Raw genomic sequence first — 72,089 nt, 5'->3', positions numbered from 1 at the left:
TGTACATCTTCTCCTTCTTTAACTCTTTCCAATCCTTCTTTCCTAGTCCACTAGCAAACCTCTGAAACTGTCCACCCTTGTGAGTTTGTGCAGCCATAGCACTACTATTCGTGACAGATCCTTTAGGAGTGATATTGTTCACTTCCTTTTGCTTTTCTATCTGTTAAGTCATAGAAAACACTCTATTTATGCTTGGCAAGGGATCCATGGACAACACATTAGTGACTGTTCCTTCAAACCTCGATTCAATCCAAGCAAAAACTTCATCATCTTGTCCTCTTCTTCAAATTCAGCCATCTTTTTCAAGAACAAACAACTACACTTGCTTAAAGCACCACAAGTACAGGTAGGAAAAGCTCTTAGGTTCTGCATTTCATCCCACAGTTTCTTCAATTTTCCATAATATGTAACTATGGTCATGTTTTCCTGATTGGGATTGTCTATTTCTTTCTTCAATTGATAGATCAACGGACCATTAGATTGGCCAAATCTTTCATTTAACTCTTTCCACAATTCCACAACATTATCAATGTATCCAAAATCCTCAGCAAGATCATTGTTCATAGAACTTAAAATCCAGCTAATTAACAACCATAAAATCAACACGTTTTCATTTAGGATAATATTTATGATTCACTGCTGGTTTCAATATTTCACCATTGATGAATCCTTATTTGTTCTTAGCTATTAATGCACGCCTAATATTTCTACTCCAACGAACAAAATTCATACCATTGAAAACCACAACAACTAAAGAAGAAGTCAGATTATTCGAATTAACAACAAAATACGGATCAAAATTACCTTCAATGTCTCCATTGTTTAGCTGAGAATCAGAGTTTTCAGAATTTTCAGTCACCATTGCGATCAACAAATCAACTGATTGCAGCTCTCTCGATCAAGTTTTAGAGTTTGCGCAAGAAATTTAGCAACAAATCTTTAAGGAATTACGCAATTTCAGTGTGCAAATTGAGAGGAAAGATGAAACATAAATCTCAAGCGAGAGATTCAATTCTGATACCATAAAGAAGATCAAGTGATCGAAAGAGATTTTGGAGAGAAAATGAGGAAACTAGATTTGTAATCTTATTTATTCATAAATGAAAAGTTGAGCTGATGCTTGCTTATATACAGGGCAAAGTCTGTGCTTCTAACAAACTCTAAGAACCTCTAACAAATTGCTTATATATTAAAATAATAATATAAATAATCTAATTCCTACAAAAACCGCATGCCTTATTTTATGTGTCCTGGGATCGTTCCGCGACCTCCATATTCGGAGTAGGTTTTCTCCTTCCTCGATAAACCCGGGCCCGACCATTATTTTGTTGTCTGTGCGACATTTTTGTCAACATGAAACCCAAAACGAAGCTTACCAATAACTTTGAAAATGATACAATTTATACACGTTTTGATCGAGACTATGTTAAAAATATACAATTAATATGTTAAAAATATTAAGCATTTTGGTAATAGTAATAGAGAAGGCATTTTGGTAACAGTTTTGCAGGCAGCAGCGTCATGACTCACGATTCACGAACAACATCAAGGAAGGCGAATTCATCGCAAGGGATCCATAATTTCAATGGAGTTGAAGAGTCATCAAGCTTATCTCGTGCTAATTCAAGTAAAGCTACAAAGCCAGGCTTCTTAAGCAACCCTATTTTTACTATAAATCTTGTCATGTTTTCTCCTACGTACATCACCATGTGACCTTTAGGGACATCAGTCCGGACATGCATATGTTTTCGTCTTCTTTCCATGTTTCTTTCATGTTTATTGAATGGGAACAACCATGGGAGACAACATGATTTTGAACAAGAGGATTTTACAACATTTTCTCTCATCTTTCTCCACTTGTACTTTAGGAAATACTTCCCTGATCTTGCTATATATATTAATGTCGTTGATCATATATGGTGGTAACTGGTATAGTAAAGAGTCAAGTAGATCGATTATGTAATTAAGAAAACAAAAATGGTGATAGAAACAACTAACGACGAGGAATTTATATGTAGGCATGCACTTTGAAATAATATTGGCATTCCTAAAATTACAAGGGCAATATAAATTACAAATGGGGGCGGGGGATTCGAACCTGAGACCTATTGTACACAGGCCCTCAGTCTTAACCACTAGGCCAAGACATCATTAAATAAGAGTTTGCAGTTACTTATGCACGTTTGTTTTGTAAAGTGGTATAGCCCACTGAGTATAATATTTTGTTTGCATGCAATCTAAGCTTTCCTTTTTGATCATACAAATTAAGTGACACTGAACCACTCACAAATAACTTTTAGACCAAATAATAATACGTCGTGCTAACTTTTATATAAAGTTCCTCATCCTAGAATATACTCTCTCCGTCTTTCTTTGTTCTTTATGTTTTTATTTTTGGATATTTCAAAATATTATTTACATTTTCTTTTATATTATCATATACATGACTTGGTATTCTATTAAAATTTGTGTTCAATTATTATTTTAATCATTTAAATTTATTGGGTCATTTAATCTCTCACACTTTTCTATTGTGACATTAAATTTTTCTCACTTCCCAATATCATAATTTTGATAAAAGTGAAAACATTACAAATAAACGTAATTTATCTTGTTTAAATAAAAAAATTGAGAAATTTCGATTCAAATTAAATAATTGTTAAAACGCGTGAAAAAAATATCAAACGTAAAGAACAAAAAGAAACGGAGGGAGTAATACTTAATGCATCACTATGAGTCTATGACGGGAAATGATAAATCCAAGGAATAATTCACTTCTTCCAAGGAAATCATCTTTGAAAAAATGTGGATTTCCTTGGAAGAAGTAAAAATTTCCTTGGATTTATCACTTCCCGTCTATGACTATTAGTCTTCCCAGGATATCATTTCACAATTAATTAAGTTGATTAGTGATACTAATAGCAACTAGCTATTGCCGGCGATCAAAATGGGCGTACTTGCTAGAAAGGGAATTCTTATTTGGAATATTCTAGCTTTTTGGGCATCATCTCTCTGAAATAGAAGCTAAAAGCTAGCATGCATTACATCAGTCTTCATAAACCCGCTTTTAAAAAACACCGTTATAAATGGATAGTTCGTACACCTGAAGATGTATTGAAATCTCTTGTAAAAAGAGAAGTATTTTGACATGTAGTCCGTACACCTGAAAATGTAAAGCCAGTGGGACATAAATGGGTCTTTGTGCGAAAGAAAAATGAAAATGGTGATATGAATTGAAAGATATAAAGCAAGATTAGTTGCACAAGGATTCTCACAAATACCAGGTATTAATTATGATGAGACATATTCTCCTGTGGTGGATGCAACAATTTTAAGATATATAATCAGTTTGGCAATGAGAGAGAGACTTGACTTACGTTTAATGGATGTAGTCACAGCTTATTTGTATGGCCCACTGGATAATGATATCTATATGAAACTCTCAGAAGGATTTAAGTTGCCAGAAGCAAAAAAAACAAGTTCTCGAAAACATTTCTCTATCAAATTGAATAGATCTCTTTATGGATTGAAACATTCTGGGCGTATGTGGTAAAACCGTCTTAGTGAGTACTTGTTGAAAGAAGGCTATAAGAATGATCATATTAGCCCATGCATTTTTATAAAGAGATTTGGATCAGAATTTGTTATAATTGCAGTGTATGTTGATGATCTAAACATTGTTAGAACTCCAAAAGAGATTTCTTGCCATGACAGTGGAATGTTTAAAGAAAGAATTTGAAATGAAAGATCTTGGAAAGATTTTTTTTTAAAATTGGGGTTACAAATTGAGCATCTAAAGAATGGAATCCTTGTGCATCAAACAACACATACAGAAAAGGTGCTAAAAAGGTTCTCCATAAATCAAGCTCATCCATTGAGTAACCCTATGGTTGTAAGATCACTCGATGTGGATGAGGACCCTTTCCATCATCGGGAAGATGATGAAGAAATTCTTTGTTCGGAAGTATCATATTTAAGTGCAATTGGGGCATTGATGTATCTTGCTAGTCATACAAGACCTGCCATATCATTTTCTGTGAATAGCAAGATTTAGCTCATGCCCAACCCGGAGACATTGGAATGAGATTAAACATGTACTTCGTTACCTATAAGGTACAAAAGATATGAGTTTGTTCTTTCCTAATATATCCAAGGAAGGTTTAGTTGATTTTGCAGATGCAGGATATTTATCTGATCCTCATATTGGTCGATCACAAACTGGATATCTATTCACATGTGGAGGTACTGCCATATCTTGGGGTACTATGAAGCAAATTATTGCAGCTACTTCTTCTAATCATTATGAGATTTTAGCAATCCATGAGGCTAGTCGTGAATGTGTATGGCATTCAACATATAAGAGAAGATTGTGGTTTAACCTCCGGGAAAGAGGCACCAATAACTTTATATGAAGATAATGCAACATGTATTGCACAACTCAAGGAAGGATACATCAAAGGTGATAGAACAAAGCACATGCATCTCACTATATAAGGCGCAGATTCGTTCATGAACTTTAGAAGAATGGATAAATGTCTTGCAGATTCGTTCAAGTGAAAATTTGGCAGATTTGTTTACTATATAAGGCGCTTCCTACTTCTACTTTTAAAAAGTTGATTCACCTCATTGGATTGCGCCGTCTCAAAGGTCTTCAGTGATGTTGTCATTAAGGGGAGTAAATGCGCGTTGCACTCTTTTCCCTTAACCATGGTTTTTCCCACTGGGTTTTCATGATAAGGTTTTTAATGAGGCAGCATTTCATGCGCATTATAAGGCATTGTATTGTTTTGATAATGGACATGCAAAGGGGAGTGTTATAAAATATAAATTAGGGTGGATGCCCATTATACCCTTACCCCTATATGATATATGTATGTGTACGTATATATTATATTTCGTATATGCCTATATATGAATAGAACAACCGACAATTAGTTTCTCTCTTTTTCTCTCCCCTTTTTCTCCATATTTTCATAATACATAAGTTGTTATATATTACACTAATTACATAATCCACCTACTTTTATGTAACTAAGAGGAGTTTCAAGTTATGAAGGGCCGGAGTACTTGATTGTGGGACGAGATCAGAATGCATAAGATTAAGGATTGAGAAATTATTGTCGGAAAATACAAACTAAAATAAATAAAGAATTTGAACACGATTACTCCGTATAACTAAGTACAATCAATGAGTAAACTTTGTAATAAAGTTAAACTAAAAATACAAAAGGTCTTGCGCGCATAAGGTGTACAATAAATTTATTGTACACCAAGATAACTTTAACCCTTTTTTTAACTTTAACCAAGTTTTGATTAACTTTTATATTAGTAAAAAAAAAAAGTTGATAGATAAACATTTTAAAGAATTAAATGATTAATTTTATACATGTGAGGGGGTCGAAAAAGCACGAGGCTAATGCGTGACCTCGTCCCTCGTGGGTGCGACGATTCTTTTTATTCAATCAAGTGTAATTGGATTTCCTGTGAGTTTACACCCAATTGACTAGTAATATAGGAGCCGCCATTCAGTTTTTAACGACAATGAGAAAAACTGACAAAACCCGGTTATCGTGACATAAAGGGAGTGCAATTATGTTTGACCACGACGGCCGTAGGTTCCCTTGTGATCCCTGGTGTGGGGATCTCTCAACATACACCCGCAAGGTAGAGATTGAGGGTTCGGGGGACTGTAACTACCGAGAGGAGTACTCGCTCGTCGATAACTCCAGAGGCAGGATATCCTTACTAGCTCAGCATAAATAACTGAAGGGACATGCGTTAACTATTAAACTAATCTGAGTTGATTTTAGCAATATGCAACATATAATACTAGATCGATCGCGATTATCTGATTTAAATAGCATTAAGGGACCTAGCATGATAATCCAATTTCCCAAAAATATTATATTTGTTAGGCGTGGTAGAACAATCAGATTTAGTTAGTTTAACAGTTCATAAAAAGGGCGAGGAAAGCGATTAAATCATCGAAAAGGGGCACATTACGACGCACCCTTGAGAGGTGCGTCACGGTTCTCAGAAAACTAACCACTTTGACTTTGCTATTTCTCCTTTTTATTTAACGAATCTCAAATTATGGGACAGGATACTTTCTGTTCGATTTATGGATCGATTGCGACAGAACGCGTGAACAATTTCGCAGCGTGAGGCTTAGGCTAAGGGTTGGAGTCAATACTCAGAATATGAATTGTGTGTTGTTTTCACGTCGAACTTGGGCTATATTTATAGAAAAGAGTTTGTGGAAAGATAGAATTGCAGAGCCCTAATCCACAAAGAATTAGGGAAAAACACGTACCCAGGTATTTTCAGCGCCCAGGCCTGGGCGCCGAAGATTTCGGCGCCCAGAGCCAGGCGTTGAAAATAGGGTCTGGGCTGTTTTCTTAGTCAGATTCGGATTCCTGAAATCCGTAGTGTTTGAGACTTAATCGAGTCTTTTGGTGCGTATCAATTTCATGACGGAATGCGTCTGGGCCCGTTACGAACTCTAGGCTCGTTAGGATTTTAATTAATACGTAACTCTTATTTCCGAATCATATTAGGAATAGGATTCTCGTAGTTTTTTATCTCATTTAGGATTTATGTTGGAGTGCAACACCTAATTCTGACAGGTTTCTATCTTTTATGACTTGCCACTTTTAGAAGCTACCCTTTACGACAGTTACTATTTTTAGCAGGTTTCTATAAATAGCAGGTTTCTATAAATAGCAGGTTTCGGGTGAAACGAGAAGGGTGATTGAGATTCGTTATTTTTATAGGAGATGTGTTGTCAAGTAGAGATTTATGTTTTCATCATCGAACCTTTCCCTTTCGGGAATGGGGACAAAAGTAGGTGTCTACAGTTAGCCCCCACTTTGACTGAGTCTTGGAGTAAGACGATGGTCAAAGTATTAGACGGAGTGCGTCACACAAGCCACGGTGACCTGTTTTTGCGAGGGTCTCACGAGCCCCCGAGTGATAAAATTTGACTTAAGGGTCATCACTTTGAAGTGTCGACATATCCCTCACGAGTCATTGGGATTTGTCAACTGATAGTATAGAAACTTCCTCACTTTGTCATTGGAAGGATCTAAAGGTGCGTAGAAACTCCCTCACTTTGTCATTGGGAGTAGCTACAGATGTTTTCGAAATCAAAGTTGTAAAGTGTAATTGGGCCTGGTCAAGCCCAATCACGAGGTAAAAATGTTTTTAAAGATTCTCATTTTTAGGGTTAGCTAAACGAGAAAACCCCCTTGTTTTTATGGGACGTAAAACGAAGGAAAATCCAGCACATCGTTCTTTTTTGGAAAAAACGGAAAACCAATACTTTAATTTTTGGAAAAAAGAAAAAAATACTCACATCGCTCTTTTTTTTGGAAAAAACGGAAAACCAAAAGCTACTCACATCGTTTTTGGGAAAAACGGAAAACCAAAGGCTACTCACATCGTTTTTGGGAAAACGGAAAACCAAAGGCTACTCACATCGTTTTTGGGAAAAACGGAAAACCAAAGAAAGTTATCGCTGCAGCGACTAAGGACCTGCGCGGTTAGTGACGCAGGCCCCGTCGGCTAAAGATGGCGAGCCTGTCCGCTAAGGGTGGACACCCCGTCCGATAGAAGTGGACGAATCTGTTTTGAAATTTGTTTGTGTTTATTTTTTGAAAATAAGGACCTACGTGGTTTGCGCCGTAGCCCCGCCGGCTGAAGATGGCGAGCCCCTATTTCATTTTGTTTTTGAAGATTCTATTTTTCGAAAACTGAGGACCTGCGCGGCTAGTGACGCAGACCCCGCCCGCTGAGGGTGGGCGAGCCCTGTCCGCTGAGGGTGGACGCCCCTGAATTCGTTTTTCAATTTGGGACTCGCGTGGTTCGTGACGCGATCCTGCCCACTAAGATGGGCAAGTTTCCTATTTTTTCATCGTGATCTCTTTTTTTGAGAATTTCTTTTATTCATTCTTGCAAGAGCGAATTCTTTCGAGGGATGCTCGGATTTAGTTGTAACCTGAACGTGGGTTGACAACGGGTTTAGACGGACCTTTGTCTTGCGACCGTCTGCTTTCGTGGTTTTGAGCTAGTCTTTACGGCTCAATTTTTGCCACTACTTGGTCTTTGATCAGAGGACCATGCACAAGTGTCAATGACGACCTTTCTCTGAGGTCGAACCTGCTTTTTTTCTTCGAGATATCCAAACATGAGATGGTGTATGGCGTAGTCCGGGAATGTGATTTTGATTGTGCGCTCCTTGTTGGAGTATATTTTTTCGCGAGCCCCCAAGCACTGGGGCTCGTCGGTCGTTTTTCGCATTTTGTAATCATGTTTGGGGTCATGCTCGTATGTGCGAGCGACCTTTTATAGTAGTGTGCTACTTTAGCGAAGCCGTGGAGTGCGACTTCAGTTTTCAGGCGACATCCGGTTTTAGCTTGGCCCGGATTAATCCTTTGACAGACAAACATTTTTTATTTGGGAAACCAACGACTTAACGACACACATTTTTGGTGTTTCGAAGAATGACCATGATATTTATTCGGATTTGAAAAGTGTACATAAGCATTTTCTGAGACAAGTCTAAGCTTGACCAAGTTTTAATGTTTATTTTTGCTTATTTGGGAGCTAAAGGTGCTTTTGGGCTTGATCCTACTTGCAATAGGGCCTCGTGTTTAGCAACACGGTTTAAAGTCCTTTCCTGTTCCGCGTTTTGTGAAATCTGGGCCTTGGGCTGCATTTCTGGCGCCCAAGGCTAGGCGTTAAACATTTCGGCGCCCAGCCATGGGCGCTGGAAGTCTTTTCCTGGTGATATTTGACTTTCGGATTTCTTAACGCGTTTCCGAATGGGATCAGGATGTCACCGGGTGCGTTCAGCTATATATAGGGGCTAGATACGTCCTTATTTTCCACCACTCTCAATTTCTTTCTCTCTTTTTTGCTGTGTTTTAATTACTCATTGCTTTTGCCATGTCGATCCCTACTTTCTCACTCCAACGGACTGTTAGGCGTTGGCTACGGGCCCTTACTACCACAGAAAAGGCTTTGTTAAAAGAATACCACTTAGAGGCACTTTTAGGCTTACAACAAATTAATATTGATTATAACTTTCTGCATGCTGCCCTAAGCTTTTGGGACTCCGATCATCATGTTTTTTCCTTTCGGGGCAACGAAATATGTCCTTTGCCAGATGAATTTGCTGCGATCCTTGGTTATCCTACTAATGCTACTCCTGTTACCCCTGGCACTATTGAAGAGGGTAAAACAACCATAAGGGCTTTCCTAGGACTAGATGATAACATGTTTGCTGAAATTGTTGTAGGTGACGAGGTTAACTTGGCAAAACTTGTAAAACATCACTTTAGGCCTAGTAAGAATATGACCGAACAGAAATTGAATATTCGAGCCCTTGTATTTTGTTTGTTGAATCACTATTTGCTGTCGAATAACAATGGCGCATTCGGTGACATAAGGTTGATCCCCTTGATTAGCCAGATGGAAAGTTGCTATTCTATTATGCCGTTGGTTGTTGCCGAGACTTTGCTGAGTGCGGATGAGCTGAAGAAGGATGCCAAATCTGAACATTTTAAGGGAAGCCCCCTATTACTGCAGGTAATCGATTTTTCCTTGCGGTCGTATACACGTTTTTTTTTGCGTACACAATGAGTTTCAGCGCCCAGGGCTGGGCGCTGGAATTTTTGGCGCCTGGTCCTGGGCGTTGAAACTGCGCCCCATGAACCGTTTTCTTTTATTATTTTTTTTGATCGTGCCCGTTTTTTGCAGATTTGGCTCGTGGAACGGCTTAGACTTTTGGAAGCTCTTGCCGATCCTAAACATTATCGCCCTATAGCCTTGGGTAACCGAAAATACTTGCACCAAGGCCAGGACGAGGCCGAATGGACCTCCTTTTTTACTTATGGCATTTGTTCTATTAAGTGGGTGGTACCATGGTGGGGTTTGACTACTATGACAGGGGGTTCTGATGTATCGGTTTATGTTTCTTTGTTGGGGTTATCTCGTCCCATTTATATTTTCCCTTACCGAGTCATGCGTCAATATGGTTTAAGGCAGACTATCCCCTTTTCTGATACGGTACCACCTAAGGTAGCGGCCTTTTCACAAACACGAGTTCTAGCGTGGGCTAAGTATTATGATGGTCTCCCGCGTTGGGCCGTAGCTACAAATGGCTTTGTGGGTCTTTCTGAAAACTACAAGTTGTGGATGAGCTCCGATGATAAAGATGTGAGGATCGAGGCTCGAAATGGGGAGCCGGCTGAGCTTTTGATACCTCGTATTCGTGTTAAGTATGAGGGTCCTGGTTCTGCCAAACCTCGTATCTATAGTATTAAGACTGTGAAAGCTCGTCCTGATCGAAAGCGAAAGGAAGTTCCTCCCCGTTCCAGTTTCAGGCCTAAAAAGGTGCCTAACATGAAGGGGCCTGCTGTTGTTAAAAGAAATGCAAGCTCCCGCGGAGATCGTCGCCGGAACAATGTATGGGTTAGGAAGGCTCAACCGCCTGTAGAAACAGTGGCTAGTCTAGTTGATGACAATAATCCTTCTCCCACCATTGTCTGTGCCCTTGAGGTTGAGCGGGCTATAACTGAGAATGTTTCTGAAGCCTTGGCATCTTTGGAAGTTAGTGTCCAGGTGCCGGTTCTTATGGAGATTGATATTGGGGCAGCGCAGAAGACTGTGGGGGTGGATCCTGCGAACATTGCCCTCTACAAGACTTTATTTGATGATCCGGAAGAACTAGAGTAGTGTAGTTCTTGCTAGGGTGTAGGTGCCCTTTATTTATTTCAGTTGTGTTTGTTTTTATTCTTAGCACTTTGTTTTCCTTCTTATTATTTTTTTAATAAAGGCGTATTTTTATTTTTCATTTTCATTTATTTTTGTTTCTCCTCTTTTTTATGTTTTTATATGTCTAACACTTTTTGCACAAAGAATATGTGTTTTTTTTATTGGACCGAATCCTTGGTCAGGATTGCCTACGTATCTTGTCAGAATCAGGTCGCTCGTAGTTCTAGCTTTAGAATAAGTTCTAGTATGCCAAATTTCGGTAGATATGCCCTGAGGTGGAAGCATATTACTTAATCGGTCAAATGAGTGAAGTATTATCATTATTTTCATCTGCCGTTTTTTGCCATAAGTCGCGTAAAAATGAAATTCGACTAATTTGTATGTCTATATTTTTGGTAAGTCTATTTGGATACGTACTGTACCCCCCAAGTGTTCGTTATTTTTCCGTTGTGTGCGGATAAAATGACGAGCACTTCTGGAAAAGAGAAAAAAAATTTGGCAGGCAGAGAGTTTCAACGCCCAGGCTGGGGCGTCAGAAATTTCGGCGCCCAGCCCTGGGCGCTGAAAATGATATCTGGCGGTCGTTTTTGACGCTTTGCTTCACATGTTCTTGCATTTATTTGTTTTTTTGTGCCTTGATTTTTTCTCGTATTTAAAGTCAATTTTGAGGCTATTTTGGAGGCTTTTTTGACTGTTAGCGTGAAATGCATTTTTGTCCGGATTAATTTTTTCTATTCGTGACTCGAAACAGTTTTGAAAATGGAGTTAGGGTGCGGAAGTTATGGAGATCTTTGTGTAGGCTTTTGAGGTGGGTTGAGGTGCGTGTTGATGCGGGGGGCGGTTTCTATTTTTTATGAGTTTTTTTTCTTGAGCAACCTTTGTATTGTTTGAATTTCACTAGTGGAAAAAACCCCTGTTGTAGCCCCCTTGTTGAGGGGGGCATACATAAGCGCGCCTCAATAGCTACTTAGTCAACGCGGGTCAAATATTTTACTATTCTGTTGAGGCGGGCTTTTTTAGTGTTCGCTTCTACAGAAGCTGTTGAAGGGGGCTTTCCTTGCCCGCCTCAATAGATAGAAGCTGTTGAAGGGGGCTTTTAATTGCCCGCCTCAATAGGGTCTATCTGTTGAAGGGGGCTTTTAATTGCCCGCCTCAATAGGCTACATTATATTTTAAAAAAATAAAACCACCGCCAAACAGATCGATAAGCTTCTCTTCTCTTCACATCTCTTCTTCTTCACATCTCTTCTCTTCACCGAGCGACTCCACCACCACCATAACCACCACCACCACCTTCCTCACCGCGCGGCTCCACCACCACCATCTGAAGGAGAGTTTCCCCACCGTCGTCTTCCCTATCTCGGTTGATTCTGTTTCACACAGTGCCGCAATATATCAAGGTTAGGTTATAATTGATTCTTGTTTTGCTTGGTCTTAAAATTCAGTTTCTCTTCAATTAGTTGAGCATAATGAGTTGATTATGCAGAGAATTTAGGCTAATGTTTCAATATTGGATGAATTTACAAATTAGGGTTTGATATTTGTGGTTTTTCTAGTTCAGTTACAAAATAGATGAGTAGTTAAATTTTTCTAGTTCAGTTACAAAATAGAAGTTAGTGATATGGGTTTTGTGTCTAAATGATGAAGGTCTCTTTTATGGTGATGGTTTATGTAAGCTATGTGAGTAGCTCGATCCAAAGTATGCAGATGAAATGAAGTGTTTGAACTTTTAAGTGGAGCGAATCGATATGAATCTGTTGAAAATATGTCTGCATAAAATATACTCATGTGTTCATTGTAATATTGATAGTTTATTAATGATGTAAACTAATCGTTGATATTGGATTGTAGCTTTATAGGCTCTAAAATTACCATAGCTTGATGTATTCACTATAGTATATTGTGATGTTTTTTGTACACGCTTATCTACAATATTCTGATGTATGACAGTGGAGACTGTTGTTGCTGCTGCTTTGATTTTCAAGTTCTTTTAGTTCCATTTTTATTATGCTACAATATTGCTCTTGCTATTGTTGAGTTCCTATTCTGGGGTTTTGTGAGATCGGAAACTGTCCATAGACAGCTGCCTGTGGGGCTTTGACAGGTTCAACAAGGACTAAAATAGGTGCAACAATAAACTTTGTCACCTTCTACTTGGTTGCATTGCCTGTACTAGTTGTTATGGCATTTTCGGTCAAGGTTGGATTTATCGGTCTGTGGTTTGGGCTCGCAGCAGCTCAACCAGCTGGTGTACCTGATGCAACCAGCTGGTGTACCTGATATAGCCTGCTACAGTATCTGATAATAACGCAGATTGTAAACACTTCTTTATTGCAAGTATTATGTTAACGGTGTGAAAAAAACTAGTCTGCCCCCCTAGAGATTTTTTTAGTCTTTTTTTGTTTCTTGGTTAAAAATTTAATCAAGCCAGGTCGTCGAGCACCTGTCAAAATTTGAAAATGTATGCACAGTCCGCAGCAAACCTCCGTGCCTCTTCCTTTGCCGAGGACCAGTCTCATATTAACTAGTTCTACTTACAAGGCTTTTGACTATGGCTGAGTATGAGTAGTGCCAGGTGCTTGTAGCTTAACTCTTGCATAGTTGCATGCATAGGGGCTCATTCAGTTATCCATCCTGTTGCATGGAAACAAACTGTGGTTTGATATTTAACTTAAGAAAGGACTTTAATAACCAAATTAGGAGATTCTATAGCTATGTTATTTTATGTGGAGCTTTTTCCTTTCTGTTACTTTTCAACTAAATCTAATAGCATTTGCTTACTTCTAATTTTCAAGGGAGATGAAGCATCATTGCAAAAAGCGCTGCATTTGGTGTACAACCTCAATCAGGACTGTGTAGATGTTCTGTTTTATGCTTCTTGGTGCCAGTTCTCGAGGAACTTCAGACCAAGCTATTCAACCCTGTCTTCCTTATATCCATCTATTCCTCATTTTGCAATAGAAGAATCAGCCATCAGACCAAGGTTTGGACTTAAAACCAAATCTTAGTTTTTTTTAACTCACCAGTTCTACGCACTGATCTGCACAGCTCAGATCAGAACTGTGCAGATCAATGCACAGAACTGATCAGAACTGACCAGTTCTGTGCACTGATCTGCACAGTTCTGATCTGAGCTGTGCAGATCAATGCACAGAACTGATCAGAACTGACCAGTTTTGTGCACTGATCTGCACAGTTCTGATCTGAGCTGTGCAGATCAGTGCACAGAACTGATCAGAACTGACCAGTTCTGTGCACTGATCTGCACAGTTCTGATCTGAGCTGTGCAGATCAGTGCACAGAACTGATCAGAACTGACCAGTTCTGTGCACTGATCTGCACAGTTCTGATCTGAGCTGTGCAGATCAGTGCACATAACTGCACAGTTCTGATCAGTTTTGTCCACTGATCTGCACAGTTCTGATCTGGGCAGTGCAGATCAGTGCACAGAACAGAACTGATCAGTGCACTGAGAAGCTAAAACAGTACTTCATGCATGTAAATTACACCTTCAAACATGTAAATTACACCATACTGTAAGCAAAGTATCAAATTGTAAACAAAGTCATCTTCAAAACGGTTTTTATGTACTTATCCATCATCAACCACCAGAAAGCAAACATCAGAAACTAAGCTAGTATAGTTCGTGTGTCAAAATTAAGATTGCATCATTAGAGAACTAAGATCTTATGCCAAGCTAGTATAGTTCTTGTGTCAAAATTAAGAATTTGTGGCTTGATTTATCTAATTCTGTGTAAAACCTTGTGTTATTAGAAATGAGTCGTCGTTGGATGTACGGTGACCATACTACGGTGGAATACTTGAGTGGGGTTGAGGAGTTCCTTAGATGTGCTTTAGCACACCAACGGAATACGAAAGCCGCAAAGATCTATTGTCCTTGCCGTGATTGTAACAATGTAAGGCGGTTAGCTGATATTGATGAAATTGAGGATCATTTATTTCGTCGTGGGTTTAAGCAAGATTACCATGTCTGGTTTTGGCATGGTGAGAAAATACTTGATCGTCCAAGTTCTAGTGTGAATGAATTTGATGTTCTGGCAGAGAGTGATGAGAGTGATGAGAGTGATTCTGATATTTCTGAGAATAATGAGATGGATGATGATCCTTTTGATTTCTTTGGGTTGCATGGATTGATTTTTATGATGACACTGGCTGGCTTTTTTGGGGATATGAATGGGATAGTGTGGTTTATTTTGTGGGTTTTCGGGAACTGGTTCCCATGGCACTATTTCAAGACCAAATGGGCCTCGTTTGTTGGGCCTAAAGTGGGCCGCCTCTTTATTTTAGTATTTTGCAAGTATATTTGGTGTTTTCTTAGTGTTAGAATAAAATCTTTAGGAGAAATATTACGCCTTTATTAATTTGGTAAGTAAGGAAAACACACTGAAACAAACTTGACCTATATTCTAAGGGGTCTTAGGACCATCTAAAGTCTTTATTATTTTTCTACCAATCTAAAGACTACTAGGCGCTTTTTACTACGGGTGCTCTATGTGGCTCAAGCCTGGGGTTTAGTCTCATAAAACTTCGGTCCTTCACCGGTACTCATCTTGAATTCTATTCCTTTTGCATTGACCCACTAATATGTCTTCACCCATCCGTTCTCGATCTCTTCTAGTGTTGATGCAGGAGAGATTAACCGGGTTGGAGCGAAACCTTCATCTTGTAAAGCTAGGGTAGTCATCACAGTCTCGTCCTCCATAGGCCTCGATTCGTTAAACAATGTCCATAGAGCCTGGTTGTCCAATATTTAAGCTGTTTTAGTCTTGGTGAGGTTGGGTGCCTCATCCAAGGTGTGGCTGATGAGTCATATTTGTATAGGGTATTTTAGGCGCATTTAGGTTGCATTATTAGGCATTTATATCATTTTAGTTGCATTTAGGATCACATTTGCATAAGTTATCGTTGTCGTACTCTATTACGCCCCGTTTGTGTTTTCTTAATGTTTCAGGTGATTTTACGGTCATTTGGATGCTTTCGGAGTGTTATGAGTTGATTTGGATGATGAACGGATGGAATGTTGACTCGAGGATCATTGCATATCTCTAGGGATAATTTTGAGTCAATAACGAAGCTAAACGCTATTTTTCTAAGCATCAAAACGGACAAGCGTTCACTCTTTTGATGATATCTCAAGTTCTACATGTCGGAATGAGGCGATTTTTATTGGCCTAGAAAGTAGACTTCAAGAGCTTTCCAACGACAGGTCACACGTCCTTATAGGCATTGTAGAACAAGAGTTATGGCATAAACAAGATGGCTCGACTATCCGATTCGCCCGAAGCCCAAAACGATGGCCCAATCTTCCCCTTGGGCGCGAAAACCAGCGACCCACCAGCGGGCCCGCTGGTTTCTCCGCCCAGCTACTTCCATGCGGGTTCGTTGCGTCGTTTCTCGTGATTGTTCAATTAAATGATAACTTATGTAATTATTATTATATTCCTATTTTGTTTAGAATTTAAAAAAGACTAAAATACCTCAAGGGAATTAATGTATTCCCTTATGCTTTTATTTCCTTTAGGTTTCAATTCCCTAGATTTCGAATTCACGTTCTTTTTCTCTCTTTTCTTCTTCATGAACCCTAGTTTTTCTACATACTCCATCAATGTAATTCTTTGAGGTATAATTGATTTTTCTCTTTATTTTATTTATTGCTTTTAATTATGTTTTCATTCTTAGAATTGATTTTCATTGTTCGTTTCATGATTGAGTAGTTCGCTTTCTAGGGTTTGGGAATCCATGTTTATATTATGAATCCTTATTATTATTGTTGATGGTTTGATTATTCATTGATATTTCTAGTTGATTAGGTTTATATTGTTAATCTTTGCAATCTGATCAATTGTTTGATTAAATCATGCTAATAGGATTTAGAATCGAAAGATCGAATTTTAGAGGCTTACCTACAACTAGCAATTCTGATTATGTTAGCGATCGTACTGCATATGTTGAATTGAGAGTGTTAAGACCCGACCGTAGGATTAACTTGTGCTCTAGATAATTTGAATATTTGAGTTGTTGATGATGTTTTGATTGATTCTGAACTATGAATATGGTGAACCGTTGCCCTAGATATTTTAGTTTATTTTTCTATTTATTTTAGTTTAAACATTGAATCCTAAATTTCGTGACATTGTTAGTTTCGCCATACCTTGAAAGCTAGATTTAAATAGCCATCTCTCTGTGGATTCGACCCTGCTTACCCTACTACATTGTTAGGAGGTTTCGTTAGGATTTTATTTTTGACGGGTGTACGACAACCTATCAAATTTTGGCGCCGTTGCCGGGGAGACGGTTTTACTTTTCTTTTTAGGTTTCATTTTTGGTGAGGCTACATTGTATATATTTTTTCGATTTGTGTATAAAATTCCTTTTTTATAAAAAATATACATGGCTTCTATTTGTTTTCCTCAATTCGAGAATGAAGTGTTTTGGAGGTATTATTATAGGCTCGGAGATTTTCTTGGTCCAAATCATCTTTTTGAACAATGGGAACTATGTATGGTGATTTATGAGGGATTGAATGAAGGTACAAGATTGGTGTTGGATTCCATGAGTAGTTATATATTTGTGGAGAAGACTCCAGAAGAGTGTTGGGATTTGATTGAACAATTAGCTAGGGATACATATGAGTGGGAGACGACAATGTTTGTTGAACCTACTCTGCAAAATTTCTCTTTTCCTATTTCTCAAACTCACACCCCTCCCCCATATTATTGTTCTTATTGTCATTGTCATGACCTTGATACTTCTCTTTGTCCCTATAACGAGTCATATGTTAGTACTGTTAACCCTTTCCTTCGATTTAATATGCAAAATTTCCAACTCGAACCATCTTATTGTGACATGAAAATCCTTTATAATGATGATGATGATGATGATGGTGGATTTGTTGAGAATGTTAGTTCATTAGAGGAAGGTTATCATTTGACTTTTGGTACTGATGAGGAAAAGTTGGATATAAAGGAGACTTTGGAGGATGAAGAATCACTAATGGTGGTAGAATCGTTGGTTGCGAAACTTTCGGTTGACGATTTTAGTGACGAGTTTGTTCACGAGGGTGGAATTATAGGTAAAAGCATTAATGTTGAGCCTATATCTCCTCCCGCCTATGTCCCGTTCTCGCGAAGGCTTGATCTTTTTCCTACATCCCCCATGTTAAGTCTTTCGCACTTTATCAATAGGTCTCCATTCCATGATACATTTGACCTTGCCGACCTTGATGCTCATTCTAAAACGTTTACATTGCCCGAGGAGCCATTAGAGGGAAGTTGTAAATATTCTCCTTTTTCTTTTTCTTTTGATTTTTCTTCTACTTCTGATTCTTTTTCTTTTGGTTTTATTTTTTCTGCTTATCTATCTAATACCCTATTTGCGAGGATGAATGTGGTTTTACTCAAGCCATACGTAGTGCTCAATGACATGTTTGCAGGGGCATTTGATAAATTACTCAAGGCGTTGGATTCTTCTGATTAACAACTTGAGTAGAGTCAAGCTAAAGACTTAAAACGAGCGCTTATCGGGAGGCAACCTGATTCCTAACTTTCCCTCATTTCAATTTTCTTCATTTATTTCCATTTTAATTTAGTATTTTATTTCTATTTGCTTAATTTATTGAAAAAAAAAAATTTAAAAACAACAAAAGCACAAAAATATTTTCTTTTGAGTTCACTTGAATTCATAATTTTATTTTATTTTTAGATTAGTTTTCGTTAATCATATTTATTTATTTATTTATTTATTTTGCGTTTGATTTTACTAATTAATGATTTTTTTCCCCTTTGAGTTCGCTTGAATTCATATTTTTATTTCATTTTTAGATTAGTTTTTCGTTAATCGTATTTATTTATTTATTTATTTATTTTTATTTATTATTTTGTGTGTTTAATTTTCACTAACGATTCTAACTTTGAGTTTAGTGGTGTTTGAATTTTTTATTTAATTTTTTTTTTCAGAATTAAGGTGCAAGATCAAGTCCATTTCGAAAATTCGATGCATCGACAAGTTTTGCAAGCCACAATAATGCAGCGAGCAAGCGTCTCGCGCCCAGCGAGGGAGTTCATTATGCGCGCATGTCCCAGCGATGGCGCAGCGGGACCGCTGGCCTGTAAGCATCCAAATTCGAAACATTCTGCCTTGCCCGCTGGCGAACCAGCGCTACTGCTGGAAATCCCGCCTTCCCCTTGATTCAAAAACCGAAACCAACCTCCCTCCCTCACCACTGCACAACCTTATCTCGCCAAATCCAACCGCCATAACCGGCAGTTACGCCGGCGCTGCACCGGTGGTCCGAGAAACACCGACCCAGCCCCAGTGCCCCACTCTCCCTCACCCACACACCGCAGCCGCCCAACCTTCGACCTCCCTCTCTTTCGCACCAACCTACAGTCGGCCATCACCTCACCGGCGTTACGCCTGCGCCGAACCGTCACCTGCACCACGCGCAGCCGCCCAGCCGTCCAACCACCCCTTCGAAAGTTGGAACTCTCACCCTACGACGCCCACAACAAACAACTGCCTCCGGCCACCTGCACCATGGTGGTCGACGAACCACCGCACAACCAGCTCACCATGCCCACCACCTTCTTTCGGCGCGCCGCACCACCAGCCCGCGTCTGCCACCTTCCCTCCTCCTCTAATCCTCTCCAATCTCCCATATTCACCATTATTTTGTTTTTGAATTTTAAACCCTAACTTTTGAAATCAATTTGGGGGTTTTTGATTCTTTGTGGGCATTGACAAATTGTGTAGTATTGTGGCTCGTTTGCGGAATTCACGTGAGTTCGCAACTAAATTATGGTCTTTGCGATGCATAAAAGATATTAAAATTTTAATTTTTCGAAAGTTTATTCACTTGAATCATTTTTTGAAAAGAAAATTGAAATTTTGATTACAATATTGGTTGTTGAATTCAAATGGTTGTCGTTGTTGTGAATATTATATGAATTATTTGTTGAGATTGGTTAACGTTTGTTGGTTGTTGAGTTTGAATTATTAGCATTGGGCGAATATTGTCATTGCTTGGATTGCTTGTTGGGATTGATCGTGGAATCTTGAATTATGCACCATCTTGGTTGATTGGAGTATTTTAAATCGTGGTTGTTGTATCATGAAAACAACTAAACCCACTAGCTATCACCCAAATCCACCACATCTATGGATAATGGTTCTTTGCGTCGTCAGTTTGAAGCTTCTGGCCACACTGCTTCTATTGTCGACAGTTCTACCGAGTCATCCTCGGCAGACGAGCCTCGTCACGAGTGAGCACTTTCCATCCCTCTCCCTTGTTTGAGTTATATTGTTGCTATTTTCACAGTGAGGGCACTGTGTTTTGCTTAGCTTGGGGGAGGGATATCTATCTTTGTTGCTTTCTAGTATAGTTTTATTGTTTTGTTTAGGTGTTGTACGCTTTGTACCATCCATTAGGGGTGGGAGTTTACGTGCAACGAAAAAAAATGTACTGCTTTCCTAGTGTTATTGTTCAATTTAGTTGCATTCTTACTTGCATTCATATGTCTTTATACCCTGCATTGTGCAATTGACTTTCAAACTATGTTCGGGCTTTATTTGACTCTCTTGAACTTCTTTTGAACTTAGTTATGATTCTGAAATTCAGTCGGTCATGCTATACATTGATAACTGCTTGGCATTGTGTGAACCAATTGAATGGTATGCGGTAAGATGTTGGTCTCGTGTCAAGAATAGCTAGCCAATTATCTTGCAGGTCACCTTACTATGTGTTTGTGTGATTGATGTGACTTGTTATCGTATGATTTTGGCTTGAGATTCATTAGTAGTTTAGTTGCAACTCACGCATGCCGCGTATGACAGAGGCCATTCTCTTAGGAAGCCTTCAGACGAACTTAGAAACATCAGTTCCTGCCTTTCATACCCATGTTGTAGCCTTGTCCGTTTATTGTTTTAACTCCACAAAATTGAGCCCTATTAGCCCCGTTGGTTACTTGTCCCGAGTCTAGCTTGGGGGAGCTTCGGTGTTCGTAATGGTTTCATTGATGTTGATTGATTGGCACACTAAGCCAATAGTTCGTGGTTCGAGGCTATGTTTGGATTTGTGGTTCGGAAATGGTGTATATTATTGTTGGCACCCAAGCTTGTAACAGTTAGCATTAGATTTATTTATGTACTTTCGATTTCATTATCTAGTTTCATTTTCAATCAATAAAAAAAAAAAAAAAAAAAAAAAGAAAAAAAAAAAAAGAAAAAAGAAAGAAAGAAAAAAAAAATTAGAGAAAAATCAAAAAAAAAAAAAAATATATATGTTTTTCGTTCTTGTATGTAATTTGAAAGCAAGGAAAGGGGAATGAAGAAAGATCATTGACATTATATTATGTTTTCCCTTGGTTGTAACTTGGTTGATTGTTAGGGTTTCATGGTTCGATGGAGTTGGATTTGCGGCATTATCATGCCGACGCATATAGTTCACATTTGCTCCCCAAGTTGGACCTTACTCTCACTTTTTCCCAAGTTATACCCTACCCTTCCTTTTCACCTAGCCCCATTACAAGCTTATTATAAAGACCTCTTGATCGGCATGTTTGTTTTGTGATTGAATGAAAATCGTTTTTGCTATTGTCATCTTACCCTATGTTGCATCATATATTTATATTCTACAAGGTATGCGGCGACGACTAGCTTGATTGAGAATAGTTTGTGGCTAAGCTTGGTTGTTTCGATTGTGGATCACGATGCTTTGTGGTTCTATTTGTATCTGAGCTAGATTTCCGTCTCAATAACTCTGTTTGATTGTTTGCTCGAGAGTTAGGTTGGTCTTACCATGGTTTTATGAAAGTCAAGTGCGTCTTGCTTCTCTATCTTTGGTTTAGTGTTGCTTGGGGACAAGCAATAGTCTAGCTTGGGGGAATTTGATGAGTCATATTTGTATAGGGTATTTTAGGCGCATTTAGGTTGCATTATTAGGCATTTATATCATTTTAGTTGCATTTAGGATCACATTTGCATAAGTTATCGTTGTCGTACTCTATTACGCCCCGTTTGTGTTTTCTTAATGTTTCAGGTGATTTTACGGTCATTTGGATGCTTTCGGAGTGTTATGAGTTGATTTGGATGATGAACGGATGGAATGTTGACTCGAGGATCATTGCATATCTCTAGGGATAATTTTGAGTCAATAACGAAGCTAAACGCTATTTTTCTAAGCATCAAAACGGACAAGCGTTCACTCTTTTGATGATATCTCAAGTTCTACATGTCGGAATGAGGCGATTTTTATTGGCCTAGAAAGTAGACTTCAAGAGCTTTCCAACGACAGGTCACACGTCCTTATAGGCATTGTAGAACAAGAGTTATGGCATAAACAAGATGGCTCGACTATCCGATTCGCCCGAAGCCCAAAACGATGGCCCAATCTTCCCCTTGGGCGCGAAAACCAGCGACCCACCAGCGGGCCCGCTGGTTTCTCCGCCCAGCTACTTCCATGCGGGTTCGTTGCGTCGTTTCTCGTGATTGTTCAATTAAATGATAACTTATGTAATTATTATTATATTCCTATTTTGTTTAGAATTTAAAAAAGACTAAAATACCTCAAGGGAATTAATGTATTCCCTTATGCTTTTATTTCCTTTAGGTTTCAATTCCCTAGATTTCGAATTCACGTTCTTTTTCTCTCTTTTCTTCTTCATGAACCCTAGTTTTTCTACATACTCCATCAATGTAATTCTTTGAGGTATAATTGATTTTTCTCTTTATTTTATTTATTGCTTTTAATTATGTTTTCATTCTTAGAATTGATTTTCATTGTTCGTTTCATGATTGAGTAGTTCGCTTTCTAGGGTTTGGGAATCCATGTTTATATTATGAATCCTTATTATTATTGTTGATGGTTTGATTATTCATTGATATTTCTAGTTGATTAGGTTTATATTGTTAATCTTTGCAATCTGATCAATTGTTTGATTAAATCATGCTAATAGGATTTAGAATCGAAAGATCGAATTTTAGAGGCTTACCTACAACTAGCAATTCTGATTATGTTAGCGATCGTACTGCATATGTTGAATTGAGAGTGTTAAGACCCGACCGTAGGATTAACTTGTGCTCTAGATAATTTGAATATTTGAGTTGTTGATGATGTTTTGATTGATTCTGAACTATGAATATGGTGAACCGTTGCCCTAGATATTTTAGTTTATTTTTCTATTTATTTTAGTTTAAACATTGAATCCTAAATTTCGTGACATTGTTAGTTTCGCCATACCTTGAAAGCTAGATTTAAATAGCCATCTCTCTGTGGATTCGACCCTGCTTACCCTACTACATTGTTAGGAGGTTTCGTTAGGATTTTATTTTTGACGGGTGTACGACAACCTATCAGTGGCAGTCATGGAAAATTTCGAATCTGGGTTTTAGCAAGCCATCCTGAACGAAGGGTTCAGGGAAATCGCAGCATGGGTGTTCTTCTCCTTCCCGAACGAACATCCCGTTAAGGGTTCTTTGATACGGGGGAAGGAGGGTGGTTTGCTTGGCTTTGTTAAGGCGTAGCCCAGACAGGCGGTCAGCGATATCTTCCTCCGTTGGTTCATAGACTAAGCCAAAGGGAGTAGATTTGTCGGGTAAAGGATGGAATGTGCATTCCTTCTTCCTTATGCCCAATGGGGTTCCTGGGAAATAACCTTGAGCTAGCAGTATTCTAGGGATGACCCGGGATGCATGCGGGTCTAGGAATGCTGGATCATAGTCTTCAATGAACTGGATTGCTTCTTCCATTTGAAACTCATAAAGGTCGTCAGCAGTTTCTGCCGTTCCAACCATAGTACAACTGATGTCGAGAGGAGGGGCGCGGATTTCTAGTATTACCCCGTTATGGTTAAGTTTAACCATTTGGTGCAAGGTAGAAGCCACACCTCCTAAGTCATGGAGCCAAGGTCGCCCCAAGAGGAGGTTGAAAGTGGGCTTGATGTCGATTATTTGAAACTCCGTGGTGCGTGCCACAGGCCCGGTTTGTATAGTAAGGTTGATTTTTCCCAATACAGGCCTTCGGGAGTTATCATAAGCTCGTACCCCTAGTGTGGAGGTTTGGAAGTCATCGTTTCCTAGCCCCAAGCAATGGGCGGTTCGCAATGGGCAGACGTTAACCGCCGAACCATTATCTACGAGCGCTAGGGGGATGTTTTGTCCTTTGCATCCAACCACTAGATAAAAGGCTTTATTGTGAGCACCCCCCTCTTTGGGCAAGTCTTTGTCAGTGAAAACTATGGCCTTTTCTCCGGCATCTCTCGTGACATGGCTAACCAATGAGTCAGGTGTGATATCTGTAGGTACTGAGATGAGGTCGAGTGAGCAAATAAGCTTTTCGCGATGTTCCTTTGAAGTACACATGAGATCCCAGATGGTAATCTCGGCCTTGGTTCTTTTTAGTTGTTTCAAGAGAGGATTTTCAATGACTTCTGCGACGGTGGCGTGCCGTCCAATCTCAGGAGTTTGCCTAATTGGGATGTCGTCCATAGGAGGTGGGTGAATATCCGGTTGGTATATTCTTCCGAATCGGGTGAGGTTGTCGACCTCGGGCTCCTGAGGGGTGGTGTCAATGAGAGCATACCCGGGCCAAGTTTCAGTGAAGAGGTCCTGGCCCGACACTTGAGATAGGTAGATATCTTCAGCATCATCATCCCACACACCACACACTTCTCTCTCGATTCGTTCCATAGGGACCACAGCGAGTGGTGCACCTTGAGGTGTAATGTACACCGTAGGGTTGAAGTTCTCATTTTCTGGTTGGTCGAGAGAGATGTGACAAGAGCCGAGTGGGCTCTTGTTGTTGTTGGGTTTGCCAAAGTTAAGGAGTGGTATCACTTCATCCTCTATCATGTCCTGGATGGTATTCTTTAGGTTCCAGCAGTTTTCAGTGTCATGCCCATTTCCTTGATGAAATTTGCAGTAAGTACCTTCGACCCAATATTTGCTTTTGACAGGAGGGTCACGGGTGGGGCCTATAGGTCTCAACTTTCCTTGATTGGTTAATCTTTCAAAGGCTTGTACCAAAGTCGACCCGAGTGGGGCAAACTTTCGGTCTCGGACCCATCTTCCAGGGCTTCTTCGGGCGGGAGTCTCTTCTACAGCATGGACTTCTTGGGCTTGGGGTGTGTTACCCCGATTATAGGTGTTGCTTTTATATGTGGGTTTGCTTTGTATGGTTTTGGCGAGGTCGTCCTCGATCTTTATTCCCACATCATAAACTCTTTTGAAAGTATCAAGTCCCAGGTACCTAAGGTGTTGTCTGTAAGCCGGGTCCAGGTTGTCAATGAATTTTTGGACCAATTCTGTTTCAGGAGGCCTATTGATTAGCTGGGCCGCCTGGTCCCTCCATCTAGCAAAGTAGGTTGTGAAACCCTCATTTTTCTTTTGGAAGAGAACTTCCAGCTCGCGCATGGTGACTTGGAAATCCATGTTCGACGAGTATTGCTTGATGAAGACATTGACAAAGTCTTCCCAAGTGGGGAAGAGCTTAGGGTCCTGGTGATAGTACCATTTGAGCGGCACAGGTTCCAAGGACAAAGGAAAGGCAGATAAATACATGGACTTGTCCACGCCTTTCAAGTTCATGGCATTCACAAAGCTCAGTAGATGATCACGGGGATTGTCCGTGGCCTTGAACTATGGTAAGTCAGATGAACTGAACTTTTCTGGTAGTTTGCCAGGAAAAGGTTCAGGATCGAGGGAGAAGTATTTGCTCCCCATGGTTTGCTGTAGGACCATTTTTTCAATCCTCTTCTCGTTATCGAGGTCATTTTTGGCTTGTGCAGCCGCTAAAGCTTCATTTTCCATTTTCAATTGGCCCATAAGTTGGGTCATTTGGACCATCTGGTCTCGAAAATCTTCGATGGACATGTTTGAAGGTGCGAATCGAGGTTGGGGAAGCGGAGATCCTTGAAATGAGTGACGACGGACGGAGCTTGGAGTCACTAAACCTGATGTTGGCGATGTATCTTCGTGACGCACTAACCGTTGATTCCCTGATCGGCACCAAGTGACAGGACCAGTCCTAGGCATAAGATAAGCTAAAGTTTAGGTTCCCAAAGTTTCAAGCATTACTTAGTCTAGACTTCGACTCTCTCTATTGGTTTTTTTTTGCTCTTTCTTTTATTGGTACACTTTTTGGTTTTTTTTGGTCATTCTTTGAATTTTCGAAACACTTGCCCGTGTGACATTCATAGTTATTAGCGTGTTCGGTTTTGGTGCCGAACATTGTCGTCGTAGGAGGCCTAACAACGACGCAAAGAGTTATTAATTTTTTACGAGTCGCTTTTGAAATCGAGCGCTTTTCTTACGCCCTCGTAGCAATTCTTTTTTTTTACGAACGTTTTTTGTGCTACGTATTTTCCTTTCGCGCGGGCACCGAGGCTGCTGCGCCTGACCAGAAGGCCAAGCAGCAACTTCAGCGCCCAGCGTCGGGCGTGAGAAATTCTGGCGCCTAGCCAGGGGCGTTGAAAATGCGTCCCTGGCTGATTCTCGTTTTCTGTTTGCGTCTACTTTTGTTTACGCGACTTCGATTTGCGTGCTTGCCTAATAACGTCCTTTACGCGTTGTGCAGCGTTTGTGGGATTCGTTACAGGCCATCCCGAGCGCCGCTTATTTTTGTGGCGATCGTTCGGGTTTGCGGAACACGTATTTCGGTATAACTCTTTGGCAAATTAGTCTATGAATGTTTGGGCAATTTTTAAGGTCGTTGGTTTTCTAGGATAGTTTGTCACACACAATCACATATTTCGCTACACATAACTAACATTACATCATGAGGCAATAATAATATGTCATGTAGTTTATGATAGGCTTCTACAGGTAGTTATTTGCGCCTGGCTTGGTACCGCTTCTATCGTAGATCCAACACATGCCCCGGTCGAGGTAGTGTCTTCAACAGACGAATTTCGCTCAAGAGGCCAACCCGCAAGTGCAAGCCAAGGGGGCATGCAGGCGAGAGGGACCTAATGAGCGAGCGATTGGGTTCGGGATAGGTGTACTACCTGCACAAGTACCGAGTGGGCAACATGCGCGGCGTATGCACCCCCTATTGGCGAAAAAAGGTATCCTTAGTCCCAACTCCCGAGGGAGCCGACATTCGTTATGCTGTTCTGCCCGTTCACATTAATATGCTATATGTATGTGTACGTATATATTATATTTCGTATATGCCCATATATGAATAGAACAACCGACAATTAGTTTCTCTCTTTTTCTCTCCCCTTTTTCTCCATATTTTCATAATACAAATACACTAATTACATAATCCACTTATTTTTATGTAACTAAGAGGAGTTTCAAGTTATGAAGGGCCGGAGTACTTGATTGTGGGACGAGATCAGAATGCATAAGATTAAGGATTGAGAAATTATTGTCGGAAAATACAAACTAAAATAAATAAAGAATTTGAACACGATTACTCCGTATAACTAAGTACAATCAATGAGTAAACTTTGTAATAAAGTTAAACTAAAAATACAAAAGGTCTTGCGCGCATAAGGTGTACAATAAATTTATTGTACACCAAGATAACTTTAACCCTTTTTTTAACTTTAACCAAGTTTTGATTAACTTTTATATTAGTAAAAAAAAAAAAGTTGATAGATAAACATTTTAAAGAATTAAATGATTAATTTTATACATGTGAGGGGGTCGAAAAAGCACGAGGCTAATGCGTGACCTCGTCCCTCGTGGGTGCGACGATTCTTTTTATTCAATCAAGTGTAATTGGATTTCCTGTGAGTTTACACCCAATTGACTAGTAATATAGGAGTCGCCATTCAGTTTTTAACGACAATGAGAAAAACTGACAAAACCCGGTTATCGTGACATAAAGGGAGTGCAATTATGTTTGACCACGACGGCCGTAGGTTCCCTTGTGATCCCTGGTGTGGGGATCTCTCAACATACACCCGCAAGGTAGAGATTGAGGGTTCGGGGGACTGTAACTACCGAGAGGAGTACTCGCTCGTCGATAACTCCAGAGGCAGGATATCCTTACTAGCTCAGCATAAATAATTGAAGGGACATGCGTTAACTATTAAACTAATCTGAGTTGATTTTAGCAATATGCAACATATAATACTAGATCGATCGCGATTATCTGATTTAAATAGCATTAAGGGACCTAGCATAATAATCCAATTTCCCAAAAATATTATATTTGTTAGGCGTGGTAGAACAATCAGATTTAGTTAGTTTAACAGTTCATAAAAAGGGCGAGGAAAGCGATTAAATCATCGAAAAGGGGCACATTACGACGCACCCTTGAGAGGTGCGTCACGGTTCTCAGAAAACTAACCACTTTGACTTTGCTATTTCTCCTTTTTATTTAACGAATCTCAAATTATGGGACAGGATACGTTCTGTTCGATTTATGGATCGATTGCGACAGAACGCGTGAACAATTTCGCAGCGTGAGGCTTAGGCTAAGGGTTGGAGTCAATACTCAGAATATGAATTGTGTGTTGTTTTCACGTCGAACTTGGGCTATATTTATAGAAAATAGTTTGTGGAAATATAGAATTGCAGAGCCCTAATCCACAAAGAATTAGGGAAAAACACGTACCCAGGTATTTTCAGCGCCCAGGCCTGGGCGCCGAAGATTTCGGCGCCCAGAGCCAGGCGTTGAAAATAGGGTCTGGGCTGTTTTCTTAGTCAGATTCGGATTCCTGAAATCCGTAGTGTTTGAGACTTAATCGAGTCTTTTGGTGCGTATCAATTTCATGACGGAATGCGTCTGGGCCCGTTACGAACTCTAGGCTCGTTAGGATTTTAATTAATACGTAACTCTTATTTCCGAATCATATTAGGAATAGGATTCTCGCAGTTTTTTATCTCATTTAGGATTTATGTTGGAGTGCAACACCTAATTCTGACAGGTTTCTATCTTTTATGACTTGCCACTTTTAGAAGCTACCCTTTACGACAGTTACTATTTTTAGCAGGTTTCTATAAATAGCAGGTTTCTATAAATAGCAGGTTTCGGGTGAAACGAGAAGGGTGATTGAGATTCGTTATTTTTATAGGAGGTAGAGATTTATGTTTTCATCATCGAACCTTTCCCTTTCGGGAATGGGGACAAAAGTAGGTGTCTACAATACATTATTAGTGATTTTGATGAAATAAGTTTTATTAAAATGAAAAAATTTATCACTAAAAGTAGATAACTTTTACATATATAAGCGTAACTTTTAAGCATTTTAAGTTAACTTTTACTCCGGTGTACAATGATTATTGTACAACCCTTGTAAATAAAAATTCGTGTTAACAATAAAGTCCAATTTCCTATCAAAAAATAATTAATATAAAGATTGATATCTTTTATCTTTAAGAAAAAACACTAATGACGGTTGTACTACAAACTAAAATCGAATAAAAGTATGACATTATTGACAAATATAGAAAATTTCAAAGGCATAAGAGATCGGTAATCATCCTCCAAGACGGACAAGAACGACGACGGACCTTCATCGGCGAGCTAACGCATCGAACAACGTCAAGGAACATAGCCTCCTCACAAGGGATCCAAAGTCTTGATGGTGTTGGGGAATCACCATACTTGTCTCGTGCCAAATCAAGTAAGTCGACAAATAGAGGTTGTTTAAGCAAACCTATTTTTATTACAAATCTTCTCATGTTTTCTCCCACGTACACCACCATGTATCCCTTAGGGACGTCACTCGGAACGCCATCGCCGCCGCCGAGGCTTATCTCCGGCATTCTTTCATGTTTGGTACTCTTTTTGAAAGAGTACCAACAACAACCATTATTGCATAATGTTGAGATCGAAATTTCAATCTTTTTTTCCATCTTTCTACACTTGTTTATCAATGCCCTTAAGAGTTTCGAGTTCGATCTATTATTCATGGTTGATGGTAGAAATACTATATGTATTATGTATTATGTATTATGTAATGTGTGTTTTAGAGAGTGAAGAATCAAGTGATGAGAAAATCAAAGAGACAAACAAGGATTATATATACTTCAGTGTTAATGCTTCACTATTCAAGAAGATAATCCTATATTATTAATTTTATATTTATTTTCCTATTTTGGTGGGCAAAAGATTATCTGACTAACTTTTTGTAACATGTAGTATTAAGATGGCTTCTTCACTACTTTGACCGAACTAAGCTTAATATTTTCAAATCACGTTCAGGTTACTATTTCTTTAATTACTAAATTTAATTACTTTTTGCTTTATTAAGCATATTGTAAACAAATATTATTGTATGATGAGTTGAGAATTTTGGACTTTTCTGTGATGCATAAATTGCATAAAAGGCAGGAAAATTTGGTAATATTAATCCAACCTTTGGCCGATTTTCTTTTATTAATCCCACCTACGACATATTTTTTAATAATCTCACCTTTACTACCCAATAACTTTTATTGGGCTTAAGTGATCGAAAATCGGTGAAAAAGTCAACGAGATGGTGATGAATTGATGATAATGACTGAATATATCGAGAGAGGGTACTTCCACGTAGAGACATATTACCGTCTACAACAAGTTTATTACCTGTTAGGCCCAATAAAAGTCGTTGGGTAGTAAAGGTGGGATTATTAAAAAATATGTCGTAGGTGGACTTAATAAAAGAAAATCGGCCAAAGGTTGGATTAATATTACCAAATTTTCCTAAAAGGCAAGCCCATCTTATCTTAAATATCCTGTTACCATAATATAGAAATTTCGAAGATTGCAAACGTTTTATCAAGGCAAGGGATAAAACTAGTACTTGTTAGATAATGCCTTGAATCGGTCAAATCCCTTACTGCAACGCCTCAACACGGGAATCTCGCTAACACATTCTGGACTAGGCTTATCTATTTTGGGCCTATTTACTGGGCTTTTCCGCATCTTTTTAGAGAGTACTATATAAACTCTCTAGGTCATAACCTAGTTGTATTCTGTAATCTGTAATCCTCAAGATCAATAAAACTTTCCTCCTCTCTGCCTGTGGACGTAGCTAACACATTGTTAGTGAACCACGTTAAATTCTCTACGTTATTTATTACGTTATTTATTCTTTCTTTGCATCCGTTATAACAAACTGGTATCAGAGCCGGATCTGTTCTAGGGTTTGAAATTTCGTTGGAAAAGAGTCTGGTATTAACGTGAAGGTCGAGAAATTAACCGGGAGTAATAGTTTCAGTTATGGGGAATCAAGATGCGAGCCTTGTTGAAACAACAAGGGCTGTGGGCGTCGCTTGCTAGGAAGTCGGCGAATCCAATCACCGATGAGATGGCGGTTCTGGAGGAGAAGGCACACTCGACGATTTTGTTGTGTCTTGCTGACGATATCATCACCGAGGTCGCGGAGGAGGAAACCGCACAAGGTCTGTGGGTTAAGCTTGAGAGTCTGTATATGACAAAGTCCTTAACCAATAAGTTGCTTCTGAAGCAACGTTTGTTCAGTTTGCGAATGCAGGAAGGTATGTCTCTCCGAGATCACTTAGATCAATTAAACACAATTTTATTAGAATTGCGTAATATTGATGTTAAAATTGAAGATGAGGATGCTGCTTTAATTCTGTTAGTTTCTTTACCATTATCGTATGAAAATTTCGTGCAATCGTTTATTGTTGGTAGAGATACTATTTCTCTAGAGGAGGTTAGATCGTCCCTCCATACTAGAGAGCTGCGCCATAAGGCGACTGGTACAGGTACAGATAATCAGGCTGCTAGGTTAGTAGCCAGTGGGAGTTATGGGCATGGAAATTCGGGGAAGAAGAAATTCAAGAAACCAGTTTCTAAGGGTCCTAAACCTAATGATGTCTATAATTAACGTGAAGGAAAAGGGACACTAAAAATCTGATTGTCCCAAGAAGAAGAGGCAACAGGATAAATCGCCAAGTACTGCTGCGGTAGCTGATACCAATTCATAAGAGGATATTTCTCTAGTTGCTGATGAGCAAACGCATCACAGTGATGTGTGGATCCTTGATTCTGGAGCGTCTTACCATATTTTTCCGCGTAGGGAGTGGTTTACAACCTACGAGCAAGTAGACGGTGGAAATATTTCTATCGCTAATAGTTCTGGTTGTAAGGCGGTTGGAGTAGGCTCAATTAAAATTCGAACACATCATGGTGAATTCTGCACATTGAATGATGTTAGGCATGTTCCACTTATGACAAAGAACCTGATATCTTTGAGTATGTTAGACAACAAGGGTTTCAGTTTTCAGGGTGAAGGTGGAGTTTTACATGTCTGCAAGGGTTCGAATGTGGTTCTGAAAGGGTAAAACATGGTACCTTGTATTTTCTTCAAGGATCTACGTTATCAGGTTCTGTTACTGTTGCATCCTCGGAGATTGATAAGGAGAACATGAACAAGTTATGGCATATGAGGCTTGGTCACATGAGTGCAAGAGGGATGCAAATTCTGTCAAAAGCGGATCTTCTTTGTGGTCACAAGGTCACGAATCTTGAATTCTGTGAACATTGTATTTTTGGGAAACTACATCGTAGCAAGTTCCCTAAAGGTGGATAGACTTAGCACCAAGGAGAAACTGATGAAAATAGGTGTTACTGATGATAATCTCTGTCTTTTGTGTGGGACAGCAGTGGAGAATCAGAATCACTTGTTCTTTAGATGTGAGTACAGTTCCAAATGTTGGGATAATGTTTCTAAGTGGCTAGGTATATATCCAGCTATCTCTGATCTTCACAGATTGATTCATTGGGTTCAAAAAAGGAAAATTTCAAGATTCAAAAAGGGAGTGATTATCACTGGTATACTTTGTACAGTTTACCATATATGGAAGGAAAGGAATAATGCACTCTGGAATACACAGATTAGAAGAGTTGACAAGGTGTGTGATACCATACAGAAAACTATACATGATAGGATTTCTACTGCTTTACCTAGGGCTGTTAGCACTAGGGATCATAGCTGGTTTGTAACCCTGGTCACAGGGTAGTTCTTCACAGGTTTACCTGTGATTTCAAGATCAGAGGGCCTGTCCTCTTGATCTTTGTTTGAGTTGTACATGATGTTGCAATATAAACTACTACTTGCTTATCAAAAAAAAAAAAGTTCCCTAAAGGTATACACAGAACAAAAGGCACACTTGATTACATCCATTCTGATTGTTGGGGTCCTTCCCGGGTGGAGTCTTTAGGGGGTCACAGATATTTTGTGTCAATAATTGATGGTTTCACAATGATGACTTGGGTGTTCATTATGAAGCATAAAAGTGAAGCTTTTAAGAATTTCAGACAGTGGAAGGCATTAGTGGAGAATCAAACAGGGAAGAAGATCAAAAGGCTGCGAACTGATAATGGTCTGGAATTTTGTTGGTCTAAGTTCGATGAGTTCTGCAAGAATAAAGGGATTGCTAGGCATCATACAGTCAGGGATACACCACAACAAAACGGTGTAGCAGAAGATATGAATCAGACACTTCTGGAGAGAGCTAGGTGCATGCTTTCTAATGCTGGACTAACTAGAAGATTTTGGGCAGAAGCGGTTAGTACAGCTTGTTATCTGATCAATCGTGGACCTCACACAGGTATACATCTCAAAACCCCTATTGAGGTGTAATAGATTAAAAAGTGATACCGCAAGTGCACGGTGTCTGTTGTTAGCAAATACTTAGCAAATACGGGTCGATCCCACAAGGAGACAAGTTCTATTAGTTTTTGCCCAATTATACGAACTATTTCAATAACGAAATTTGATTTTGGATATTATTAACTAATGAAGCTAAAGAAATAATGTAAATGTGAAATTATCAATGAATTAAAAGGTCTAGGGCGTCTGTTCGGTTCACCATGCTTATACCAATCCAAGAACACAAATCAATCCAGAAATGAATAAACTAAGCCGAGTAATTAAAGTACATGTTAATCCTACGGTCGGGTCTTAACAATTTCAATTCAACATATGCAGTACGATCGCAAACATAATCAGGGTTGCCAATTGCACAAAGCCTCTAAAAATACGATCTTTCGGTTCTAATTCCTATTAGCTAGATGTTCAATCCATGAAAATGGCCAATAACATGAATCAACAATTAAAACAAATCAATTGGAATTACTCAAGCATAATCTAGAAATTTGCAAATTTTAATGCATAATAATCATGGTATAAACATGGCTTCCCTTACTTAGCCCTAGAATACGAATACTCGCTCATAATTGAATTAACAAACATGACAAAAATAATAAACATGAATTTCATGATCAAAGGAAAAATTAAACTAAGGAACGAAAACAATAATAATAAATTAAAGCAAAAAAAAACGATTCTTGAATTACCTATTGATTGATGAATAGAAAATTGAAAAGCTAGGGTTCAACAATGGAAAAGGTAAGAATAGAAAAAAAAACTAACGTGAAAGAGTTCTAGGAATTGAAAACGTCCAAAGAAAATTAAAGCATAAGGGAATACATTAATTCCCTTGAGGTATTTTAGTGTTTCCTAAATTCTAAACAAAAAAGGAAAATAATAATAATTACATAAGTTATCATTTAATTGAACGATCACGAGAAACGACGCAACGAACTCGCGTGGAAGTAGTTGGGCGGAGAAACCAGCTGCCCCGCTGGTTGGTCGCTGGTTTTCGCGCGCAAGGAGAAGAATTGGGCCTGCGTTGTGGGCCGTGGGCGAATCGGATAGTCGAGCCATCTTGTTTATGTCATAACTCTTGTTCTACAATGCCTATAAGGACGTGTGACCTTTCGTTGGAAAGCTCTTGAAGCCTACTTCTAGGCCAATAAAAATCGCCTAATTCGGACATGTAGAACTTGAGATGTCATCAAAAGAGTGAACGCTTGTCCGTTTTGATGCTTAGAAAAATAGCGTTTAGTTTCGTTGTTGACTCAAAATTATCCCTAGAGATATGCAATGATCCTCGAGTCAACATTCCATCCGTTCATCATCCAAATCAACTCATAACACTCCGAAAGCATCCAAATGACCGTAAAATCACCTGAAACATTAAGAAAACACAAATGGGGCGTAATAGAGTACGACAACGATAACTTATGCAGATGTGATCCTAAATGCAACTAAAATGATATAAATGCCTAATAATCACCTAAATGCGCCTAAAATACCCTATACAAATATGACTCATCAAATTCCCCCAAGCTAGACTGTTGCTTGTCCCCAAGCAACACTAAACCAAAGATAGAGAAACAAGACGCACATGACTTTCATAAAACCATGGTAAGACCAACCTAACTCTCGAGCAAACAATCAAAAAGAGTTATTGAGACAAAAATCTAGCTCGGATACAAATAGAACCACAAAGCATCATGATTCACAATTGAAACAACCAAGCTTAGCCACAAACTATTCTCAATCAAGCTAGTCGTCGCCGCATACCTTGTAGAATATAAATATATGATGCAACATGGGGTAAGATGACAATAGCAAGAAACGATTTTCATTCAATCACAAAACAAACATGTTGATCAAGAGGTCTTTATAATAAGCTTGTAATGGGGCTAGGTGAAAAGGAAGGGTAGGGTATAATTTGGGAAAAAGTGAGAGTAAGGTCCAACTTGGGGAGCAAATGTGAACTATATGCGTCGGCGTGATAATGCCGCAAATCCAACTCCATCGAACCATGAAACCCGAACAATCAACCAAGTTATAACCAAGGGAAAAACATAATATAATGTCAATGATCTTTCTTCGTTCCCCTTTCCCTGCTTTCAAACTACATACAAAAACGAAAAATATATTTTTTTGATTTTTCTTTGATTTTTCTCTTCTTTTTTTTCTTTTTTTTTTAAATTTTTTTTCTTAATTTTTTTAATTATATTTTCTTCTATTTTTTTATATATATATATATATTTTTTTATGAAAATGAAACTAAATAATGAAATCGAAAGTACATAAATAAATCTAATGCTAACTGTTACAAGCTTGGGTGCCAACAATAATATGCACCATTTCCAAACCACATATCCAACCATAGCCTCGAACCACGAACTATTGGCTTAGTGTGCCAATCAATCAACATCAATGAAACCATTACGAACACCGAAGCTCCCCCAAGCTAGACTCGGTACAAGTAACCAACGGGGCTAATAGGGCTCAATTATGTGGAGTTAAAAGAATAAAAGGACAAGGGTACAACATGGGTATGAAAGGCAGGAACTGATGTTTCTAAATTCGTCTGAAGGCTTCCTAAGAGAATGGCCTCTTTCATACGCGGCATGCATGAGTTGCAACTAAGCTACTAATGAATCTCAAGCCAAAATCATACGATAACAAGTCACATCAATCACACAAACACATAGTAACGTGACCTACAAGATAATTGGCTAGCTATTCTTGACACGAGACCAACATCTTACCACATACCATTCAATTGGTTCACAGAATGCCAAGCAGTTATCAATGTATTGCATGACCGACTGAATTTCAGAATCATAACTAAGTTCAAAAGAAGCTCAAGAGAGTCAAATAAATCCCGGACATAGTTTGAAAGTCAATTGCACAATGCAGGGTATAAAGACATATGAATGCAAAAAATGCAACTAAATTGAACAATAACACTAGGAAAACAGTACAATTTTTCGTTGCACGTAAACTCCCACCCCTAATGGATGGTACAAAGCGTACAACACCCAAAAAAACAATAAAACTATACTAGAAAGCAATAAAGATAGATATCCCTCCCCCAAGATAAACAAAACACAGTGCCCTCACTGTGAAAATAGCAACAAAATAACTCAAACAAGGGAGAGAGATGGAAAGTGCTCACTCGTGATGAGCCTCGTCTACCGAGTATGACTCGGTAGGACTGTCGACAGTAGAAGCGGTGTGGCCAGAAGCTTCAAACTGACGACGCAAAGAGCCAATCTCCATAGATATGGTGGATTTGGGTGAAAGCTAGTTGGTTTAGTTGCTTTCATGATGCAACAACCACCATTTAAAATACTCCAATCAACCAAGATGGTGCATAGTTCATGATTCCACGATCAATTCCAACAAGCAAACCAAGCAATGACAATATTCGCCCAATGCTAATAATTCAAACTAAACAACTAACGAACGTTAACCAATCTCAACAAATAATTCATATAATATTCACAACAACGACAACCATTTGAATTCAACAACCAATATTGTCAATAAAATTCCAATTTTCTTTTCAAAATATGATTCAAGTGAATAAACTTTAGAAAAATTAAAATTTTAATATCTTTTGTGCACCACAAAGACCATAATTTAGTTGCGAACTCACGTGAATTTCGCAAACGAGCACCAATATTACACAATTTACCAATGTCCACAAAGAATTAAAAACCCCCAAATTGATTTCAAAAGTTAGGGTTTTAAATTCAAGAACAAAATAATGGTGAATATGGGAGATTTGAGAGGTGGAGAGAAGGGAAGGTGGTGGATGGTGGGCTGGGTTTCGTGGGTGAAGGAGAGTGGGGGGCTGGGCGGCTGCACGTGGTGCAGGTGAGGGAAAGGGAAGCTGTTTGCGGGAGCGGGGGAGAACCGAACACGAGGGAGAGAAGTAGGGCGGCGCTGGTGGTGCGGTGCCGGCGTAACTGCCGGTTGGTGATGGTGGTGCGCGGAAAGGAAGGTGACAGGAGGTGGTGCGCCGGTTTCCTCCGTACTGCCTGTTTTGCAGGTGATGACCGTCGGTGATGAGAGCGAAGGAGGGCTGGTGTTTCCAACCACCAGAGCAGCGCCGATGGCTGGTGTTGGTGGATGGCAAAGGGTTGTGGTTGAGGTTCGACGGTGATGGTGGCAGGAGGGTGGCGTCACTCGTCGTGGGTGAAGGAAGGGTTGGTGTTCGTGGATGGGGAGGATGGTGGAGAGAAATTTCTTTTTCTTTTATTTTGAATAGGCTTGGGCGGGAAATGCAGCGAGACCGCTGGTTCGCCAGCGCGCAAGGCAGAAGGTGGAGTTGCGAGGGGAGAACGGCCAGCGACGTAGCTGGCTGGGCACTGGTTTATGCGCGGATGAAGGAGTAGCGACCAGCTAACTCGCTGGGCAATTGCTGGATTGCGCATGCTGGAGCGAGCTGCAAGGCTTGTCAATTCATCCAAAAACTTGATCATGCACCTACAAATCCTAAAAAAAAAAAAAAAAAAAAAAAATCAAGCACCACTAAACTCAAAAATTAGAATAGTTAGTAAAAATTAAACGCACAAAATAAGAAATAAAAAAAAGAAAAAAAATACGATTAACGAAAAACTAATCTAAAAATAAAATAAAAATTGAATTCAAGTGAACACGAAAACAAAATATTTTTGTGAAAAAAAAAATTGAAATGAGAATGAGTTAGAAATCGGGTTTCCTCCCGATAAGCGCTCATTTTAAGTCATTATCTTGACTCCAAACCTCAAAAATCAAGCTTCGATGGGTGGGTCGGAGAGATAGATCGTCTCCAATTTTCCGATAAACGCTCCTTCAGTGTATAGCTTCAAATGTTGACCGTTCACTTTGAACTTGGTGCCATTTTCACTAGCAACCTCAATAGCTCCATGTTCCTTTACATTGGTGATAGTAAAAGGTCCGGACCATCTAGACTTAAGCTTTCCTGGGAAAAGCCGTAGTCGCGAATTGTAAAGCAAGACCTTATCACCGACATTGAACTCCCGTTTTTGGATCATATTGTCATGAAACTTCTTCGTTTGCTCCTTGTAGAGCTTATGATTCTCGTAAGCTTCAAAACGAAGTTCATCTAGCTCATTAAATTGAAGAAGTCTCGCTTCACCGGCCGCTTCTAAATCCATATTGATCTCCTTGACGGCCCAATTAGAGAGATATTCCATTTCAACCGGTAAATGACAAGCTTTGCCATACACCAACCTATACGGAGTTGTCCCCAACGGAGTCTTGTAGGCCGTGCGTAACGCCCACAATGTGTCATCCAACTTCAACGACCAATCTTTTCGAGACTTGTTGACCACTTTTTCGAGAATTCTCTTGATCTGTCGAATAGAAACTTCAACTTAGCCACTCATTTGAGGATGATAAGCCATGCCAACCTTTTGAGTAACTTCGTGCTTCTTCAGAAGAGCCTTAAAAGTCCGTTGATGAAAATGGGAACCCCCATCACTAATCACGACCCTTGGGACTCCGAAGCGCGGAAAGATGATTTTTTGAAAAGCTTATTAACGACGTTAGAGTCGTTGGTTGGTGATGCAATAGCTTCCACCCACTTTGTAACATAATCAACGGCGACCACGATGTACCGATTCCCACATGAAGAAGGGAACAGTCCCATAAAATCAATGCCCCATACAGCAAATGGCTCAACCTCAAGAATTCCGGTCTGTGGTAGCTCTTGCCTTTTCGAAACGTTGCCCGTTCGTTGACATTCGTCACATGCATTGCAAAAGAAACGAGCATCCTTGAATATAGAAGGCCAATAAAAACCACTTTGAAGAGTTCGATGGGTGGTCGGAATAGCACCAAGATGACCACTAGAAGGTAAACCGTGGCAATGCTTAAGAACTCCGTGGGTATCCCAGTCCGCTACACACCTACTAAACATACCATCGGCACACTTCCGATACAAATGTGGATCATCCCAAAAATACCGCTTAGCATCATGGTAGAATCTCTTACGTTGTTGATATGTCAATTCTGGAGGATGGGAGCCACCAACACAATAGTTTGCAAAGTCCGCATACCATGGGGATTGAGTAGACACAGAGAATAGATGATCGTCAGGAAACGAATCATTGATAGGCCCGTCTGTGCTAGATTGAAATTTCAACCGAGAGAGATGATATGCAACAACATTCTCAACACCCTTCTTATCCCGAATCTCCAAATCAAACTCCTGGAGAAGAATAATCCATCGAATAAGTCTCGTTTTGGCCTCTTTCTTGGCCAACAAATACTTCCAAGCGGCATGATCAGTGTGTATAATGACTTTCGAACCAACAAGGTACGTCCGAAATTTGTCAAGAGCATAAACAACCGCAAGGAGCTCTTTCTCAGTAGTAGCATAATTCATCTGAGCTCCATCCAAGGTTTTGCTTGCATAATAGATGGCATGCAACACCTTGTTCTTTCTTTGGCCAAGCACTGCTCCAACAGCATAATCACTCGCATCACACATAATTTTGAACGGCAAATCCCAATCCGGAGGGTGAATAATTGGAGCAGTTATCAATGCTTTCTTAATCCTTTCAAAAGACTCCAAACAAGCATCAGTGAACTCAAATGTGGCATCCTTGAGCAATAATTGAGTAAGGGGTTTCGCAATTTTAGAAAAATCTTTTATGAAACGGCGATAGAAACCCGCATGACCGAGAAAACTCCTTCCTCCCTTGACATTCACGGGAGGGGGAAGTTTCTCAATCACCTCAATCTTTGCTCTGTTAACTTGGATGCCACGCTCAGAAATAAGATGACCAAGTACCACTGCTTCATTGACCATAAAGTGGCACTTTTCCCAGTTCAATACTAAATTCACTTCAGAACAACGTTTAAGCACTTTAGAAAGATTATGCAAACATACATCAAAGTCAGAACCATAAACACTAAAATCATCCATAAATACCTCCATGATATCCTCGATGAAGTCAGAAAAAATGGCCATCATACACCTTTGAAATGTAGCAGGGGCGTTGCACAAACCAAACGGCATTCTACGGTATGCAAAAGTTCCATAAGGACAAGTGAACGTCGTCTTCTCCTGGTCGTCTGGGTGAATGGGAATCTGAAAGAAACCTGAATATCCATCCAAATAACAGAAAAAGTTGTGTTTTGCTAATCTTTCTAGCATTTGATCAATAAAGGGGAGGGGGAAGTGATCCTTCAAGGTGGCCGTATTCAACATTCGATAATCTATACACATACGCCAACTTGTAACAACACGAGTGGGGGATAAGCTCATCCTTATCATTCTTAACAACGGTTGTCCCCCCCTTCTTGGGAACGACTTGCACCGGACTCACCCATTTAGAATCTGGAATGGGATAGATGATGCCCGCGTCAAGTAGTTTCACTACCTCTTTTCTCACCACATCTTGCATATTAAGATTCAAACGACGTTGTGGCTGGATGCGGGGGCGGTGATCTGCTTCCAAATTAATTCTATGCATGCAAAAGTCAGGACTAATGCCCTTGAGATCTTCAATGCTATACCCGATAGCCTTTTTGTGCATACAGAGCACAGTCAGAAGCTTAGAAAGCTGGCTATCGTCGAGTGCAGCATTAACGATCACAGGGAAATCCTCATTATCATCAAGAAATGCATATTTAAGGTGAGATGGTAATGGTTTTAGTTCTACCTTCGTTACCCGTGGCTCAGAAATAGAGCAAACAGATTCTAATACCTCAAAACCATCGACCTTCTCAGCTTCAATTCCATCTAAATCCGAGATCAAGGAATCAATCTCACAATCTCCTTCTCCTTTCTTGGCCTTCAAGGTGAGAGTCGCCAACAATAGATCATCATACAACATTCTAGGGATGTTGTCTAGAGAAATCTATTCTACAATATCAATCCTGCAACAAGTATTCTCAAGCATAGGAGACTTCAAAGCATTGGTTAGATTAAAAGTAAAAGTATCATCACCAACACTCAAAGTAAGAGACCCAGACTTGACATCAATAACAGCACCTGCAGTACATAAGAATGGCCTACCCAAAATTATGGGGATTTGACTATCCTCCTCCATATCTAGTACCACAAAGTCAACAGGAATGTAGAATTTCCTCACCCGGACAGGAACATCCTCCAAAATACCCAAGGGATACTTTATAGAACGATCTGCCATTTGCAACGTGATTTGTGTGCATTTTAGTTTTCCCATATTCAGCCTATTACATACAGAAAGGGGCATGACAGACACACTTGCACCTAAATCACATAATGCTTTATCAATGAACAATACACCTACATGACAGGGGATGGAAAAACTACCCGGATCCTTAAGTTTGGGTGGAGACTTATTTTGCAATATGGCACTACACTATTCAGTTAGGGTGACTCTCTCCACACCACCATAATCCCTTTTCTTAGTGATCATCTCTTTCAAAATTTTTGCATAAACAGGAACTTGAGATATTAAATCAGTAAAAGGGACCGTTACCTCAAGATTCTTGACCATTGCCAAGAACTTACCAAGTTGTTGATCGACCTTGGTTTTCTACATCCGGTGAGGGAAAGGAAACTTAGGCACAATAGGGAGAGAATCAGCAATCTTCTCTTTCCCCTTATTTGCGCCAACATCATCAGCATTATCAACTTTCGGGACTTGAGGCTCTACATCAATTGCTTTCTCTGGTCCATCTGTGTTCTCCTTAGCAAGAGTTGTATCATCAATGGGCATCGGGGGTCCATCATATTTAGTGCCACTTCTAAGAGTGATATCATTGGCACTTTATCTATTCTGGGGCGGAGTAGGTTGCCCTGGTAGTGTACCCGGTTGCCTTTGAGATAGAGTGTCAGCAAGTTGAGCAACTTGATTCTCCAACATTCTATTCTGATTCTTCAACTCTTTGATGCTCTCATCATGGTCCTTTTGAGCTATCTCTGCGGTCTTCTGCATATTTGCAATGAGCTTATACAGATCACCCATGTTAGGCTCTGGAGTAGCACTGCTCTGAGGGGGTTGTTGATATCCTTGATGCGGGGGCCTATTAAACCCCGGGGGAGCATTATGTGAGGCTCCTTGTTGAAATGGAGGCCTAGCAACATGTGGTTGAGGTGGATGGAACTGTGGTTGTGACCATTGTTGTTGGGGTTGAGGATTCTGAACATTGTTACCCCGATATGAGAAATTTGGATGATTCCTCCAACCCGGATTAAATAAATTGGAATATGGGTCATTGGGTTGTCTCTGTTGAAAAGAATTCACTTGCTCCATTTGCGTAGTATCCTGAGAACTATAAGAGCACTCATGACCAAAGTGACCTTGGATGCCACATACTTCGCAGAAAGAAGTTGTCACTGGAGCTACACTAGACATAGCATTGATACTCATTGGGGGAGTACCAGACTGAGGAGCCTTCAAAGAATCGATCTTCAGGTTCAAGGCTGCCACTTGTGAGGACAATATAGAATAAGCATCGACATCTAATTTTCCCTTCTTAGATGTGGATCTGGTGGTGCTGTAATGGTTGGCAGCTAAATTGGCAAGAAAATCATAACCTGCATCCACTTATTTGTCAAGAAAAACACCCCTAGCAGCAGAATCAACCGTGTTCTTTGTTTCATCTTGCAAACCATGGTAGAAAATCTGAACCAAGAACCATTTTTCAATGTTGTGATGCGGACACGACCGCTGCAAAGCCTTGAATCTATCCCAGGATTCTCGAAGTCATTCACCAGGTTCTTGAGTAAATGTAGTCAGCTTATGCCTTATTTCAGTAGTCTTGGTGGGTGGAAAGAATTCTTCTAGAAAGGCCTGTGAAATAGCACTCCACTCTGTCTCCTTGACATCATTCAACCATGTCTAAGCCTTATCACGAAGGCTAAAACCAAACAACATAACTTTTAATTGGTCTTGAGTGACCCCTTGATGCTTGATAGTACCACATAGTTGGTTGAACCTCTGCAAATGGTTGGTGGGTTCCTCAGATTGATGGCCACCATATTGGTTTTGTGAGACCATGGAGATTAGAGCGGGCTTGATCTCAAAGTTGACTGCATCAATAGTTGGCATTGTAAGCTCAGTTGGAACAATATTCGAGGAAGGTACCCCATATGATTTTAGGGATTTAGACATCGTGTGACTCGGTGGAGTCTGTGAGTCTTGGGACCCTGACTGCTTCTTCTTTTTCTGTTGTTTTTTTAGTTGACGAAGGGTCTTTCCAAGATCGGGATCGGGAGGAACCAAGGTACCCGTTCTGGCAGACCTGGGCATAAACAACAACGAAAGAAAACGCAGTGAGATTTGCCTCAATTGGAACTAAGAGTTCCAATGAGACAATGGAAACAGTTCAAATAATCAAACTAAAACTAATAGAATCTAACCGTCTCCCCGGCAACGACGCCAAAAACTTGATAGATTTAAAAGTGATACCGCAAGTGCACGGTGTCTGTTGTTAGCAGATACTTAGCAAATACGGGTCGATCCCACAGGGAGACAAGTTCTATTAGTTTTTGCCCAATTATACGAACTATTTCAATAACGAAATTTGATTTTGGATATTATTAACTAATGAAGCTAAAGCAATAATGTAAATGTGAAATTATCAATGAATTAAAAGGACTAGGGCGTCTGTTTGGTTCACCATGCTTATACCAATCCAAGAACACAAATCAATCCAGAAATGAATAAACTAAGCCGAGTAATTAAAGTACATGTTAATCCTACGGTCGGGTCTTAACACTTTCAATTCAACATATGCAGTACGATCGCTAACATAATCAGGGTTGCCAATTGCACAAAGCCTCTAAAAATACGATCTTTCGATTCTAATTCCTATTAGCTAGATGTTTAATCCATGAAAATGGCCAATACCATGAATCAACAATTAAAACAAATCAATTGGAATTACTCAAGCATAATCTAGAAATTTGCAAATTTTAATGCATAATAATCATGGTATAAACATGGCTTCCCTTACTTAGCCCTAGAATACGACTACTCGCTCATAATTGAATTAACAAACATGATAGAAATAATAAACATGAATTTCATAATCAAAGGAAAAATTAAACTAATGAACGAAAACAATAATAATAAATTAAAGCAAAAAAAAACGATTCTTGAATTACCTCTAGATTGATGAATTGAAAATTGAAAAGCTAGGGTTCAACAATGGAAAAGGGGAGAATAGAAAAAAAACTAATGTGAAAGAGTTCTAGGAATTGAAAACGTCCAAAGAAAATTAAAGCATAAGGGTATACATTAATTCCCTTGAGGTATTTTAGTGTTTCCTAAATTCTAAACAAAAAAGGAAAATAATAATAATTACATAAGTTATCATTTAATTGAACGATCACGAGAAACGACGCAACGAACTCGCGTGGAAGTAGTTGGGCGGAGAAACCAGCGGCCCCGCTGGTTGGTCTCTGGTTTTCGCGCCCAAGGAGAAGAATTGGGCCTGCGTTGTGGGCCGTGGGCGAATCGGATAGTCGAGCCATCTTGTTTATGTCATAACTCTTGTTCTACATTGCCTATAAGGACGTGTGACCTGTCGTTGGAAAGCTCTTGAAGCCTACTTTCTAGGCCAATAAAAATCGCCTCATTACGACATGTAGAACTTGAGATATCATCAAAAGAGTGAACGCTTGTCCGTTTTGATGCTTAGAAAAATAGCGTTTAGCTTCGTTGTTGACTCAAAATTATCCCTAGAGATATGCAATGATCCTCGAGTCAACATTCCATCCGTTCATCATCCAAATCAACTCATAACACTTCGAAAGCATCCAAATGACCGTAAAATCACCTGAAACATTAAGAAAACACAAACGGGGCGTAATAGAGTACGACAACGATAACTTATGCAAATGTGATCCTAAATGCAACTAAAATGATATAAATGCCTAATAATGCAACCTAAAATACCCTATACAAATATGCCTCATCAAGTTGTGGTCTGGTAAGCCTGCTGATTACTCTAGTTTAACAGCTTTTGGTTGTACTGTTTATTATCATGTAAATGAGGGTAAATTGGAGCCAAGAGCTAAAAAGGGAGTATTTGTAGGCTATGGGGATGGGGTCAAAGGGTATAGAATCTGGTCCCCATCTGAAAAGAGGGTTATACTAAGTAGAAATGTAGTCTTTGATGAAAATTCTATGTTTAACCCTACGGTGAATTCTATTGTTGTGTCAGAAAGTGGCAGTGTTGAGAAACAGGTGGAGCAGCAAGGCCTCTAGATGGGAGTGAACCACAAGATGAAGGTCAACAACCACAGTCAGAATCAGAACCATCAGTTTCTTCATTACCAGTAGCGATTCAGCACAACTTGGCTCTTGATCGATCAAAGAGAGCTAATTATGGGATGCCTCCCAAGAGATATGGTTTTGAAGATATGGTGGCCTATGCACTACAGGTTGCTGAATAGGTGGATCCTGACTCTGATGAGCCATCCACCTACAAAGAAACAGTTACATGTATTGAGTCTACCCAATAGCTTGCTGCAATGGGAGATGAGATGGAGTCACTTCATAAGAATCAGACTTGGGAATTAACCAAGAGACCTCGAGAAAGAAAGATCGTCACTTGTAAATGGGTCTACAAGAAAAAGGAAGGAGAAACATATGTTGAGGGTATCAAGTATAAAGCTCGAGTGGTAGCTAGAGGGTTCACTTAGAGAGAGGGAGTAGACTACAATGAGATTTTTTCACCAGTGGTCAGACACACTTCCATCAGGGTGCTACTAGCAATAGTTGCACATCAGGATCTGGAGCTTGAACAACTAGATGTAAAAACAACTTTTCTGCATGGAGAGTTGGAAGAGGAGATATACATGACTCAGCCAGATGGTTTTCAGGTTCCTGGTAAGGAAGATTATGTTTGCAAGTTGAAGAAGTCCTTGTATGGACTAAAGTAGTCTCCGAGGTAGTGGTATAAGAGATTCGACAGCTATATGATAGAGATTGGCTACACAAGGAGTCCGTATGATTATTGTGTTTACTATAGAAAGGCAGCAAAAGGTTCATTGATTCATCTTGTCCTATATGTAGATGATATGTTGTTAGCTGCAGAGAACAAATCTGATGTTCAGAAGTTGAAGGATCTCCTTAGTGCTGAGTTTGAGATGAAAGATTTGGGTGCGGCTCGGAAAATTCTAGGGATGGAGATTTATAGGGATAGAATAAAAAAGAAGCTCTTCTTATCACAGAAGGGATATATTCAGAAGATTTTGTCAAAGTTTGGCATGTCTACAGCAAAGCCCATAGATACTCCTAGTGCTGCAAATGCACATCTGTCTGTTGCTTTTGCACCTAAGTCTGCCGAGGAGAAGGAGTACATGTCTCGAGTTCCCTATGCTAGTGCAGTAGGAAGCTTGATGTATGCAATGGTCTGCAGTAGACCTGATCTAGCATAGTTTGTTAGTGTTGTTAGTAGGTTTATGGGTGAACCTGGAAAGGAGCATTGGCAAGCTGTGAAGAGGATTTTTCGGTACCTAAAAGGTACATCTGATGTTGGTCTCATTTATGGAGGTGATACACAGTGTTTGGTGACAGGGTTTTCAGACTCTAATTATGCTGGAGATATTGACAGTAGAAGATCTATGACTGGTTATGATTTCACTCTTGGTGGTTTAGTTGTCAGTTGAAAAGCTACTTTGCAACCTACAGTGACTTTGTCTACTACAGAAGCAGAGTATATGACATTGACAGAAGCAGCAAAAGAGGGAATATGGTTGAAAGGGTTGGTCAGTGATTTGGGTTTACATCATGATCAGGCTATAGTGTACTGTGACAGTCTCAGTGCAATCTGTTTAGCTAAGGATCAAGTACATCATGAGAGGACTAAGCACATCGATGTAAGGTATCATTTTCTGAGAAGTGAGAAGAGAATTAAGGTGAACAAAGTGGGTACTGCTGATAACCCAGCTGATATGTTCACCAAGACGTTTCCACATAGCAAGTTTCAACACTGTTTGAACTTGCTAAATGTTAGGAGTTGTTGATTGCCCTTTTGAGGGAAAAATCCGAGGCAGAGGAGTTTCTGGTACATCTAGCATTATAATGGTGCATCTAGTACATCTGTTATTTGTGAGAGGATTCAAGTCAAGGTGGAGATTTGTTAGATAATGTCTTGAATCAGTCAAGCCCCTTACTGCAACGCCCTAGCACGGGGATCTCGCTAACACATTCTGGACTAGGGTTACCTGTTTTGGGCCTATTTTCTGGGCTTTTCCGCATCTGTCTAGAGAGTATTATATAAACTCTCTAGGTCATAAACTAGTTGTATTCTGTAATATGTAATCCTCAAGATCAATAAAACTTTCCTCCCCTCTGCCTGTGGACGTAGCTAACACATTGTTAGTGAACCACGTTAAATTCTCTACGTTCTTTATTACGTTATTTATTCTTTCTTTGCATCCGTTATAACAGTACTACTAGCCTAGCTTGGGTTTCGTTCTTGTCACCCTACGTTGAAATACTATGTATATCCTCGTAGAAAAAATGATTTACAGTTAAAGGTTTATAATCTGGGAAGATGTTTCAATGGCTACCATAAAATGGTAGCCACCATAATAAAATGTATCTCACCCTTTTAACTTGTTGACTTATCAGAACCATTAATTATGATGACTTTTTATTAATAAAAATGTATTTTTTTCAAACAAAAAAATTGAAATCCTCCACCATTATCTTCCCACGTTCACTTTTATATTAACTTTTTTGGTATTTCTTAACTCGAAGACCGTGAGTTCTCATCCTTCACCAAAATTCTGATAATTTCTTACTGTTCTCATCATTTACCAAAAATCAATACTCCATAAATTTATTTCTACTTTTCTTCATCTTAACACGAAACCATAAACTCATAAAATTGAAATCCGAAAATTCGTTCTCTTTGAAAATTTTAAATTCAAACAAGTTCTCAAATTAGGGGTAAGATAAGATTGAGAATTCATTTATTCAAATTAGAGGAGAAAAAATTAGGGTTGATTGAACAATTGACGACTTGAGCTCTTGGATTATAGTCTCTTTGGCTTTTGTGCTTGGCCTCTTAATTTGGTAACTTCTCCTATTATTTTCGGGTAATTTCGATTTATTTTTGATTTTTTATTCTATTTGGTCTTCTTTAATTGTCAATGTTAGCTTGGGAATGGTTGGGTTTGAAATTACAGTCTTGGGAATGGACGAATGGTTTATGGTTTAGTTTGTCTTTGGATAATTCCAACAAAATTTTTGATGAAATGCCTCAACCAAATATTGTCTCACGACCGAAGCTTTTCTCTGTCTCGTATTCGTGCGTCTTCCGTTTTAACACATTGTTAAGCAGACCCTGCCCGCACGATCGCCTGCTTGCTAAATACTGTCGAAGTGCTGCTGAAACCTAAACACAGTCCTTAAGCCTAAAATACTCAAAACTCTGGAAGAATCCCGTCCCATAGTTAGTCAGTCATCGAAAAGTTCTAAAACCAAACGGAAAGGTAGCAAAGTCAAGTGGTAGGTGTTCCTGAGAACCGCAGTAAAGTCTACGCTTTGCTGTAACGTGAATCTATATTTTTATTGCTTTCCCGACCATATAAATCTGCTAACTTTAATCTGTTACATTGCCAACGCCTAAATCAGATAACTCTTGGACAAACCGGTTTATTCTTAAGCCCCTTTAATCAATCTAAATCAGGGTTTTGACATCTGCTTAGTAATACCCGTGCATTAAAATCAATGAAGAGTAGTGATGTAGCATAGCGCATGTCCCATCATCGTCACAATTGAGCTAGTGAGGACCGTGCCGCGTGGACTAATGTTGGGCACTCACCGTATTAGTAAACGTTCCCCGAATTCTCAATATTTGCTCCGCTGGATGTACGTTGAGAGATCTCCATAGCAGGGATCACAAGGGAATCTATGGCCTTCGTGAATCAAATATGTTTGCACTACAGGCATATCACGATATATGGGTTTTGTCAGTTTTTTAAAATTGAATGGCGACCCTTAAAGACTAGTAAAAAGAGGCTAAAACCCACAGTTAGTTCCTATTTACTTAATATGATTGCCACATCTAGAGGGAAAAAGTCGTGCGGGCCGTACACTCTTCCTAAGAGGCGACCCGTCGTGTTTTTCGACCCCCCTCACAGTTTGCTAAGTTAGCGGCATCTTTGATGAAATATGATTTCCTCCAATTTTATTCAGATTACTCCTTGTTTACTCTCCGACAAGACAACATACAACTTAATGTTCTTGTTTATGTCGACGATTTGATAATTTCTGGTAATGACTCTTCCGCTATCTCTGGTTTTAAGAAATATTCACTACAAGAAAATGACCATTTAGCGACGGATTTTTGTAACCGTACAAATATCGGTTGCTATATTACTACTAGTCAAGTGTCAGTCGCCACTTTGGTACGGAAGTATTTTCGGTCCCTATTTAGCTTCGGATTATCATTCAGTCACAACAATCTGTAACAAATTACCTACCAAGCATACGTTGGTCACTAATTATTTACTGAAATAATTTTAGTCACTATTTAATTACCAACAAAATTTCAGTCACAAATTTCAGTCACTAAATAGTTACAGAAATACTTTTTAGTCACTATTTTGATATAAAACAATTTCAATCCCCATATAGCGACAGACACGATTTCAGTCGCAATGCGTTAGTCACAAAACAAGGACTAGCTAATTTTCTGTCACTTATTAGTTACAGTTAATGCTCTGTCACAAATTCCAGTCGCAATTTTATTACCAACTAAATTTCAGTCACTAATTAAACACTGAATAACTTATGGTCCCTATTCCACTACGAAGATAATATTGACTATAATTTTTCGATTGAAATAAGACATGAGTGTGCTTGTACGTACGTATAAAATCAATACAAACACGAATTTAACCAAACTATATATTCACGTATGACACGACAAGTTAAATATATGTAATCTTGTACTTCCTTTGTTACGTTCCTGAAAGTTTTTCATTTCTTTGGGCACGTACACTTGCCAATGCACATTTTGTAGCGTTAACATCTCTAATTACATGTTAGGAAAAAATATACATTTTTGATATTTTTAAAATACTGGCCGAGACGAAATAAACAATACCCACATGATTACATTTTTTCTTACATATTCTATATAATAATAAAAAAGTCATTGGCTTATGTGAGGCCTCCAAATCTCCAATGAAGCAATTCTATACACTTCCGCCAAAAGTACTTAAATCCCTCCGAAACAACCATCACAAAATTTAAAAATTGAAGAAACAAACTCCCATTTAATAACTTCCCAAATAAAACTTAAGTAAAAACAAAAACCACCTAAATTTATGGTACACTTTTCTCTCTCTCTCTCTCTCTCTCTCTCTCTCTCTCTCTCTCTCTCTCTCTCTCTCTCTCTCTCTCTCTCTCTCTCTCTCTCTCTCTCCTCAATTTGTAAAAGCTTTATTTGCCCTTTTGTACCATGGTTCACGGCAACACAAGAAGAGTGCACATTCGACATTTCCATAGGGGGCAAGCTGCATGCAGTTTCTAGGGTTTTGATTTCAGAAGGTTCAGAACCATATATGTTCTCTATCAATCGAATTGCTTTTTTTTTTTTTTAGATGAAATTTTGTTGTTTGGGGATTAACCGTCTAAGCCCATGCATGTCGTTGATTGGTACTATATGGGATGGATCGGATTGGGCTACCGATGAGGCCGGTATAATATCAACCACGGATATGATCCGTTTGTGGCCGAATTGACCGGCGTTGTGACTCTTGGGTGTGCATTCGACCCAATACAAATTCCATCAGGTTGCGGTGAAATAACACTTGAAGGATTACGAGACTATGAGGAGTTTAGGAGGCAATAACTGACATACTCCTATTGCAGTGATAAGAAGAGGTATACCACACCTTTGCCTGAGTGTTTGGTTGGTCCAACAGGTGGACTTGCGTATTATTAGGCCAAATAAGTTTCTATATGTTTTTTCAAATATTTTCAAATAAGTTATTCATTTAGAGGATTATAATTCATTCTCCATTCATTTGATTCATTCATGTTATTGAAAAATAGTTGTAAAAGAGGGACGGATCCAGGAATCCAGTAAAGGGGTATTTTTATAGGTATCCGTGCAATAGCACGGGCACAAACTAGTTGGAAAGAAATTAAAAGAAATTCACGTACCTACTATATCAATTTCATCTTATTTTAATAAATTCAACTCGCTCTCCGAGCTATAACTACGTGTCGGTCAAACTGTATCTTTTAATTAAATACAGAGAGAGTAATTTTCAAACATCTATATATACTCACTCTTTTATATATATATATATATATATATATATATATATATATATATATATATATATATATATATATATATATATTTAACTCCTTAATTAAATTCTTTAAAGTAGTTTTCCTATGAGATCGCTTGTGCATAAGACTACGTACTAATCATATTATCATTAAGAAACATGACTATATATTGATAAAATGTAACCTCCATTCCATAATATAATGATTCTCATGTTTAATTATTATTAATTCATAAATGGTCAAATTAATTTTTTTTAATTATTAGTATAAATAATAGAAAATTAATTTGTGGGATCTCATTGGAATTATTTCAATGTAAATTTTCTAAATTTTCAATATTTTTTTTATAATTTTTACTAATGTAAAATTAAAACTATCAATGTTCAAAGTAGTACATTGGAGACCACATATTATAAAAAAGTGAGGAACATTATGGAATGTAGAGATTATTTGATTAGAAAGTATAACTAGTTGTTTGATTATGATTATTGAACATAACTATTTAATCAGCATGTGTAATTAATTTGAAAATATTACTTGGTAAAAAAAGTTGATTTATATATAAAACCATCAGAATATATAAGTTAATTTCTTTTTAAATTCTTTAATATGTAAGTATTCACAAGTAATTCCTCCATTCGGTAAACTCTTTGTTTAATATCTAAGACCAAGATAATATTTTTTATACTTAAGGAAGATATCTTAAACTAATATTTCCTCTGTTCATAAATATTCGCAACGTTTGATATTTTGACACTATTCGTATATTCCACTTTGACTATTGTATGAAACATAGTCATGCGAGATCTGGTTAGATTCGTCTCAATACATATTTTCAAAAGATCAACTTTTTATAATTTTTGTTTGAAGAAAATTTAAGATATTGACGATCTAAAATGTGCATTGACATGCGTGAAATTAAGTGACAAACATTGCGAGTATTTATGAACGGCGGGAAGTATATCGTTTGCTAAATAACCTAATATATTATTGTTTATCCTAATTTTTTAAGTGAAATGACAATTGATTCATGTGATCAATTTATTTCATTAAAGTAAGAAATGAGGATAAATATCACCTCCTATTTAATCACCTTTTAAGAAGGGGTTTGATTTCTTTGTTCTACCTACTTAAACTTTGTTCTATTTTTAGTACTTTGTATATATATTTCACCGTGTTACTCCTTTTATCATAATAATTACACATTTCTATCATATATCTTACGTTACCCATTATTGTCCATTATTTTACTACCTCTTTTTATCGATCATATAAACATGAGACTACAATAATTGGGTACTTAAAAAACCCAAAGGAAGTATAAATTTCAAAAGAAAATTATTTTTCGGGTAGAATTTGTGAGTCAAACCAAGACTATAGCTAACACAAAATATTACTATAAAGTATAAAGTAACAATAACAAATAATTAAATACTAAATTTACAAGTCAAACCCCTTAAAAAACTGCATACTCCAACATATTCTTACCAAAATGGGAGGTTTTCTAAATCTATATATTGGGTATAGCATTAAATTATTAAAATAATATATTAGCATTAAAATAATATTATCTGTTATAGTTGGGCAAAAACAGTGAAAAAAGAAAAGGAAAAACCTTATTCATGTGAGCGCCAAACAAAAAGTCAGAGAGAGACTGAAATTTTCATTTTGCGCCATCAACCAAAACACCAAAAACTTGAGCGCATAACCAAATCAGTAAATTTGAGTAACCAAATAGTTTCAGCAAAAATCAAAATCATTCATAGGTTTCTCTCTCCTCCTTTGTTTTCTCTCTTCATAACCAGAAGAAACTTCTCCCTTTCTCTTTCAGATTTGAAGTGCGGTTTTCTTAATCAAATTTATTGGATGCAAACACTGTGATTCATATCTTATGATAATGGTCCGGATTTTTATTTTTTGACATTCTTCCAACCCTAATTTTATCTCCCAGTTTCGCGTTTCGAGTAGCTAGCTGTTAGGCCGGCTGACCAGACCGCAATTAGCTTAAGACCTGGTGGTGGTGGAAGCAATCGAGGCCCTCGATTTCTCGGACCCCGATTCGATTCTTCTTCTTCATCGACTTATGCTGCTGCTGCCTCTGACAATCTTCGTCCTCATGGCGCCGCCTCGGTCAAGGTCTGTAAACTTTTTGGGTCTAGATCTGTTGATTTTAATTGATTTAGCTGTTTTTATGATATGGGATTTGTTTGTTCTTCACTTTTGTTAAGTGGGTATTGGTTTTTTGGATCTGGGTTTGTTGTTATTGATCTGGTTTTGTTTTATTGTGTTTTTTGTTGGTAAAGTTTTGAACTTTTTCTGTTTTGAATGGTGGATTTTTATGGTGAATACTTTTGAATGGTGAATGAAAACCCTAGTGTTTTCTTTCAAGCCAAAAAGGGTCTTAGACGTGGGGATCCCTTTTCTGTTTGCTCTTGGAATTGATTTTCTATCCAGATTTAAGATTGAAATGAGTGAGAATCCTGATATTTTATTTTCATACTATGCGTGAAAAACTGCAGATTACTATTTTCAAGCAGATTACTAATTCATTTGTTTATGAATAATCGGATAATTTTCTGTAGTGGTAATAATGTTTCCGTGAGGAGGTAATTTTCAGCTTCATGAAGTTCTCTAAACTCTAAAGCATAAAAGGGACTTGAATTGGACGGACAAAAGCAGTATTTACATATGTGGCCTTCTATAAACTGTAAGCCTACCATTAGATATGAGAGCCAGATCTTTCTACTCCTAAGGTGCTAAAAGAAGTTCAGAGATTTTGTCAGACTTGTCCCACTACTGATCAGTCCAAGAGAGCTTTGGTGGCTAGGGATCAACATTGTCTTCCTGAGTCTAAAGAAGTCCAGGAGGTTGGGATCTGTTAGATCTATCTGTTTGGAATGAAGCAGCTATAGGCTGTGGCAATTAAACAAGGTTTGAATAGGGTGACATCATTCTTATAATATCAGGTTTGATGACATTTGGACAATGCCAGTATGGCTGTACCAAATGGTTTGATTTATTTTCCAAGGTTGTGTTCAGGACGACAAGTTCTCCATCAGGAAGCTATACAAAAGTTGCATGTTCCTGTTACTTTTGTTCAATACAAAAAATCTTCTGTAATAAACTGGCTAGCCCTAAAGGAATTTTTGTCAAATCGTTGACTATCCTGCACAACTTTTCTACCAAAGATAGAATGATGTAGTGGAGTATTCAAACTCATGGAGAATATAGAGGATATATTCCTTCGTTGTTCTTTTTCTGGCCTAAGATTTTGCAGGTTCTTAAGCTTGTAAGAGGTTTGAAGGAAATAATGCCCTTGGTCCAAGTATGCATTCTATGTTAAGTCTAATAAATGCGGTTCAGTATTAATTAACAAGTTAATAATTCAGTGAGATCAAGTGAGCTGAATGCCTAGCTAGAGGCCGCTTCAGTTCAAGTGGAATTAATGATATTAATCCACAGCTTACTCTTGACTGAACCTGTAGGGTCACACAAATAGTACGTAAACGGATCAAGTATTTAATGGCATTAAATACTCCATCTATGAATATTCGGAACCGACGGATCTTGGTTTCAGTGGGAGCTAAGATCGTCACAGGCAAGGAATGAATACTCCGGAAACGATGATATTGCCGGAAACGGAAATATGGATCGTATCGGAAATATAAATATTATCCAAGTCGTAGATGTTGCCGGAAACGGAAACATGGTACGTGTCGGAAAATATTATCGGAAATGGAAATATTGCCAGAATCGGAAATATTGCCGGAAACGGAAATATTGTCAGAATCGGAAATATTACCGGAATCGGAAAATAATTCCGGAAACGGAAATATTAAATATTTGTTCGAAACGGAAATTAATTCCGGAATCGGAAATATTAAATATTGTTCGTATCGGAAATGAATTCCGGAATCGGAAAATTTAATCGGAAGCGCATCGTACGAATAAGCATCGGACGAGGCCTGCCGGACGAGGCCCAGCACGAAGCCAGGCCATCGCCCAGCAAGCCAAGCGCGCCGCACAAACAGCCACGCCAGGCCCAGCGCAAGGCCAGGCCCAGCAGGCTGCGCGCAGCGCGCAGCGCGCACAGCGCGCGCAGCGCGCACAGCGCGCACAGCACGCGCAGCGCACAGCGCGCACAGCGCGCACAGCACGCGCAGCGCGCAGCGCGCGCGGGCGCTGAGTGGGCTGCTGCTCGCGCGCACGCATGGGGCCCATCGTGGCTGCCGTGCGTGTGTGTGCAAGTGTTTGTGTTCGTGCACGTTTCCTAAAACATGCAGAGTTCGGTTAATGATTAAATTCCTAATTCTATTTGATAAATTAATTAAATTAGAGTTCTTATAGGATTCTAGGTTTAATTAATTTGTATCTGAATAGGATTTCGATTCCCTTTCCATACCGCTATAAATATGAGGCTAGGGCTCACAATTTATAACACAAGTTTCAAAGTATTCAAAGTGAGTTTTTGAGAGAAAAATTCAGTCACACATTTGCCTATAAAGTGCCGAAAATAATAGTACCTTAAGGGCGATTCTAGTTGGTCAATCTTAAGGCGGATCCGGACGTGCTGTGGACTATCTACGGAGGGACGACACTTGGAGTCCTAAAGACTTGTTCTTGTTCGGTTCGGGCGCAGCTAGGGAAGGCACGCAACAAAGAGTATGCATCTAAACTATGCTAAATGATTATGTGTAAATAATATGTTTTCCTGGGTTTATGGTTTTTCCGCATGATTTATGAATTGTCATATGTATCATAACCTAACAAGGTTACCTTCCTCATGATCTTGAAGTGCAGCAAGATGCCAAAGCTTATAGGAGAAAAGTAAAAAATAACGAGTGTAGAATGTGTTTGCATAGACTCTATAGTGGCTTGGGGATGTTTTCGGAATTATTATGTTTAGACTCTATAGTGGCTTGTCGTAGCTCTAAATTTCCTTTAATATTGTTACATTTCTGTAATTAGCTTTACTCACGAGGTTGTTAGGTTATGATACATATGACAATTCATAAATCATGCGGAAAAACCATAAACCCAAGAAAACATATTATTTACACATAATCATTTAGCATAGATTAGATGCATACTCTTTGTTGCGTGCCTTCCCTAGCTGCGCCCGAACCGAACAAGAACAAGTCTTTAGGACTCCAAGTGTCGTCCCTCCGTAGATAGTCCACAGCACGTCCGGATCCGCCTTAAGATTGACCAACTAGAATCGCCCTTAAGGTACTATTATTTTCGGCACTTTATAGGCAAATGTGTGACTGAATTTTTCTCTCAAAAACTCACTTTGAATACTTTGAAACTTGTGTTATAAATTGTGAGCCCTAGCCTCATATTTATAGCGGTATGGAAAGGGAATCGAAATCCTATTCAGATACAAATTAATTAAACCTAGAATCCTACAAGAACTCTAATTTAATTAATTTATCAAATAGAATTAGGAATTTAATCATTAACCGAACTCTGCATGTTTTAGGAAACGTGCACGAACACAAACACTTGCACACACACGCACGGCAGCCACGATGGGCCCCATGCGTGCGCGCGAGCAGCAGCCCACTCAGCGCCCGCGCGCGCTGCGCGCTGCGCGTGCTGTGCGCGCTGTGCGCTGCGTGTGCTGTGCGCGCTGTGCGCGCTGCGCGCTGCGCGCAGCCTGCTGGGCCTGGCCTTGCGCTGGGCCTGGCGTGGCTGTTTGTGCGGTGCGCTTGGCTTGCTGGGCGATGGCCTGGCTTCGTGCTGGGCCTCGTCCGGCAGGCCTCGTCCGATGCTTATTCGTACGATGCGCTTCCGATTAAATTTTCCGATTCCGGAATTCATTTCCGATACGAACAATATTTAATATTTCCGATTCCGGAATTAATTTCCGTTTCGAACAAATATTTAATATTTCCGTTTCCGGAATTATTTTCCGATTCCGGTAATATTTCCGATTCTGACAATATTTCCGTTTCCGGCAATATTTCCGATTCTGGCAATATTTCCATTTCCGATAATATTTTCCGACACGTACCATGTTTCCGTTTCCGGCAACATCTACGACTTGGATAATATTTATATTTCCGATACGATCCATATTTCCGTTTCCGGCAATATCATCGTTTCCGGAGTATTCATTCCTTGCCTGTGACGATCTTAGCTCCCACTGAAACCAAGATCCGTCGGTTCCGAATATTCATAGATGGAGTATTTAATGCTATTAAATACTTGATCCGTTTACGTACTATTTGTGTGACCCTACGGGTTCAGTCAAGAGTAAGCTGTGGATTAATATCATTAATTCCACTTGAACTGAAGCGGCCTCTAGCTAGGCATTCAGCTCACTTGATCTCACTGAATTATTAACTTGTTAATTAATACTGAACCGCATTTATTAGACTTATCATAGAATGCATACTTGGACCAAGGGCATTATTTCCTTCAGTCTCCCACTTGTCCTTAGGGACAAGTGTGCATTTCCTAATTCCTTTGTCGCTCGATGCTTGCTCTTGAACATAAGGTAAGAGTTGTCATCCTTATTATGTCCAGAGGTGTTCCTCGGTTTCAGAGTTCAACTGATCAAATAAACAGATAATCATAGCCTATGATTCATCCGAGCACGGCCATGCATTTCACAGTTTCTAGCTCTCCGAGTGGCCTTGTACAACTTTTAAGCATCTCATCCCGATTTATGGGAGGACAATCCCAATCTTGCGATCTTGAGATTAGACTTCGTTTGATAGGTGATTACCTGAGTGTTGCCTTTATAGCCTCCTTTTACGGTGCGACGGTTGGTCAACGTCAAAGCAACCAGTTCTCAAACAAGTAATCTCAAATCACTCAGGTATTGAGGATTTAGTGTCTAATAATTTAATGAAATTTACTTATGACAGATTTTCATCTCTTACAGTAAAGTTTCATAGGTCTTGTCCGATACTAGTCTTCCCAAAGTAAGTATCTATGCAAATGATTATGACATTGCCATGTCCACATAGTTCAAGAAACAGAACTACTAGTCATCTTGCATTCTAATCGTCTAACGTTTTCTATGCGTCCAATTTTATAGAAAACTCCGACTAGGGACCATTTTCAACCTTTGACATTCAAGTTCACTTGATAGACATTTCTTAGTCACAGGACTGGTCCTGACAGTCTATCTTGAATATATCGTCAAATTGAAGGGACTCATCATTTAATAAACCACAAATTAAATGGAAAAATGAATTCATTTCATTTATTGTGAATGATTAACCAATAATGTTTTACAAAGATTTAAACTCTAAAACTTTAAAACATTAAACAGAGACATCAAAGCCATTCTCCAATATGCTTGATTCCCATAGCTGCAGTGTGCGAGTTGTGCTTCGCCTGCGGCAGAGGTTTAGTTAATGGATCTGATATGTTGTCATCAGTTCCAATTTTGCTTATCTCGACTTCTTTTCTTTCAACGAACTCTCGTAGAAGGTGAAATCTACGAAGTACATGCTTGACTCTCTGGTGGTGTCTAGGCTCTTTTGCCTGTGCAATAGCTCCGTTATTATCACAATACAGGGCTATTGGTCCTTTAATGGAGGGGACTACACCAAGTTCTCCTATGAACTTCCTTAGCCATATAGCTTCCTTTGCTGCTTCATGTGCAGCAATGTACTCCGCTTCAATTGTAGAATCCGCAATGGTGCTTTGCTTAGCACTTTTCCAGCTTACTGCTCCTCCGTTGAGGCAGAAGACAAACCCAGACTGTGATCTGAAATCATCTTTGTCGGTTTGGAAACTTGCGTCCGTATAGCCTTTAACAATTAATTCATCATCTCCACCATAGACCAGGAAGTCATCTTTGCGCCTTTTCAGGTACTTCAGAATATTCTTGGCAGCAGTCCAATGCGCCTCTCCTGGGTCTGACTGGTATCTGCTCGTAGCACTGAGTGCGTACGCAACATCCGGGCGTGTACATATCATAGCATACATTATTGAACCAATCAATGATGCATATGGAATCCCATTCATTCGTCTACGCTCATCAAGTGTTTTTGGGCACTGAGTCTTGCTTAGAGTCATTCCATGAGACATGGGTAGGTAGCCTCGCTTGGAGTCCGCCATCTTGAACCTATCAAGCACCTTATTGATATAAGTGCTTTGACTAAGTCCAATCATCTTTTTAGATCTATCTCTGTAAATCTTGATGCCCAATATGTACTGTGCTTCTCCTAGATCCTTCATCGAAAAACATTTCCCAAGCTAAATCTTGACAGAGTTCAACATAGGAATGTCATTTCCGATAAGCAATATGTCGTCGACATATAATACTAGGAAAGCAATTTTGCTCCCACTGACCTTCTTGTATACACAAGATTCGTCCGCGTTCTTGATGAAACCAAAGTCACTGACTGCTTCATCAAAACGTATATTCCAGCTCCTGGATGCCTGCTTCAATCCGTAGATTGACTTCTTTAGCTTGCATACCTTTTTAGCATTCTTTGGATCCTCAAAACCTTCAGGCTGTGTCATAAACACAGTTTCTGTTAAAACGCCGTTTAAGAAAGCAGTTTTGACATCCATCTGCCATATTTCGTAATCGTAATATGCAGCGATTGCTAACATTTATTCGAATAGACTTTAGCATTGCAACTGGTGAAAAGGTTTCATCGTAATCCACACCGTGGACTTGCCTGTAACCTTTTGCAACCAATCTAGCTTTGAAAACTTCAAGTTTCCCATCCTTGTCCTTTTTCAGTTTGAAAACCCATTTGCTTCCAATGGCTTGGTAGCCATCTGGCAAATCGACCAAATCCCATACTTGGTTTTCAGACATGGAGTCTAATTCAGATTGCATGGCTTCTTGCCATTGCTTGGAGCTAGGGCTCGTCATAGCTTGCTTGTAAGTCGCAGGTTCATCACTTTCAAGTAATAGAACGTCATAGCTCTCGTTCGTCAAAATACCTAAGTACCTTTCCGGTTGAGATCTATATCTTTGCGATCTACGCGGGGTAACATTTCTAGATTGACCATGATTCTCACCAGATTCTTCTAAAGATCTCCGAGTTTCATCCTGAATGTCATCTTGAGCATTCTCTAGAGTTTGTTGTTCGACTCGAATTTCTTCGAGGTCTACTTTTCTCCCACTTGTCATTTTGGAAATGTGATCCTTCTCCAAAAAGACACCATCTCGAGCAACAAACACTTTGTTCTCAGATGTATTGTAGAAGTAATACCCCTTTGTTTCCTTTGGATAGCCCACAAGGATACATTTGTCAGATTTTGGATGAAGTTTGTCTGAAATTAATCGTTTGACGTATACTTCACATCCCCAAATCTTAAGAAAAGACACATTTGGAGGCTTTCCAAACCATAATTCGTATGGAGTCTTTTCGACAGCTTTAGACGGAGCTCTATTTATAGTGAGTGCAGCTGTATTTAGTGCATGTCCCCAAAATTCTAATGGAAGTTCGGCCTGACCCATCATTGACCTGACCATGTCTAGCAAGGTTCTGTTCCTCCGTTTTGACACACCGTTCCATTGTGGTGTTCCAGGAGGAGTCAATTCTGATAGAATTCCACATTCTTTCAGATGGTCATCAAATTCATAGCTCAGATATTCACCGCCTCTATCAGACCGCAGTGCCTTAATCTTCTTGCCTAATTGATTCTCTACTTCACTCTGAAATTCCTTGAATTTGTCAAAGGATTCAGACTTATGCTTCATTAGGTAGACATAACCATACCTACTGAAGTCATCAGTGAAAGTGATAAAGTAGCTGAAACCACCTCTAGCATTTGTACTCATTGGTCCACATACATCTGTATGGATTAAACCCAATAGTTCATTTGCTCTTTCTCCAACTTTAGAGAAAGGTTGCTTCGTCATTTTGCCAAGTAAACATGATTCGCATTTACCATAATCCTCTAAGTCAAATGGTTCTAGAATTCCTTCCCTTTGAAGTCTTTCTAAGCGTTTCAAGTTTATATGGCCTAATCGACAATGCCACAGATAGGTGAGATCTGAATCATCCTTTTTGGCCTTTTTGGTATTTATGTTATATACTTGTTTGTCGTGATCTAATAAATAAAGTCCATTGACTAATCTAGCAGATCCATAAAACATCTCTTTAAAATAAAACGAACAACTATTGTCTTTTATTATAAAGGAAAATCCCTTAGCATCTAAGCAAGAAACTGAAATGATGTTTTTAGTAAGACTTGGAACATGGAAACATTCTTCCAGTTCCAAAACTAGCCCGGAGGGCAACGACAAATAGTAAGTTCCTACAGCTAATGCAGCAATCCGTGCTCCATTTCCCACTCGTAGGTCGACTTCACCCTTGCTTAACTTTCTACTTCTTCTTAGTCCCTGTGGATTGGAATATAAGTGTGAGCCACAACCTGTATCTAATACCCAAGAAGTTGAATTAGCAAGTATACAGTCTATAACGAAAATACCTGAAGATGGAACGACTGTTCCGTTCTTCTGATCTTCCTTTAGCTTTGGACATTCTCTTTTGTAATGGTCTATTCCATCACAATAAAGACAGCTTGATGTGGACTTGTCCTGCTTTGATTTAGCATTGCCCTTGGACTTTCCACCTTTCTTGAATGGTCTCTTTCTAGCCTTGAGTAAATCTTTGGCTTCACAGTCCAGTACTATTTCAGCCTTTCTGACAAGGTGAATAAATTCTACAACTGTTTCTTCTCTTGGTTCACTTAGGTATAGTTGCTTGAAGCGACCAAACCCACTGTGTAGTGAATTGAGCAAGACAGAGACTGCCATCCTTTCGCTTATTGGTGTTCCTAGTAGACTTAGGCGATCAAAATATGAACACATAAGATCCACATGGAACCTCAGTGGGACGCCTACCCTTTGTTTAGTGCGAAGGAGCTGAACATGTGTTTCTTGGACCTCCATCCTATAACACCTGTTGGGAGAACTAACCTTTAGACCAGACATTGATTCAATCAACTCATGGACGTTCAGGTCCCTGTCCTCCGTACTTCCACGACAGATATCCCTCAGATTTTTGATGAGCGTAAAAGGTTCATAGGCTACAAACCTTCTAGCCCAATCATCAGGGATATTGTTCAGCATGAGACTCATAACCTTTTTGAGATCCGCATCCCAGGCGTAAAATCTCTCAGGGGTCATGTCTCTGGCATAGTAGCTTGGCATGGGATGTGACAGTACATACTCAAGCCCATTGAGTTTGACTATTTCAACTAGCTTAGCTTCCCATTCAAGAAAATTTGTCAGGTTCAGCTTGACCATAAGCTCAGAACCCATGATGATGTTTTGATTGTTGTTTGCCATATTAAAACTACAATTGAAAAGAATAAACAAATAAATAACCATTCACAGTTTCTCTTAATAAACTTTAAATTCTAGCATACATGCATAATTCAATGTTTATTAAGCATTTTATTCAAATTATGTGTTCCGGCAGGTGTGAATAAAATGATTCCAAGATCCTAAAATCATTGAAGAACTAAGCACAGTTTGTCGACTTAATCCTAGAACATCTTAGGTAAGCAAAAGCCTTTTGCCAATAGTCTAGAAACTATTCTTGGTTGATAGGTACGTCTAAGAACTTATTAGGTAAACCTATCGAATTTGCCACGACATAAAAGGACTCCTTACTTATATCGTTGAGTTTCACCAAAACTAACATGTACTCACAATTATTTGTGTACCTTGCCCCTTTAGGACCAATAAGTAACACCTCGCTGAGCGAAAACTATTACTAGATTGATGTAAAGGATATCCAAGCAAGTGTATATTTTGGCATGGCACCTTTTAACTCAATTTTTAAGTTTGGAACTTAAGGCTCTTACTATGTTGGTTAGATTTTAAGTGAACTAAAATCCTTAATCATGCAACATAATCAAGCTTTTGATCTCATGCATTTTAAGACATATTTAAAACAATAAATAACTTAAAACATGCATAAGATATTTGTGATCTAGTATGGCCCGACTTCATCTTGAAGCTTTGACTTCAAAGTCCGTCTTGAAAATCTCCGTGGGAGGCACCATTTTCTTCAAATAGGATAAGCTATAACTAATTACAACTATTTGATGGTTCGCAGACCATATTTGAATTGAAAAATAACTTTGGTACTTTAGACCAATTACATTCAAATTAATGGTACGCAGACCATATTTTCTATCCTATTTGGCCATACTAGTCACTTCATAACCTGCAAAACAGTACATATACAATATATACCATTCACCCATTCATTATCATGAATGGCCCACATAGCTGGTTAGTAAAACACATTATGCATCACGTAAACATTTGCAGCAATTAATCAAGGGCACCAATAATCTACCAATTATTCAGTCCTTATTAATTCTAATCAAGTTGTTTTAACCTTAAGGATTTGTAGACCTAATCAAGAGTTTATGACTAAAAAGCGCTCCCACTTAAACCAATAAATTCATATGCTTTACCAATTTTAAACATAAAAATGTATTTCTAGTCTAACCGGAAACATACAAATTTAATTAAAATTTAAAGCTCATATAAATTTATAATTGAATCTAAAAAGTTTAATTTAATTTCAGTCGCATTTAAATTAATTCATGATTTTAATTTTAGTAAAATAATTAGAATAAATAACATTTATTATAATTATAATATTCAAAATTAAAATCCAAGAAAATAATTTAAATTATTAATTTTAAAATTAATTAAAATTACGTGAACTGAAATTTTCAAATTAAACATTCAAAACGATCTAATCGTAACGCAAACACCCTACGCGTAGCACGCCCATGGGCCGCACGCACACAGCCATCGCTGGCCATGCGCGCGCAGCCCATGCGCTCGTCGCATAGCTGCTGCATCCCTATCGCAAGCCTCCGCACGCATTGGTGCTCGCTGCGCGCGCCAGCGCTCATCGCACGTGGGCTATCGCTCGCAGTGCGCGCGCGACATCGCTCGCTGGGCGCGCGACATCGCTCGCTGGGCGCGCGAGCCATCGCTCGCTGGGCGCGCGACATCGCTCGCTGGGCGGGCGACATCGCTCGCTGTGCGCGCGAGCAATGCTAGGCGCAGCGCTCGTGGCACGCGAGCTTGCGCTCGCTGCGCGCGAGGCTGCGCTCTCTTGTGCGAGGCAGCGCGCGTTGTGGCGCAGCTCGCTTGCTGCCCACACGCGACTGCCTTGGCTCGCCCTACGCCCATGCCCATTCGTCCATTGGTCGTGGCACACGACATAAGGCAGGGCTGCTGCCTTGTGCTCGTGCACTACGCCCTTGCTCATTGCATTCGTGCCGCACGGGCGACGAGCTCCCTTGCTCGTCGTCGCATGCCCGCATTATACAACACCCCTTAAGGGTAACACGAAGCGTCCATTGCTTCGTGCGTGCAAGTTATATGAACGAATCGCATAAAAATTTAAAATTTATATTTAAAATTAATGACAAATTAATAAATAATATTAATTTCATAATTTTAGGGCGAAAAAATCGAAAATTTATTATCCAATTGATTTCCGATTGTTATGGATTCAAGTCTAGGTCATAAAAATTTAAAATTTATCGTAAATTTACAATTTTTATGGTGGTTTTTAATCATAGGTTTCTAATTAAATTACAATTAATTATGAAAATCAAATTAATTCTAAATTATTCTAATTTTCAACAATTTAATCATAATTAATAATTAGATTGCATAATTAACAAGACTAGGCATTCAAACTTGTTAAACATATGCAGTAGGTCAATCAAAAATTCAAGATTTATCAACAAGAATCGCAAATATTTAATTTAACATCTTAAATTTACGAAATTTTGCATTCGAAAAACTAAAACCTTCGAAAAGTCATAGTTAGGCTTCGAATTTGAGAATTCTGGGTTCGGCAGAAAAATACTACTTTTGTCAAAATTTTAGAATGCCTTTTACATGCGGAATTGACACAAAAATCACTCAATTCGGATGAGTAACGAAGAAACTGCCGAAAAACTGCGTACGTATAATTAAATAAACGCAATTTGCAATTAATTAACAATTACGAAAATTAATCACCCCTTTTAATTCTTGCAAATTTGTAATATTTAACCATGTTCATGCAATTTAGATTATGAAAATAATAAGGGGCTCGTGATACCACTGTTAGGTTATGATACATATGACAATTCATAAATCATGCGGAAAAACCATAAACCCAAGAAAACATATTATTTACACATAATCATTTAGCATAGATTAGATGCATACTCTTTGTTGCGTGCCTTCCCTAGCTGCGCCCGAACCGAACAAGAACAAGTCTTTAGGACTCCAAGTGTCGTCCCTCCGTAGATAGTCCACAGCACGTCCGGATCCGCCTTAAGATTGACCAACTAGAATCGCCCTTAAGGTACTATTATTTTCGGCACTTTATAGGCAAATGTGTGACTGAATTTTTCTCTCAAAAACTCACTTTGAATACTTTGAAACTTGTGTTATAAATTGTGAGCCCTAGCCTCATATTTATAGCGGTATGGAAAGGGAATCGAAATCCTATTCAGATACAAATTAATTAAACCTAGAATCCTACAAGAACTCTAATTTAATTAATTTATCAAATAGAATTAGGAATTTAATCATTAACCGAACTCTGCATGTTTTAGGAAACGTGCACGAACACAAACACTTGCACACACACGCACGGCAGCCACGATGGGCCCCATGCGTGCGCGCGAGCAGCAGCCCACTCAGCGCCCGCGCGCGCTGCGCGCTGCGCGTGCTGTGCGCGCTGTGCGCTGCGTGTGCTGTGCGCGCTGTGCGCGCTGCGCGCTGCGCGCAGCCTGCTGGGCCTGGCCTTGCGCTGGGCCTGGCGTGGCTGTTTGTGCGGTGCGCTTGGCTTGTTGGGCGATGGCCTGGCTTCGTGCTGGGCCTCGTCCGGCAGGCCTCGTCCGATGCTTATTCGTACGATGCGCTTCCGATTAAATTTTCCGATTCCGGAATTCATTTCCGATACGAACAATATTTAATATTTCCGATTCCGGAATTAATTTCCGTTTCGAACAAATATTTAATATTTCCGTTTCCGGAATTATTTTCCGATTCCGGTAATATTTCCGATTCTGACAATATTTCCGTTTCCGGCAATATTTCCGATTCTGGCAATATTTCCATTTCCGATAATATTTTCCGACACGTACCATGTTTCCGTTTCCGGCAACATCTACGACTTGGATAATATTTATATTTCCGATACGATCCATATTTCCGTTTCCGGCAATATCATCGTTTCCGGAGTATTCATTCCTTGCCTGTGACGATCTTAGCTCCCACTGAAACCAAGATCCGTCGGTTCCGAATATTCATAGATGGAGTATTTAATGCTATTAAATACTTGATCCGTTTACGTACTATTTGTGTGACCCTACGGGTTCAGTCAAGAGTAAGCTGTGGATTAATATCATTAATTCCACTTGAACTGAAGCGGCCTCTAGCTAGGCATTCAGCTCACTTGATCTCACTGAATTATTAACTTGTTAATTAATACTGAACCGCATTTATTAGACTTATCATAGAATGCATACTTGGACCAAGGGCATTATTTCCTTCAGAGGTTTCCTTTCTCTCAACCCTTCCTATAAGGTGGGAAGTTAGGTTCAAGTTTTATGGTTCTAATTAGTTGTTCTGGTGTTTTTGAATTTTCTTAATGTGTGTTCACTCTTTTCTAGATCAGTAATAATACGTCGAAGGTTCCCAACTGCTGCCCCCAGTGGGAATGTGGGATTCCGAGCTGTATCTCAGTCCCGGCGTAGCTGATCATCTGTATCATGACCCTTAATTTACTTAAATGTGGGATTCCGAGCTGTATCTCAGTCCCGCAATTAGCTTAAGACCTGGTGATGGTGGAAGCAATCGAGGCCCTCGATTTCTTGGAACTCATATTTATAAAAATGTGATCTGAGACCTGTTGTTTGCTTCATCGGCCATAGGCCATAGGCTATAGGTATTTTCTTTCTTCTTGCTAAGACATTTATATCTGCTGTTCCTGGAATTGAAAGTTATGTTTACTGGGATGCATGTTTTTGTTATAGTTCTAGTAACTACATAGTGATAACTAGGTCATTTATGTATTTTATATTTTCATACGGATGATCCTCTTTTACTTTCGCATTTCTTTCTATCAAGGAAATATGAAACCACTCTTGCACTTTGCAGCTGAAAAAAGAAGGCAACTGGTGGCGGAAGAAACAACATCCAAGAGTGGGCAATTTACTTTCGTGAATTGATTCAATCTAAGCACAAGTATAGTAGTTGCCCTGTTAAGGAGAATGTGAAGCTCTATGCTAATTTACTCAGTTAGCCAGGAGCCGAGATGCAACTCCATAGAGAACGTAAGCCAAATTAAAGTTGCAGGGAAGTAGGGAATTCATAGTAGCTGTTGAAGACTTTATATGTTTTCACAGCAGTTGAAGACCTTAGTTGAAGACCTTATTTTTTCTGTTTGAGCTCAGGCATTTTTTTTTTACCATAGTTGACTATGGTTAACTTTGCTAAGAGTTATATTACCTTTATGGCTTTCAAGGTGTTGTTCGCTAGGTGTTTGTTTGTTTTCGCTTGTACAAACGGCATTTTCTTTGAGTTTAATACAATGATTTTTTTTACAACAAAAAATAGCTCATTGGGTTATATAGAGTAATATATATTGCAAATATTATTATCTTAAAAATTCTTCGTCACCAATAAATTAAGAAAGTGGCTAATTTGCAATTGACTTTTTTAGTTGCCACATAGGAACTAATACATTTAGTACCAATTTAGCGACTAAAATCACTTAGTCACTAAACTACGACGGAATTATCCAGTACCAATTAGTACCAATTTAGCGACTGCTTAAACGTTTGTTGTTAATTTGTCACTATATGATACAGTTACTAAATTGTCACGATACCGTTGGTTGTTAATTTGTGACCACATGATACGGTCACTAAATTGCCGCGAAATTGGTGGTCGTTAATTTGTGACTGCAGTAATACGGTCACTACATTGTCGCGAAATAACCATCACAAGTTAGGCACTAACAAAGTGTCGGTCGCTACATAGTAACTAGAAAATTCGGTCACAAAATATCGATGATTACTAATCAGTCATCAAATAAACACAGATTTAGTGATTACCATATGGTGACTGATAATATTTTCGGTCGCAAAATTGAGACAGTTAAAATTTTGCGACCAGGTCTTTAGCGACGGATCAAATCAGTCACAAATCCGTCGCTAAAGACGTTTTGCGACTGAATTTTGATGTTTAGCGACTGATTTTTCCGTCGCTAAATGGTCATTTTCTTGTAGTGATTTGAGTGACTGCTTTCACATGAAAGATTTGGGGCATCTGAAATAATTTTTAGGTATTGAAGTGGCTCGTAGCCCGGAAGACATTTTTTTGTGCCAGCGCAAATACACGCTTGATATCATCACAGAGGCGGGTTTACTTGGTTCAAAGCCATCTGGTTTTCCTATAGACCAGAACCATAATTTGGCTCTTGCTACGGGAGATGTTCTTGTTGATCCAGAGAGGTATCGTCGTCTTGTTGGTCGCCTTATTTATCTCTCGTTTACTTGAGCGGATTTGACATACGCGGTTCATATTCTTGATCAAAGTAGCTTGTTTGTATATATGCTTAACTCATACAATGAAAGATCAAGGAAACATATTTCCCAAAATCTATCAATATATAAATAAATAAAGACATTAGCAAGTGTGAAAAGAAGGAGTGCAACCATATATCAAAAGGAAGAGGATACATGAAAGTAGTACTTGTTTAATTAAAAACATACGTAGTACTCCGTACATAATATCTATCCCAAAGATGAATTGATAATCTAGCTAGTCAACTCTTTGACAAAGATATAGTTGATAGTTTGAAATCCTTAATTTCTAAGAAGAGTTAAGAAAAGGGTAAACCTCATATCTGACATTACAACTCCCACCAACAACTCTACCACCTTGTCTTCCATCACAACAACTCGGTAGCTCACTTATGGCTTCATCCAAGCAAATCTTGCAATCTTTACTCGACAAATCTTGAGTACATTGAGCTAATCCATATAAGTTTGTGAACGTATCGAGCTTCGTTTCACCGGCGGCGTAAAGTACCCTAGATCTAGATCCCTGGTCAGCTAAGTTGCTTAATAATCCCTTAACCTTTTGGTTAAACAATGTAGGATTATTGCTTATATTTGCTACGTTGACTAATTCAAATTTATTTTGAATATCAATTTGACCAAAGAAATTATGGTCCAAATACTTTAAGAAACAATTGTCATACCATATAATTGCCCCTTTGTTGTAAGGGCAACGCTTTCGAATTTCAGCACTAGCATCAACAACACATGTGTTACACTCGGTGGAGTTAACGTCTCCTCGACAGAGAGCGATTCCAAAGAGTTTTTTGTGAATGGCGGCGCGTGAAAATCCCGAAGGAGTAACAATACCGGTCTGTAGAGAGCCTAAGAGTGTGTTTAGTGTTTTTACGTAAACGGAATTGGGAGAGAAGCTTCCGGCGCTAGAGGAACACAATTGGTACAATGGGTCGTCTACTGCTGAAACTTTAAGCCTTGTTTGGACAAGGATAATTAAAATGATCAAGGAAGTTTTATGAATGTAAGACATATTGAATTTAATGGTTTTAAACTAACGATTAATATTATGTTTATATAGAGGTCATGTAAGATTTATCATAACATTTTTTTTTTAAATAATAAGTCAAACTAGGACCTAAAAATAAAAGAGGTGGTACACTGGTACTGGTGAGTGGTGGGGGGTCCTAATTCTATGGCCATCTTTAATTGACTTTTATAGCAAAACAAAATAGGCTATTCATGTATAGTGTTTGAGGTCAAATTTGTCACGTCTTCCGTTTAAAATTAATTGCTGACACATTAATTTTCAAGGAAATAATATACAATGTTGACAATTATAATTTGGTCGTAGTTTGTGACTTGTAGAGTGGCAATTGGGTTATTTGGATTGGGTTTGAGTCGGGTTAATTATGTTTGTTTAAGTTCGGGTGAAAATTAAATCAGATTTATTCTGGTCTGGGGTCGCTACGGTTATTTTTATGTCATATTCAGTATTGTCAATAAATATAGTAAGATAAAGCAATTATCGTTGGACATATCGTTGTTGTCCAGTCATCAATTCAACTCGTGTTGGGTCAAATTCAATTGGATACAGCTGGGGTATCACATGTCTTTCAGGATTTTGGTCAACTACTTCTAGGACTACTGCTCTACTTTTGTCTCAGATTCATCAAGTAGTTCAGGTATAGTTCTAGTCTCGAGTCATGAAATCGTATTCAAATCAGGTTTACCAAGTCTAGTGATTTAAATTAAAGAAATAATATTGCAATATGGGATCTTGTTGATTTGATTCAATGTTTATATTAACATTTTCTAAACTAGCTACATTTATATAACTCGTACTAATATGTGATTTAATAAATATCAATGGTAGTAAATGTGCATTAAATCTGAGTAAATTACAAGTGATTAGAGCATCACCAATAATAAGCCACTAATTGACACTAAAAAAAACTTTCATATGTGTGTTTATATGTGTTTATTTCTCCAGTTGTGTTTATATCAAGAAAACTTTTAAGATGCCCATATCGTGGCATTGGACCATATTTGTCGTAGTGGATTTTGGAGTGCAAAGATTCTAAGGCCATCTTTAGTTTGCTAGCTTCTCTCAGTGGATTGTGGACTGTGGAGTGAGAAGATTCCAAGCTCACCTTTAGTTTTAGGTCATGACTAGAATGTGGATGTCCTAATAGAAAGATGTTTCTAATGATAAAATCTAGAACATTAATTTTTCAGAATAAAAATTTATCTCTTTTTTTTTTTTTTTTGAAACGCAAGTAGATGATAGCAATTCCATTGGCATATTGTAAAATTAGCTTGTTGTACCACCTATATACTCCGTACATGATTAACTTTTTATCTACTCTCTCTGTCTCTTTTTGTTCTTTACGTTTGGTATTTTTACGCGTTTTAACGATTAATTAATTTGCATTGGGATTCCTCAATTTTTTTTATTTAAACAAGATAAATTACGTTTATTTATAATGTTTTCACCTTTATCAAAATTCTGATATTGGAAAATGAGAAAATTTTAATGTCCCAATGGAAAAGTGTGAGAGATTAAATGACCCAATGAATTTAATTGGTTAAAATAATAATTGGACACAAATTTTGATAGAATACTAAGTCATTTATGTGATAATATAAAAGGAAATGTAAAGAACATTTTGAAATACCCAAAAAGGAAAACGTAAAAAACAAAAAGAGACGGAGGAGTAGTTTGTATTTTAACGGCAACTAGTTTACTAAACTAGCTTAACGTTAAGATGGGTCCACTTTTATAATTAACAATTTAATTTTAATTAATTCTTAAATCCCTATTGGACCACTTTTTCCAAGCTAATTTATTAAAACCACTTCAATGGTTAAGCTTGTAGCTTTAAACTGCAAATTGCAAACATCTCACTAGCTACAA

The 72,089-nt window shown here is 38.8% G+C and overlaps 4 protein-coding genes and 1 non-coding gene across 5 annotated transcripts; 2 read left to right on the top strand and 3 right to left on the bottom strand.

The window, feature by feature from the left end:
* The first annotated feature begins 3,886 nt into the window (after window positions 1-3,886).
* LOC130461417 (secreted RxLR effector protein 161-like) lies at window positions 3,887-4,412 on the top strand. Its single transcript, XM_056829513.1, has 2 exons — window positions 3,887-4,036; window positions 4,155-4,412. Exons 1-2 carry the CDS (start codon window positions 3,887-3,889, stop codon window positions 4,410-4,412), a joined length of 408 nt encoding a protein of 135 aa, XP_056685491.1.
* Window positions 4,413-38,122: 33,710 nt separating this feature from the next.
* Window positions 38,123-38,548, bottom strand: LOC110796037 (uncharacterized). The gene has a single exon (XM_022001065.2). The coding sequence runs from the start codon at window positions 38,546-38,548 to the stop codon at window positions 38,123-38,125; it is 426 nt and encodes a 141-aa protein (XP_021856757.2).
* Window positions 38,549-41,221: 2,673 nt separating this feature from the next.
* Window positions 41,222-42,067, bottom strand: LOC110796036 (uncharacterized). Its single transcript, XM_022001064.2, has 2 exons — window positions 41,889-42,067; window positions 41,222-41,555 (listed from the first exon to the last, which is right to left on the bottom strand). The coding sequence occupies exons 1-2, from the start codon at window positions 42,065-42,067 to the stop codon at window positions 41,222-41,224; spliced, it is 513 nt and encodes a 170-aa protein (XP_021856756.2).
* A 931-nt stretch (window positions 42,068-42,998) lies between these two features.
* Window positions 42,999-43,104, top strand: LOC130462279 (small nucleolar RNA R71). Its single transcript, XR_008922376.1, has one exon. It is a non-coding gene; the product is annotated as a small nucleolar RNA R71 (small nucleolar RNA).
* Window positions 43,105-69,292: 26,188 nt separating this feature from the next.
* Window positions 69,293-70,261, bottom strand: LOC110796054 (cysteine-rich repeat secretory protein 38-like). Its single transcript, XM_022001086.2, has one exon. The coding sequence runs from the start codon at window positions 70,203-70,205 to the stop codon at window positions 69,471-69,473; it is 735 nt and encodes a 244-aa protein (XP_021856778.1). The 5' UTR covers window positions 70,206-70,261; the 3' UTR covers window positions 69,293-69,470.
* Window positions 70,262-72,089: the final 1,828 nt, after the last annotated feature.

This window comes from Spinacia oleracea, chromosome 5 (genome assembly GCF_020520425.1).
Source record: "Spinacia oleracea cultivar Varoflay chromosome 5, BTI_SOV_V1, whole genome shotgun sequence".
NCBI classification, from domain to species: Eukaryota; Viridiplantae; Streptophyta; class Magnoliopsida; order Caryophyllales; family Amaranthaceae; genus Spinacia; species Spinacia oleracea.
The sequence above is the reverse complement of the archived record's forward strand: the minus strand, read 5'-3'. Positions and strand labels throughout refer to the sequence as shown.

Bases quoted from the DNA above. Each gene is read 5' to 3' on its own strand.
- LOC130461417 (XM_056829513.1), top strand. From the start codon at position 3,887: ATGGTTGTAAGATCACTCGATGTGGATGAGGACCCTTTCCATCATCGG. The intron at 4,037-4,154 runs GTGAATAGCAAG...AATATATCCAAG, and splicing joins GACCTGCCATATCATTTTCT to GAAGGTTTAGTTGATTTTGC.
- LOC110796037 (XM_022001065.2), bottom strand. From the start codon at position 38,548: ATGGAATATCTCTCTAATTGGGCCGTCAAGGAGATCAATATGGATTTA.
- LOC110796036 (XM_022001064.2), bottom strand. From the start codon at position 42,067: ATGCCCATTGATGATACAACTCTTGCTAAGGAGAACACAGATGGACCA. The intron at 41,556-41,888 runs GTAGAAAACCAA...TGTATGTAATAG, and splicing joins TTTCCTTTCCCTCACCGGAT to GCTGAATATGGGAAAACTAA.
- LOC110796054 (XM_022001086.2), bottom strand. From the start codon at position 70,205: ATGTCTTACATTCATAAAACTTCCTTGATCATTTTAATTATCCTTGTC.